At 32.6% G+C, this 66,075-nt stretch overlaps 5 protein-coding genes across 5 annotated transcripts; 3 read left to right on the top strand and 2 right to left on the bottom strand.

The window, feature by feature from the left end:
* The first annotated feature begins 9,095 nt into the window (after positions 1 to 9,095).
* On the top strand, positions 9,096 to 21,317 carry LOC123662410 (bilin-binding protein-like). Its single transcript, XM_045597253.1, has 4 exons — positions 9,096 to 9,236; positions 13,956 to 14,172; positions 15,303 to 15,410; positions 20,986 to 21,317. The coding sequence occupies exons 1-4, from the start codon at positions 9,129 to 9,131 to the stop codon at positions 21,132 to 21,134; spliced, it is 582 nt and encodes a 193-aa protein (XP_045453209.1). The 5' UTR covers positions 9,096 to 9,128; the 3' UTR covers positions 21,135 to 21,317.
* Positions 21,318 to 27,102: 5,785 nt separating this feature from the next.
* LOC123662408 (lopap-like) lies at positions 27,103 to 38,449 on the bottom strand. The gene is made up of 4 exons (XM_045597251.1): positions 38,261 to 38,449; positions 28,595 to 28,820; positions 27,804 to 27,908; positions 27,103 to 27,322 (listed from the first exon to the last, which is right to left on the bottom strand). Exons 1-4 carry the CDS (start codon positions 38,372 to 38,374, stop codon positions 27,129 to 27,131), a joined length of 639 nt encoding a protein of 212 aa, XP_045453207.1. The 5' UTR covers positions 38,375 to 38,449; the 3' UTR covers positions 27,103 to 27,128.
* Positions 38,450 to 40,875: 2,426 nt separating this feature from the next.
* On the top strand, positions 40,876 to 44,119 carry LOC123662409 (insecticyanin-A-like). The gene is made up of 4 exons (XM_045597252.1): positions 40,876 to 41,037; positions 41,905 to 42,136; positions 42,668 to 42,769; positions 43,684 to 44,119. The coding sequence occupies exons 1-4, from the start codon at positions 40,924 to 40,926 to the stop codon at positions 43,872 to 43,874; spliced, it is 639 nt and encodes a 212-aa protein (XP_045453208.1). The 5' UTR covers positions 40,876 to 40,923; the 3' UTR covers positions 43,875 to 44,119.
* Positions 44,120 to 44,993: 874 nt separating this feature from the next.
* On the bottom strand, positions 44,994 to 50,373 carry LOC123662452 (insecticyanin-A-like). The gene is made up of 4 exons (XM_045597295.1): positions 50,251 to 50,373; positions 48,689 to 48,896; positions 45,947 to 46,045; positions 44,994 to 45,268 (listed from the first exon to the last, which is right to left on the bottom strand). The coding sequence occupies exons 1-4, from the start codon at positions 50,371 to 50,373 to the stop codon at positions 44,994 to 44,996; spliced, it is 705 nt and encodes a 234-aa protein (XP_045453251.1).
* A 3,595-nt stretch (positions 50,374 to 53,968) lies between these two features.
* On the top strand, positions 53,969 to 57,412 carry LOC123662451 (insecticyanin-A-like). Its single transcript, XM_045597294.1, has 4 exons — positions 53,969 to 54,076; positions 54,848 to 55,055; positions 56,093 to 56,191; positions 56,789 to 57,412. The coding sequence occupies exons 1-4, from the start codon at positions 53,969 to 53,971 to the stop codon at positions 57,004 to 57,006; spliced, it is 633 nt and encodes a 210-aa protein (XP_045453250.1). The 3' UTR covers positions 57,007 to 57,412.
* The last annotated feature ends 8,663 nt before the right edge of the window (positions 57,413 to 66,075 follow it).

The following is a 66,075-nucleotide window of genomic DNA, read 5'->3' as shown; positions in this document are numbered from 1 at the left end:
GCATTGCTCCTGGTTTTGCAGGCGTCCACAGGCTACGATATCCGCACGCCATCAGGCGGACGTACGCTTGTTTTTACAAATAACTATGAACATCTTTGCCCTAGTGTCAATGTTTGTGCTTGTATCATGTGTTGGGCATATTTCATATACATATGATTTCTTACTGTAAGGCAGTGTTGAGCGTGAGGCGTTTTTTTATTGTAATTATATTTCACGACTTCCACGGGCTCTTAGCTCTGCCCATGCCTTTTGTACTACATAAAATATCGGCGTGCGTTTTTTACAATAGTCTTACTTCAGACCAGCAGTTCAAAGACTAGAATCGCTAGCATGGTCCGACACTGACAGCGTTTTGCTGTTATAATTATGTTAGGAATGGTCTTTCATAAAAATAGCACCTGCCCATATACGTCTTTAGCTACTCAACAACAATTGAGAGTTTGATTGAGAAGTCTTAACCACATCAATATAGCCCCGATCTTTTGCATCCTCAGGTACTCATCTATTTAGGTCTCTTTAGAATTCTTTAGGTAGTATAAAGTTAAAATCAAGAGAGGACTTTCAAAATTACTTGTCGCTGTTTTTTAATGAGAAGTCCCGAAATTTCTACAGCATCAAATCCTGTCACTACTTACGAGATCGCGGCAAGTTATTGAACAAAATGGTATATATATATTACAAATTAACGTAAATGAATTTTGTCAAATCTCTCCTTGAATTTCTATATAAAATTTAATGAAACTTGTTCCCCGATCTAATGATATGAAAATTATAATTAACTACTTTTCCTGAACTATATTATAGTCATCAATAATTTTAACCAGACTATTCGATAGATCTATTCGATATATCGAATATTGACTCTATTTGTTAATGCTGTTTGACCGATGACAGATTCCTGATGACTCATCCAACAGATTTTTGAGGAAGAAGTTTTTGATTTGTAATTATTTTGAGCTTCGAATACCACTATATTTATGAGATATTTATTTTCAATCTAAAAGTTTTAGTCTATTAATTGAGGAGGAACAGGTTCTAATGGCCAATCGTACCTCCTGATGTTAAAGTCTATTCGAAGCTTATTTGCAGGATAAACTATATCCACAACCGGTGACACCCGACCCTTAGCCAATTTTACTGTATCCTATAAGATAGATATTTTATTAAGGCAAAGATTTTTTTTTACAAATTTCATTACGAGTAAAATAATGAATATCACGGGGGGAAAGAGTGAAGGAAAATAAATAATTCTTTGATTATTATATCTATAAAATATTTACGAATTACAATAGAACTCAGTAACAAATATGCATATTATCTGTAACGTAGATTAAAGTCAATCTTTGTGAATCATTATAAATTAATAAATTGGACAGTAATATTTGAGGATTGTGTTTCTGTGAGTCAAAGCCCTGTGTCATAATATTTTTCAATGCGTAGTTTGATATAGATTTAATCAGGTGATAAATTAATTCACAGGTAGGTATCAAAAGTCAGTATGCGACAAGGACGCAACTCCCGTACATTGTATTTATATAAACATATTTGGCAGTTTGCGCAGTAGTACTGAGTCTGGGTGTAATATTTGTATTTATATTTGTATTATTTCTATGTATATATATAAAAAAAATATTTAGTTATAACAGTCAGCTGTTACCTGTAACACGAGGATAAGTTGATGATTTTCTATTCAATTTTCTGCTCAATTTTCTATCCGATTTTGTAATCGATTTTTTATTCGATTTTCTAATCGATTTTAAGTTCAATTCTATTCGATTTTCTGGTCGAGTTTCTATTCGATGCGATTTTCTATTTGATTCGATTTTCTATTCAATTTTGTAATCGATTTTTAATCGATTTTCTAAGCGATTTTCAATTCGATTTTCTAATCTTTTTTGTGATCGATTTTCTATTCTCTTTTGCAATTGTGTTGCGCCATTACTCCAGATCGGTCGTCTTCGTTCGTCGTGGTCGTTAATTCAGGTAAAAGCAGGTGGTAAATATTAAGAAGCTGAAGGGAAAAGTTACATCCAGTATAATAATTGTTTACTCACAAACGAAAAAAAAAAAAACGACTTAAATTACATCGAAACTAATACAACGAAAAAATAGTCAAGTCGAAATAGACACGTATGCAATCGCGTATTAATTCGCGTATCAAAAAACACTCAAAAAGTTGCTATCAAATCTCTATAAAATTTAAAATGGAATACAAGATAACAGCACTCGTTTGATGCATTATAACGCGCTGTTAAACGGTGTGACTGCGAAAGCAGCATGAAAATACAGGGGAGTTACCTGTAACCTACAAACAAAGATGTTCGATACTTGTTGGGAATTCCCCTGTATTTATCAAATAAGTTGCCATTATTAAATTCGCGTTCATAGAATTCGTTTTATTTTTATTCCTAATGTGGGAGAAATTTTCACTAGTTCAATCTATAGTTTGTAAGTCAGAGTACGACTAGCCTCCTGAACTTAGGGGCCCCGGAGCACTGCTCCGCCTAGCCCTCCCGTAGCACAACTGTGAGCTGCTATAATTTAAAGTTATATTTTACACTGATAACTATTTTTTGCAGTATGGGGGTGGGGTGGGTTTATATTTCATGATGACCATAAAAAATACAATATGGTTTTATCTTTTCAATTTTTGATTTTAAGCATTTTTTAAGCAGTTGGGTTTTATTTTTTAAATTGATGCAATATTGCACTAGAAGTTACACCGTCCATTGCAATGTTAATGTCCGACAAATGAGCTTTTGCAAGTTATTTTGACCTCAAAATAATTGTCATTCAAACATCGTTAATCGTCACTTAGTAGCAGTTATTTATTAACAATATTGACCTTTAATATTGATACAGGTATGCAGTCATTTAAAAATGTTTTGATGCTCCATTTTGTTTATTAATGATAACGAGTACGAGTTTATTGTTCTTTTTCTTATTACTTTACTCGTGCCAGTTTTTATTTGTTAAAAAAAAAACAAAAAATCGTTGTACGATTTAAATTTCACGAACGTCAGTGTACTAATAAAAAGTTGCTTAGCATACTATTCATTAATTTTTTGTTCTAATATGTAACAAATATAAGCATATCATCAAACGTCAAAATTAATACCTTTAAAGTTTTTTCGGACCTCTTTTTATATGATAGTAGTTGCGTAATTTAAACAGGATAGGTTTTTTGTTCACTTTTATTTTTTTAATAACCAACTATGTTAAGAAGAAATAATTAGACTATTTCGTTGACTCAATGATAGCGATAGGTATTTAAAAAATTAAAGCTTTTAGAGCTTTGTCTTGCATTGGTCCCAATGTAGAACATAAATTCTCGAGAAGGTAAATTTCGAAAAAGTCTTAATAAATAATAACTCATTTCGCGTTTCAAGTATTTTCGCGTTCGTATTCGTAAACAGTTTTTCCAAAGCTAAAATAATTTTTTATATCCAAGCTCTAAATTATTTTATTAAAACGGCAAAACAAAGTTACGACTTTTCCTTTTTATAATATTAAGTGTCGATAGTACATAAAACTAATGTCAAATCGAAATACAGTAAAAACGTAACAACTTGTTATTATTCTGTAATCGCTTTCCTTATTTTGAGACCATTCCTATAATCGAATAATCGTAGTCACGTAAGAAATGTATTGGATTTCAAAGATAATATTTAGCGTTTGGTTAATAAATGAAATTAGATGATTGGGTTAAAATCACATAATCTACCGAAATTTTTAGAGGTCGTCTTCTCAAACAATTCGTCCAATTGCAGACCAAATTATCGAATTACTAGTTTCCTTCAAACTTTCCCGCACCATACACATATATCATAATAACGCATACTTGTTGCAACTCCTAGTTTTACCCGCGTCTTAGTACTTCTCTTAGGTCTTATGTTTTTTGGAATTTTTTAAATCCTCTTAGCTGTTAGTGTCTTATAATCGTGTATTTTGTACCTTGATAATATAATTCCGTGAAAATAATTATATTTAAAATGTAACGAATATATTTCGGATATAATATCGAAATTTGATCATTCAAATTCCTTTAAACTGATAACTCAATACCTTTAAACGTTTGAAAAATTCAACAAGATTAGAAGCAATAAATTATTGAAATTCACGTCGGCTAGATTACATGTCTGCTTATAGTTTTTATTTTAATTATTTTAGTAAATTTTATTTTACTTTATTCCATACTTATCAAATCGTTAGACGTTGTCCTGTCTTGTTGATTGCCAAACGCGTGAAGTTTACATTATTTAAGCTTTTTACGTTTACCGAATTTCTACGTACAATTTTCTGAGTTTTTTATTTCATACACTTCACGATATTTGAAAAAAAAATCCAATTAAAATATATTTTTATTGACTTATTAAATGGAACGTGACCGTTCTTTAGTACCGTTAACACAGACCCTCGAGCATATATTTGTGTTTGTACAAATATTTGTTTCTACTCTGAGAATACAACAATGAGTCTCTCTACAGTACCTTGGATACCATGTAAGGCTTTCGGTCCTTGTTGGTATCATAAACACCTGATAGCGATCGTTACTAGATGTAGAGAGATTATCCGCCAAGCTGAAGGGTAATAGTGTATAGATCAAATGCACTTACTTAAATGGAGAAGAGGCTTTTGTTCAGCTGTGGGATGTTCACAAACTCATTCAGTAAATGTGCATGTTGTGCGAAGTTTGAAAAGTATTTATTGAGTTTTTCAAATTTCGAATTCTAACGCCTAGTGAAAAAAATAAATACTTCGAGCGGATTCTTTAGTTGAAGATCAGCGCTATTAATATTAACGCTATTAATATTAGTAATTGTTAATAAATTATTGTGTCCGTAAAATTATATTAGTGTTACAACTTAGAGGTCGTGTAATTTTATACTTGATAAGATAATATATGAAAATTAATCATTTTTATCTACATATATTTTTTTAAAATGAATGAATGGATAAGTGTTTGTCATGATATAATTTGGAACTTGGTTTTATATATAATTTTTTTATATGACTGCCTATATTATATGTATATGTCCGATTTGGCTAAAAAAGGTACGGCCTATCTGATGGTAAGCGGTTACCATAAGCAGGGGCGGATCCACTATTGTGGCCACGGTGGGCATGCCCATAACGTTCAATCGAAACATATTTTCCTTTCTCTCATTGTTTTAGAGAAATAATGAGATACCTAAACTGAGGGCACAGCAGGAATTTCCTGCTCAAAATATGGAGCAGCCCGACTGGGGTAGTACCTTGACCTTACAGAAGACCACAGCTAAATAATACTGCTTTCAAGCAGTATTGTGTTCCTGTTGGTAAGTAAGGTGACCAGAGCTCCTGGGAGGATTGGGGATTGGATCGGCAATGCGCTTGCGATGCTTCTGGTGTTGCAGGCGTCTATAAGCTATGATAATCTCTTACCATCAGGTGAGCCGTACGCTTGTTTGCCGAACTAGTGATATAAAAAAAAATATATATGCAATTATGGAATGAGCGACTTAAAAAAAGTCAGCGGAATTACATTTAACGGAATGGTTGGCCTTAAAAAAAGTAAAAGTTCGGACGTATAGTAACATACATTTAAAAAAATACAGTCGACTTGAGAACTTCCTCCTTTTTTGGAAGTCGGTTAGAAAGAAGGGTTTAATTCTTCTCTTAACAAAAAATAAAACACCTACGCTGTTTTTAAATTTTATATTATCTTACGGAAACACGAGTCATTAGTACAAAGACTCATTTTAATTTGTGCCTTTAAAATTTTTTTCGTAATCTATATAGATATAGAAAAATATAAATAAATTTGATAGTGATAACAGGGAAATTTTGTGGTAAAATTTTATTAATACATCTAATATTTTTACTGGGTTTTTCCGATTTTTATAGATAAGGCATCATTCATTTAGTACACTACACTAATTACAGTAAGATACCATTCATGTTAAGTTTTGACATTAATTGATATTCTTCTTGTAATTTATTTAATTTGTGTGAGCATTAGCGTGTATTATTTATAACTATAGTGTTTCGTGTGTATGTCTTTAGATAAAAATTAACTGAAGTAGTACACAGCAGGAAATATCCTGCCCGGAATTTAGGTTAGCCCGACTGGGGAAGTACCTCGACCTTACAGAAAATCATACATAATACTGCTTTCAAACAGTTGTGGTTTTCCTGTGGTAGTAAGGTGAAGAGAGCTTGTTTCGGTAACACGCTGGCGATACTTCTAGTGCTGCAGGTTATGGGCTGCGGTAATAGCTAACCACCAGGTGAGCCGTACGCTTGTTTGCCGACCTAGTTGTATAAGAAAAAAAACACAAAAATTTATAAAAGAACTGAAAAATACCTTCAGCGCTGAACCACATCCCAATCTTCACTGCGCAGTTTGAGCTGTCGATTTGTAGCTCATATTGTGTAATTCGTCGTAGCCTTAACACTAAAAGCTGATCTGCCGAACTTCGTAGCATCTAAGAATTAAATAATATGGCAAAGCTCAATACCTACACATTAGCAGAAGCAATAAGAAAAATGTTCACGAAAAATATACGAACCATAGGAGATAAAGATGTAGTGAAGCGTCTGTTTAGTCGCTTCAGCTTGCAATATACAACTGCTGAGCATAAGTCTCTTTCCCCATGCAGGAGAAGGATCAGAGCTTAATCTACCACGCTGCTACAATGCGGGTAGTGAAACGTTGCTCGTTTGAACTAATGGTAATGCCTATTCATATTACTAAGCTTTTACGACCACATTTATGTACCTACTGTGGTCAAAACCGTTAACTTAAAGAGGAAAATCTAGTTATTAATTATATGACAGACCTATTTAAAGATAAAAATGACTCATATTGAAAAACAATATTTTATAACTATCAACAACGATATCATCTTTTCGTTTATCGCGTCATTTAATAACATTTACTTTTTACAAACAAAACACTGATAATGCAATAAGAAATGCATTTAATATGTTAAATGTTTCCAAATTACGACTGAGATTTTATTATGGATTGATTATTAAATTGGCTAAGATCTAGATTAGGTAAAACCGAATTTCGGGACCGTGGGGGGATGGGGGGGGGAGAGGGTGGGAAACGCTACCCCTGGTACCACCTCGGAACCCCATGGTTATGGAGATATCCATGGTTAAAGTTTTGAGGTTAGAAGAAGAATTTCGAAAGTTAGAGGAACGCTTGGCTCCGGCGCTACGGGAAGTGCAGCCCTTGCGTGCGAAAGCACGCTCACTCATGCTCCGTACAAAAAAAAACGAATTATGGGGTTTTTGGGTGTGGAGGGTGGAGGGTGTAGGGGAATCTATACAAGGTAACACTGTCATACCTCAAAACCCCATGGTTATGGAGATATCCATGGTTAAAGTTTTGAGGTTAGAAGAAGAATTTAAAGCTATTAAAATACCTTTGAGCTCGTACTGTTTGCATTGTGTGACAAATCGACACTTTTAAACAAAATAACGCGTCAGACATAATATTCTAATAAAATTAGTAACATTGCGTGCTAGAATATAGGTTTAGAAATTCGAAAAATACCCAAAACCGAATCGGAGCACCCCACTGTCCACGTGGTCTTGGTCTGTCCTACCCCTAGAGTGTTTTTTTTGTGCCGCGGAGGCGCGAAGGGAGGGCAGCCTCGCCTTCGGCGACCAGCCTCAGCCGCTCCTCTACGCATTCGTTCGCGTGCTTTCGCACGCAAGGGCGGAAGGGCTGCACTTCCCGTAGCGCCGGAGCCAAGCATTCCTCTAACTTTCGAAATTCTTCTTCTAACCTCAAAACTTTAACCATGGATATCTCCATAACCATGGGGTTCCGAGGTGTGACAGTGGTACCAGGGGTAGCGTTCCCCACCCTCTCCCCCCCATCCCCCCACGGTCCCGAAATTCGGTTTTACCTAATCTAAAGCTTTACCGTTAAACTTATAGTTTATATAGAAAGGAGAGCAGAAGCTAATTTTTTTTTTAATTATGCATACAAATACATTAATCAATTAAAAAAAATACACACACTACCGTTTATGTGACACACACACGCATATATACTCTTTCGTTTATTATTATAAAAGTATACTTTTTGAGAAACGAGCCTTAATAATAATCAAATTTATGATTTAAATTAATTATATAAGATTTTTAGATTAACATGGTTACTTCTATTACTAAAACTATTCAAAAACGGGATATTTACCATGTTTGTTATTTGGTGACCAGTGTTTACGCAGCAAATGTGTGAGAATGGAGGTAGTCCGATATGGACATTGCTAAAGCCGTCAAAATCTACCCGCAAATTTCAGTCTCGTGAATAAGACATTACTGTGTGGCTACGGTACTAAAGAATACAGCCACCCCCTCTCTTCCCGTGGGTGTCGTAAGAGGCGACTAAGGGATAACACAGTTCCGCTACCACCTTGAAACTTAAAAAGCCGACCGGTGGTGGGATAACCATCCAACTGCTGGCTTTGAAATACACAGGCCGAAGACGGGCAGCAGCGTCTTCGGTGTGACCAAGCCAGCCCTGCGGTCACCAACCCGCCTGCCCAGCGTGGTGACTATGGGCAAAACACATGAGTTTACGTTGTTTTTGGCGTGAAATTGTTGAGGCCTATGTTCAGCAGTGGACTGTATAGGCTGTAATGATGATGATGATGATGATGATGATAAACAAGACATTCGCAGTTTATGTCGAAATATCGAGTTCCGCAAAAATGTAAATTAAAAAAACATGGTATATCCCGTTTTTAAATAGTATTAGTAATTAAATTAATTATGGTTAAATTCCGACCACTAGGTAACCACTATTTTATTAAAGATATGCAAAATAACGAGGTTTAATAACAATGTAATTAATATTAAAAAAAAAAATCTTTTAAAAAGACTCGATTACCATGATCTTATATAGCCTATAACATTATATATTAATAGGCTTTTTAATCATCAGCTATACTATTGTTATAATTGAATAGGTATGCGTCCTCTACGAATGTACAATGTGCAATAAAAGCTGAAAGATTTGAATTAAAAATACACATAAGTTCATGACCCCTGATCGGAATGAATATAAAAAGGAGATCTCTCATCCCGTTGTCAGTCGGCGACAGTTGTTACATCTGTAAGCAAACATGTATCGTCTAGCTATACTCGCTCTCGTGGCTTCGGTCACCGCTAACGTCTACGTTGACTCCGAGTGTCCGGAAATTAAACCAGTTGAGAACTTCAATCTTGCCTCTGTAAGTTTTTTTATACTACAATTAAAACTATTAGAAACTCTTTCTCAAGGTGCCGATAAAGCTATCTAACATATAATCGTATCCACCAGATAAAAAACATTATGAATTATTAAACTCCACCACTTCACTTTGTCTGTTAAATATTACAATTAGCTATTTCTGAATCCAAAAGTTTCAGCTAAATAGTTAAGATAAAAAAGATGCTAATGGAAATTTCAATTCCTTCTGATAAAGCCTATAAGAAAGTAACATGGGAGATAAATTTTATCGGCATCAGGAGAAAAAGGTTATAATATATATTTTCAGAATAATATCATTTTGGATACTTAGGTCCCAAATAATGAAGTATGTACTTTTTACATTTTATGAATACTCCGAATGGTTAAGCTAATCAGGTGTAAATGTTATTACTCGTATGTATCCTATTGTTTTGAGCGACCCTGTAACAATTGCGGTTTAACTAGAATTAGTGTGTGGTCTGTTATTACTCATCAGGTCCTATGAAATTTAAAAATATATTTCGACCTTTATGTATACCAGTCTACCAGATAATAATTTTTTAAATGAAAATTGTTTTTGACATCAGACCATCAAATCCAGAAATCGCGTTAAAAACTATTTAGCTTTATAATATTAGAACAACTTTGAAGTTAAATAAGTTTTTCAAAGTTCATTTGTTTTTGAACACAGGTCAAAAGGTCTTGTTAGGACTTAAGGTTTTGCATTAAAATTCCAGTAGCAGATAGTAAACAGACACGCGTAAAAACTTAAACATTCAATTTAATAATATTTTTAATATTGAAACAACACTTATGTAAATATGTAATACCATCGCAGAAATTCCTTCAAACTATTAAAGACGTACCTAAAATGACTTGGTTTTGTTAGTGCATGCCATACAATTGTTCGGCTCTCGATTTTAGTAATTATTTTTCAATAGTCGTGTTTGCTTGCAAACGAAAAAAAACTGACTTCAATTACATTGCCAACGAATACAATGTAAGTAGACGAAAAAATAGTCAAGTAAATATGTGCTATCAAAGATTACTCAAAAAGTAATCATCAAATCTCAATCGACTTTAAATGTCGTTTACATAATAGGAATTAGTTTTTGGTTAAAACAAGAATCATCAAAATCGGTACACCCAGTAAAAAGTTAAAACGTAGGTCAACGAAAAATGTTGTCAAGTCAAAACGCATTATTAGATATAACTCAGAAATAAATTGTTAGATTTCTATTAAATTTAAATGGGATTACACGACACGAACCGCCTTTTGATTTAAAAAAAAATCATCGAAATCGGTACACCCCATCAAAAGTTCTGAGGTATCAAAAATAAAATGAAATAAAATCAGAACCTCCTCCTTTTTTGTATGTCGGTTAGCAAAGTGGCCAATATCGCATAATGTGGGCTTCATATAGGCATAAGTTTCCACCCGAAAAAAAACATTCACAGACAGTTACCGACAGTAAAGACATTTGTTTAAGCTTGACTTAAATTAATCTTTACTAATATTGTAAGAACTTTTTTTTCATATAAAAAATACTTAAACCACCAGCATAACGTAACATGGATTAATATATATCCATTTTTGTACTTAATATTACTTTGGAACAACTGATAATTGTAAAACAACGTAGGTAATTTAAAAGAAACGCCTTTTGTATTTGTTTAAATTACTATTATAGTTTTATAATCCACGCCAATATGTTTAATATTATCATATTATTTGTCTATTATATTTATTGTACATTTACTTAATTATACTAATTTAGTAGTCCCGCTATAGACCTATAGAATTAAAATGCTTTGTCGATCACCGATTCGTTATTTCATCAATAAATCCCTGAAGGTCATACTATACAAGTTATTGTCATTCAAAGCTTTTATACCTGTAGCAATTTAATGGTCGATTAAACGAACTTATGACCTTATCGCCGGGTTGCACGAAACAAAATTACAATTTAAGTAGAGATTAAACTAATTTAATCAAAAGAATTTCATACAATTCTTGCGATTAAATTAGTTTAATCACTACTTAAATTTTAATTTATTTTCGTGCAACTCGGCGTAAGTCATTTAATAGTATGATAGTGTTAAGTTTTTATTTTCTAAGTATGAATATGGAAGAGCGGGACGTCCTGACACAGGTAAAACACTTACTTAAAAGGATGTCCCAACAACGGTATCATGTATGTAAACGTTTTTTAACCGACTTCCAAAAAAGGAGGAGGTTCTCAATTCGACTGTATTTTTTTTTAATGTATGTTACATCAGAACTTATGACTGGGTAGAGCGATTTCGACAAATTTTCTTTTAATCGAAAGGTAGTGTGTGCAAATTGGTCCCATTTAAATTTGTTTGAGATCTAACAACTACTTTTCGAGCTATATCTAATAATGTGTTTTTACTTGACGCTTTTTTCGTCGACCTACGTTGTATTATACCGCATAACTTTCTACTGGATGTACCGATTTTGATAATTCTTTTTTTGTTAAAAAGCAAATATCCCTAGTTTGGTATTATGATAAGGAAACCAGGATCTGATGATGGAATCCCAGAGAAATTGATGGAAATTCTTGAAAATCCACAATAACTTTTTACTGGGTGTACCGATTTTGATAATTCTTTTTTTGTTGGAAAGAAGATATCCTTAGTTTAGTACCATGATAAGGAAACCAGGATCTGATAATGGGATCCCAGAGAAATCGAGGGAACTTCTTGAAAATCCGCAATAACTTTTTACTGGGTGTACCGATTTTAATAATTTTTAATTTAATCGAAAGCTGATGTTTGTCATGTGGTCACATATAAATTTCATTGAGATCTGATAACTACTTTTTGAGTAATCTTTGATAACGCGCAGTTACTTGAGTATTTTTCGTCGATCTACGTTGTTATTACTCGTCGATGTAATTGAAGTTTTTTTTTTTTTCGTTTGCGAGCAAACACAATTATTCTAAATAAATATTTATTTTTTATTTTTTTAGTAATTATCACGTAAATTGCCTGAAAAAGTAAATAAAATATATCCAGAATGTAAACAATAAATGAGTGCAGTGGCATGCTTGTCATCACCAGGAGTCGTAGTTACAGTTCGCCAAGGAACTTAAGTCTGGTGTTACTCTTAGTCTTTAATTTTTAAGACTTTTTCTTTTTTTTCCATAATTTTTTATATGTAATTTTGTTCAGTTGACATTTTCTATACTCTTTTTGTTAATACTCTCTACTACAATAGTAAAATCAAAAAGGATTTTTTTTCTATTCTATTATCGGTCTGTCTGTATTTAAGGCGCATATCAGGTACAATTTTCCGCATGAATTAATCTTAAACTGGGAATGATTTTAATATAGTATATATGTAATATAATATGAATATATACTCGTATTTTATATTTATTATGTATGTAGTGGTGTGTATAATTGTATGTATTTCGTATGTAAATTCTTTATTGAATATAAAAAAAAAATGTGAAAAAAATATGTATAAAAATATTAGATAATATTATAGTTCAAAAGAAAAACAACCAAAAAACACGCTTTTATAAATAAACCAAACTAAAAAGGAATAATCTTATCAAATTTGTGTATTGTCTCGATAAGTCTACTAAGTTTAAATTAAATCTGCACGTTTGAAGTGGGTGAAAATGAAATTCAAAAGAGTCGGTTACAAACATACAAAAATATAGGTGAAGCTAAAAAAAGCGTGTAAAAACGAAGTAAAGTTTAAGGTTTCGGCGACATTTTTGATATTAAGAGCGATACGTAAATTTATTTTATCCTCTAAAGTACAAATTAATGTTTGACTAATCCTTCACAATGCTTTGAATGCGAAAGATGATAACTTTTAATAAATTGCGTACAAGTAACTTATACTGACTTCTCAGTTAGTGACAATAATTAGTTATCTGTTTTTAAAAATTATCGTATTAAAATACGAGATAACGTGACAATAATTCTTACAAAAATAATTATTGTTTTTTGAAGATACGATACGACTACTAAATAATGATGTATGATATTGTGTTACTGACGACTGACCCGTAGGCACGGTTAAAACTGATCCTACTTTTTGTTGCAATGTTCTGGGTTTGATTTATGGTTCGAGTTTAGGTATAATATTTATTTAAGTATGTATTTTTATATATTATGTAGGTATGTACGTATATATATACCTATGTATAGGAGTATGTATTTTTGTTTGTCTGATAGTACATATTTTGCGCGCCTCACCCCACTGATAATTTTAGTCCTCTGCCTAATGGTTGCCTGGAAGAAATCGCTGCTTTAGCGATAAGGCCGCCTGTTGCAATTAATGCAACTTTATTATTTTGTTTGCTTACTTAAATTTTTGTTACATTTTGTGTTGGTGAGTAAAAAAGTGTAAATAAATAAATAAATATTTATTTGAAAGGTATATGTATATATTACCTAAAACCCAGGTTTTATATATATGTTATATATTTTTAATATCCAGATATTTAATAGCCTATTTTGTGAACAGATTACTGTATGTACTTTTTAAATATATAAACATTAACAGGATTGATTTATCGATAACTTTGTCATTAACTTCAAGTATATAATGTAAAAATTCTTTAACTCCATTAGTTTAATTAAAAAATATTTGTTTTAATTTAAAAAAAAAATACTTTTAACGTCGGATAGCTGGTTTTTCCTGATTGTAATTGATTTTTTTTCGTTTTTGTTTTTCTAGTATGCCCAAGGAAGATGGTATGAAACAGCCAGGTATCCCAACTACGCTGAGAAGAAGGGCAAGTGCGGTTACGCTGAGTACGTTCTTGATGGCGATGTTATCAAAGTGAAGAACGTTCATGTAGTGGACAACAAGTTATCCTTCGTCGAGGGTACTGCCAAATTTGCTGAGGGCGCTGACAGGACCGGAAGACTGCTCTTCACACTCCCCTACGGACGTAAGAACAACTGAATTTTATTATGAATCTCACCTCGTACCCCATAAGCTTTCTCCTACTACATAAAAAAGAAGCCCATTGATCAGAAAATTTACGAACTATTATTTTAATCAGTTAATTCCGTATCATAAATATAGTGTCGCATTTATTATTGTATCAATTGACACCATATGTAGTTCTTGTTTTCGGTTTCTACATTGAACTACAAAAATAACTTTTGAAGCTCAGCTTTTATCGAAATTTGATTATGACGTAGTGGTCACAAAAATTGGCTGATTTGACTACCGCGTGTGACAAATGTTGTGTAGGCCATGCAAGTCTCCTATTATAAAGTACTATTTGATAAGATAAACGCTTCAGCCTGTAATATCCCACTGCTGGGTATAGGCCTCTTTCCCCATGTAGGAGAAGGGTCGGAGCTTAATCCACCACGCTGCTCCAATGCGGTTTGGCGGATATATTGCCTGTTATGAGTAATGATCGCTATCAGGTGTACAGGATAACAACCGGGACCGACGGCTTTACGTGCTCTCCGAGGTACGGTGGGGAGACCCACAAGGACTGCACATCTGTATGGCCAATACAAATTTTTTTTATTTGAAAAGATAATTTAATATAAATAACAATAGTCTTCATTTAATTCGTTTTTATTTCTGTTATTATTTACTTGTTTATGTTGCGTTTAATATTTTTATAACAAAAATATATTTATGACTTTATTTTTTTAAGTAACTTACTATCTAAGGTATGTTATTGTTGAATTGCAGTTAAGATAATTTTAATCTAAATTGTTGTTTCAAAAATTGGCAATCGTGAACTATATATTGATATAATTGAAAGGAGGTCTTATAAAAAATGAGTTTTAAAAAGTTTTTGATCTTATATGGAATTGCAGAATTTTGACTTGCGGTTCATTCAAATAGAAACTATGAGTAACTGTTTTATAAAAAAAAGTTGTATTAGTCCTTAATCTTGATAATGATCATAAATGTACAATTTTTTATTTAAATTAGTATTTTGTTATATAAACAATTTTTTTTTACTTTTATTATTTATGTTGTGTGTTATAATTATGTAATTAGTTGTCATTTACTAAAAGAAATGGATTCATTACCGTATGTTGTTTTTAGCATCTGGTGCTGGAGTTCAGAACGTTCTAAACATTCTTGCAACTGATTACGACAATTACGCTATTGGCTACTTCTGCAAATACAACGAGGAAAAGAAGAACCGTCAAGGTAACGTACATTTTCAATTTCCATTGTTATTTTTTCTCTTACAAAGACCAAATTTGTAAGTTTGTATTATCATATTAATAACAGAATTTATGTAAAATATATAACTATTAGGCCTATGAGGCCTTATAAGGTCTAATGGGCCAAAGGACACTCTGAAGACTGAAAAAATAGATTTTTCCCAAAAAATAAAGAAAATAGAAATCTAAATAATATTACTTTCAAGCAGAATTGTGTTCTTGGTGGTGAGTAAGGTGACCAGAGCTCCGGGGATTGGAGGTAGGGTCAGCAACGCGTTTGCGATGTTGACCCTAATCGCTTACCATTAGGTGAGCCGTACGCTTGTTTGCCGACCTAGTTGTATACATAAAAACCAAAAAAAAAGTGGACAAGAGTTTAGACTAATTAGTCAATTAAATTAAAACTATATGACGATAATTTCCTGACACTCAAAATAGTGCTCTTCAAGTATTTTTTTTTGTTCAAGTTTGCGATATTTTTTAATTTAAGTTTTTAATTTAAAGTATATACTTTAAATCAATGTTACCTTCCATTTCGCTTGTCTTTGACCAGAGACTCAATTTTCATATATTGAACTTCGAAGGTTTTGAACACGTTAGTTGGCCATTTTAGTGGTTTGAAATATCTCTTGCGTAATTAAGAAAAGCAATTACTATGTTTTCCTTGATGAATAAGGTAGCCAAAGGAGGGTCTGAAGTATTGGCAACGGGATTACGATGCTTTTGGTGTTGCAGACATCTATTAGCTACGGTAACCGCTTACCATCATCTGAACCATACGCTTGTTTGCTGACATAGTTGTATAAAAAAAACCATAGCTGTCAGCTACGGAATTTGACTAAAGTTTCAGACAGGGGATTTTGAACATATACCAACCGATACGTCTAACACGGATACTGCTTAATGTCAGAGTCATTGCCAGGTTGGCATTACGTTTACTTCAACCGTTTTTTTTTTAATTGTGTTTGTAAATAAAAAATTTAAAAAACACATTTTCCATTAATACAATTTTAAATATAAATTTTAAAAATAAGTTTGGTCGTCAGTCAGATCTTAGTTGCCTTAATTTTTTTCATCCTACCGACCAACTGACATCAACTTATCGTCCAAAAACATATCAAAACATCGATAGAACTTGATATTTTAGTAAAAACTTATTTTATTTCCAAGGCAAATAGTGGATAATTAACTGTTTATTGAGTTTAATGGCTTACTATGGTGCTAGTAGGCCGTAGTCGATTTCGTAAATGTCAGGAGAATAGCCGGTGTGATAGAGTTAGCAAGATTAATTTAATATTATAAACAAAAGCAGAAATAGCCGGGCTTTTCGTTTTCAATCGGATTATGGGTACTTTTTAAGCGACTTCCAAAAAAGGAGGAGGGTCTAAATTTGATTGTATTTTTTATTTATGTATGTTGTTATCTCAGAACTTTTAACTGGGTAGACCGATTTCGATGATTTTTTCGTTCAATCAAAATGTGCTACGTGTCATGTGGTCTCATTCAATTTTAATTGAGTTCTGACAAGTTCTTTTCGAGTTATATTTAATAATACGTATTTACTTGACTATTTTTTTGCCAACCTATGTTGCATTATACCGCATAACTTTTTACTGGCTGTACTGATTTTGGTCATACACGTTTTAATTGAAAGCTGATGCTTATCTTGCTGTTTTATTTAAATTTGATCAAGATCTGATAACATTTTTCGAGTAATCTCTGATAACGCGTATTTCCTTGACTAATTTTTCGTCTACCTAGCTATGTTATATTACTTGTCGATGTAATTGCTGTCGGTTTTTTTGTTTGCGAGAAAACACAATTATTAACTTAAAAAAGTATCATTATAGTACAACATGTAATTTAAAAACAAAGATATTGCATCGTTAGCAACGTGTTATCAGAACATAAAGTAAAATGTTCGACACACCTTTGATAAAAACTTTAAGTGTCAGAGATCAGAGATTATGTATCGAGTGCAAACGACAATACCTGTGTCCAGTACTATTGTGTGTCATTGTATTATAGAAATGTATATATGTGTGTGTGTATTCATGAATATGTGTATTATTGTGTGGGTCATATGTCACATATTATAATTTATTTTATTCCTTAGTGTATTTATATGTTAATATAATTAATATTTGTTTGATATCAATTCGTATTATTTTTATTATTCTCTTTATTATTGTCTCCAAAATAGGAAAATTAATATTGGTCCTGAAAACCAGTGTCAGGGCTTTTCGTCCTGAATACAGCTGAGGTCACACCTTTTTGTGAAACACACTGTTGCCACGCTACTATCTTCTTTTATTGTTTATTTTTGGAACGAAGTTTCTTACGCCGGGCTTGATATTTGGCTTGGCGACCGAATTGAAAAAAATTTGATACTAAAATCGTAAGAAAAATATATAACGGAAGTGACGTAATATCAGCCACACGACTGTATAATATGACGTTTGTAAAACAAAAATATTACTAGTAAACTTTTTTTAAATTATTTATGTAATTTTACACTGTCGACAAAAATAATTAAAGACACGTTTTTTTATTTCACTTAATAGTTTGAATTATTATTATTATTTTTTTGTTTGAATTATTTAATTTTATGGTATTTATTATTTTCTAAAATATTAAATTTCCTAAATACTTTTATGTAATTAATTAAAAACCAATAAACAAAATTAAAAAAAAAAAAAATCAAGAACTAGAAAATATATATAAAATTCAACATTTTTTTTTCAAATTGTGTTGCTTCTATACTATCCGAAAATTGATCCTACCTGGTGTCCCATGACACCACATAATTTTTATTTTTTTATTTCTCAAATATTGTATTAGATTTAAGACTTTCAATTATTATTATTAATGATTGTATTTTTTATAAAATATTTTAATTAAAATTATAAAAACTAAAATATTCAGTAAAAATTTAAATTAAGTTTTTTTTTATAAGACTAGGTCGACAAATAAGTGTACGGCTCACCTGATGGTAAGCGATTACCGTAGCTTAAAGACGTCTGCAACACAAGAAGCATCGCATACGCGTTGCCAACCCTATCCCCTATCCTAAGGGGGAATCCCCTTGGAGCTCTGGTCACCTTACTAACCAACAGGAACACAAAACTGCTTGAAAGCAGTATAATTTAGCTGTGACCTTCTATCGAGATCTCTAGGTCGAGGTACTACCCCAGTCGGGGTCCCCATATTTTTAACCGACTTCCAAAAAAGGAGGAGGTTCTCAATTCGACTGTATTTTTTTTTTTTATGTATGTTACATCAGAACTTTTGACCGGGTAGACCGATTTCGACAAATTTTGTTTTAATCGAAAGGTGGTGTGTGCCAATTGGTCCCATTTAAATTTATTTGAGATCTAACCACTACTTTTCGAGTTATATCCAATAATGCGTTTTTACTTGACGCTTTTTTCGTCGACCTACGTTGTATTATACCACATAACTTTCTACTGGATGTACCGATTTTGATAATTCCTATTTTTGTTAGAAAGGGGATATCCTTAGTTTGGTACCGTGATAAGGAAACCAGGATCTGATGATGGGATCCCAGAGAAATCGAGGGAAACTCTCGAAAATCCGCAATAACTTTGTACTGGGTGTACCGATTTTGATAATTTTTAATTTAATCGAAAGCTGATGTTTGTCATCTAGTCACATATAAATTTTATCAAGATCTGATTACTACTTTTTGAGTAATCTTTGATAACGCGTAGTTGCTTGACTATTTTTTCGTCGATCTACGTTGTATTACTCGTCGATGTAATTGAAGTCGGTTTTTTTTTTCGTTTGTGAGCAAACACAATTATTAGCAGGAAATTTCCTGCTGTGCCTTATCTCAGTTTATTGATATTACTTAAATACTGATTAACTGACCAAACATGATTGGCAAAAATCACGTAAATCAGTAAAATTCATAATATAATTAGAACGTTTTAAACTGATTTATCTTCCTATAACGTTATTTACTACATTACTTATACAAACTTGAAATGTATTCTCAGACAATTTCAACTCAACTCACTTCATTTTCAATATTTCAGTAGTAGCTGAATTTATTTCGTAGTTTTTTTTTCACACCAGATTCTTACATTAAACGATTCAAAAAATCGTACAAGTGATATATATACATTTAATGCATATAAATAAACAACATAATTGTGTTTGCTGGCAAACGAAGAAAAAAAAAACCAACAACGTAGGTAGTGAAAAGTTATGCGGTATAATGCAAAATAGGTTGGCGAAAAATTTGTCAAGTAAATACGTATAAAGAAAAAAATGTGATCAGATCTCGATGAAATTTTAAAGTGATCACATGATAAACATCGGTTTTCGATTAAATAAAAAATCATCAAAATCGATATTAAAAAGTTATGCGGATTTTCGAGTTTCCCTCGATTTCTCTGGGATCCCATCATCAGATCCGGGTTTCCTTATCATGGTACTAAACTAGGGATATCTCCTTTCCAACAAAAAAAGAATTATCAAAATCGGTTCATAAACTACAAAGTTATCCCCGTACATACATAAAAAATATATATATAAATATACGGTCAAATTGAGTAACCTCCTCCTTTTTTGAATTGGTTAAAATATATCCCTATCGCTTTAATTTACACTAGCTGTGCCCCGTGGTTTCAGCCGTGTCCATTTAAGGAAGAAAGTAGCCAATTGTCTACTTTTCAGCTTTATAATATTAGTTAAATAGACTTTAAGAAAGGATACGATTAAACAATTCGATTAAGATACCTACATTGTATTAAGAATTTTCGATTAGAGATAGATAGCCATGTGATAAAACTACACGTTTGTTTCAACGTGATTTTATCAGTATTATACAACGTATTTTAATTTAGGTCTTTAAAGTGATGCGTTTTTATTATTTTGATACTAATTTCGTTAGGCACCTTATCGATTAGATATAGCCTATATCTATGCAAGTTATCAATTGAAGTATTAATAACAACTTTTTATTATTTCGTGTTAATTAAAGAGGAAAAGAAGCGCCGCTGATTTTGATCTTATGATGATTTTCATCTATAATTTTATGCATATTGGCGATGGTAGCCACTTAACATCAGACGGCTTCGTCCACTGGTTTATCCCCCATGTTACAAAAAAAGATTCGCGAAATAATTTCAATGTTACCATTTTTAGCTTGAATACTCTTTTATAAAAAAAACGTAAAAAATATACAGTCATATCAAAATACGATAGCTAAATTTTTGAATTATTTTGTCTATAAAATAGATCAGTGCCAGCAAATTAGATATAAAAAAAAAATTATAATATCAAAATACAATACATAATTAAAAATTAGAATTATTGTTTATAATTTACAAGAAAATGATTACCAACAATGTAGCACTCAACTTTCACAATTTTATTCTATTTTATCGTTCCATCGAGAAAAATCTACGACGAACAAATTACAGACATCAGTATTACATAATTATTTTATAAACTTATATGTTATCCTTAGCAAGTACAAGAAATGCATTGATTAAAACGTAATTAGTAATTAAACTATTTTGTATTTCCAGACTTCGCCTGGGTTCTCACAAGGACGAAGAATTTGGAAGGCACTGTGAAGACCAATGTTGAAAACTTTATCAAGGACACCAAATTCTTGGACCTTAGCAAGTTCATTTACCCTGATTTCTCTGACGCCGCTTGCAACGTCGAAGCCTAAACAAGCCTAAATCGGGATTTTTCTCTTTCTGAAGATCTTCTGAAGATTAATATAGATCATATTTTGTAATCATGTTTGTGCAATAGACCTACTAATAAAAATCTTTTATTTTTGTGTAATATTTTTGTTCATTATATATGTAGGACTAATCATTGAAACAATTTAATATACGAGTGTAACTTTTATGTGATTTTCATTTATTATCATTTTTTTGTTCACTTCATTGATGTTTTTTTTACTAGCAAATTTATTCTCTCAATCTGTACACTGCACCAAGGCTAATTATTTATCTTTCTCAGTGTGTTTTTTTCTTAATTATCCTAATTTTTTTATAAAAATTGAAAAAAGATGTAAGTTTTCCTATTGAGATTTCACTTTTTGTTACTTTTCTCGACTCTTACTTACCTACCTTTGTTGGTTGATTTAGCTCATTTAAATCATAAGATTCTTCTAGCACATAGAGTATTTATAAATAATTGTTATGAGGAACAATATGTTTAGTTTGTAGTCGGGCGGGAATGCCAGGTTTCAAACATTATATACCTACTCAAAACATGTTGCAGTTGTAGTATATATTATTTATTATACTTTTTTTTAAAAAGCGTGTTCAAACTTGTGTTAAAAAATACACAAAACGTAAAAAAAATAATCAATTTTATGTTCTTTCACTATTTATTTATTTATTTATTTATTAGATCACCAACAAAATACACACTAAAAACATTGCAGTTACATAAATAGTGCAATAAAAAAAAAAGCAAGTGGTATCTTAATTAAAGGTGATAACAACATTGACAATATTTGGTAACAAACAACAAATAAAATGAATAACGTTGAGTTCCAGATAAAAAATAAAAATAAAACAATTACAACACAAAATTACAAAATTAAATTCTAAGAAAAATTACATAAAGTTTACCCAAAATAACAAAAAATAAAAAAAATTAAACAAAAACTAAAACTAATCAATAATCAAGCAAGATATAAAACAAAAAATGAAACAAAATACTTAAAAAGAAAAAAAAAATATATAAGCAAAAATTGACGAAATCTAGGTTAATAAAAATTATCAATAATTAACATTTATGACTGCTCAAAATACGCATGATTTCTCTCTTAAATTTAAATACATTGGAATTAAATATGTCAATTTCATTACTCCTACTTATAATACCATAGGACCTCATTATCCTGTTTAGCGGGGAATTATGGCCCAGGTTTGTCTTAGAAGAATGTACTGAGAAAATCATACGTTTACTCATTCGCAAAGACTTGGATGGTGCTGTGATTAGTATCTTTGATAAAAATTCTGGACAATCCAGAATGCCATTAATTAATTTGAACATGAACATGTTGTCCAACAAGCATCTTCGATCGGCAAGAGTATTCATTTTAAAATGCGCTAATCTTTGTGTGTAAGACGGAATTTTTTTAGCTAGGCCGTATTTAAAAACGAGATGCCAAATAAATCGCTTTTGAACGCTTTCCAGTCTCTTGACATAAATGTTATAGTGTGGGTTCCAGACTACACTCGTATATTCAAGCCCACTACGCACCAGAGCGTTAAACAAGGTAATTATAGTGTTAGGGTTTTTAAAGTCGTTACAATTACGCAGAATGAAGCCCAGGTTCTTGAATCCCTTTCTACAGATGGAGTCAATGTGTGAGTGGAAGCGCAATTTTTTGCCTAAGATAATGCCTAGATCACGAATCTCACTACATTCCTGAAGGGTAATATTTTTTATTTTATAAGACCTCTGAGGAACAGACTTGAGTCTATTGAAACTGACCAAATGGCACTTGCTTATATTGAGACTCATATTATTACAATTGCACCAAGAGCTCAAGCGATTTAGATCTCCCTGAAGTAGTGATATATCGTTTGGGTTGGAAATTGTGCGGAAAAATTTCAGGTCATCAGCGAACAAATAAAATTTGGAATGTTGGAAGCAAGTGGAAATGTCATTTATAAAGACATTAAACAATATAGGACCCAGATGGGATCCTTGGGGTACCCCTGAAAATGCCTTGAATGGTTGAGATTCATATCCATTAATTACTACAACACATTCCCTATTGCATAGATAAGATTTGAACCAGTTGAGCAAAGATCCCAGAATTCCATAACATGACAACTTTTTGAGAAGTATGGAGTGGGAAACTCTATCAAACGCCTTACTAAAGTCCGTATAAATTACATCAACAAAATGGCAAGAATCAACTGCATTTGAGACATTGTCTATAAAAGATATCAAATTTGTAGATGTAGATCTACTAGTGCAAAAACCATGTTGAAAAGGACAGATGGACTGTTTTAAATGCCATTGCAACAAGGGACACAGAATCTTTTCGAAGATCTTTGCAAAAACTGCAAGAATAGCGATGGGTCTATAATTACTAACCAACTCTGTACTTCCATTCTTTAATAGTGGGACAATTCTAGCCTTCTTCCAAACTGTCGGAAAAGTTCCGGTGGATAGAGATGTATTATAAATAATATTTAGAAAGCGGATAAGAAAGAGCAGAGGCGCTATTAATATAGAAAACTAGCTGCGCCCACGATTTCGTCTAAGTCGAATAGTGACTTATAATATACTAAACATATTGTTTGTCACAATAATTATTTATAGAGAAACTAGCTGACCTCGCAAACGTTGTTTTGCCGTATATGTCATTAACCGCTTAATCCCCTCCTCCCCCTATAACTTATGGGTATGAAAAATAGATGTTGGCCGATTCTCAGACCTACCCGATATGCACATAAAATTTCATAAAAATCGGTCCACCCGTTTTGGAGGAATATGTTAACTAACATTGTGACACGAGAATTTTATATATAAGATATACCAACTGAACTATACTTACTGGAAAATATTTTGATAAGTTCTGCATATTTCTCTTACATTCAGCACCAGGAGAATTTTAATGAACGGGTACATTACGAAAAAGCGTCTTTTCGTCTTTTGCATCTAAGTTTAATCATCTTCTTATATATAACAATGAATCGTAAAATGTGTTAGTAAGCGCATAACTCAATAACGCCTGGACCAATTTTAACAATTCTTTTTTTTAAATGTTCGTTAAAGTTGAAGGATGGTTTTTACGGCGAGAAAAATACGAATATTTTCCGGGAAAACCCTAAAAACAGCCCTTTTCTATTTTCCATTCAAACGTTTTCTAACTAAAATGTAGAGTTAATTTGAACTTTATTGCTAGTTAATAAAGTTCATATTAAATTACAAGCATTTACTGTTGTCTGAGCAATGTAGGTGTGTTCCTAACGTAAAAGAGTCAATTTGCACTTTATTATCGCTGCACAAAATTCAAATTCAATCGTATCTATCAAAACAGTGTGCGTGTTCGCTTTGAACGATCTAATTTCGCGTTCCGAAACTCAACAAAAGTGATAATATCGCGAACCCGACCAAATTGAGTAGTCAAAAAATGTAAGAGCTATAGATCATTAGTACTGATCTTTATTTTGGTTGGCTTCGCGATATTATTACTTTTGTTTTAGTTTCGGCACGGGACATTAGTTTTCAAGTCATTACATCTGTCAAACAAATCGCGTTAAAAAAGGGTTTTATTATCTTTAATTATTAATTTAATACCGCGTCATGATCAGGCCAAATCGGCGCGATCGGGCACGACGCGTCGCGTGTTCTGTGACGTAGACTTGCGCCACTTTTAAATACAATCACGTTGGTTAATAACCCGTCTATCTCTATGTTATGACGTTAAGGCACACAATTTTTAAATATTTGTCACCTTTAGGTTCCCACTGTCCCTTTAGATTATTTTCCAATCAGGTTTGAACCCTAAGTTAACCTCTTAGTTTGAAGCCCTCTAGTAGACATCCCAGTCGAGGTTTTTAAGTGGGTCACAAAAGGGTGGCCAAAGTTCATGGAAGCGAAGATACTTTGGTCACCCAAGCTGAACCTCACACACCGCCCTATCATCAGGGTGATGGTTCTGTTCAGGAGATTTTTTTTGCGACGACTATAAAATAGGTAGGAACAAAAAACTGCCACATTCCAAATCTTTTTGACAGAACGAAGTCTACCGGGTCCGCTAGTTATTCATAAATAATACAGCCTTGCTGTACAAGATTCATAGAGTGCTTGATCGATTTTCATTGGGTTTGGTTTCCCTCATAACCTTCCCTCATATGTCATCTCTCACTCAACCATAGACTGTACCATACAGTTTTTTTGTCCTTCGAGCCGGATTCATACAGAGAATACAGCCTTGCTGTACAAGATTCATAGAGTGTTAGATCGACTTTCATTGGGTTTGGTTTCCCTCATAACCTTCCCTCACATGTCGTCTCTCACTCACACAGACTGTTCCATACAGTTTTTTTGGTCCTTCGAGCCGGATCAAGATAGGGATCCGTTACTTTATCATTGTAAAACTTGATTCATGTATGTATAGAATAATTGTGCTTGTCCTCAAAAAAAAAAACTGACTTCAATTTACTTCATGTAGTAATAGTATAAAAATATCGATTCAAAGAGATGATATATCAGTTCAAAGTATTTGATTCAATTAGATACGCGTTATTAGGGATGAATCAAAAACTAGTCCCTAGAGACTACTACTGAGACTCGTCGGGGAGCACGTTAAGCCGCCTGTCCCGGGTGTTATCATGTACACCTGATAGCGATTGTTACTCATAGTAGTAGGGAATAAATCTGCCAACCCGCAATGGAGCAGCGTGGTGGATTAAGCTCTGATCCTTTTCCTACATGGGGAAAGAGGCCTATGCCAAGGAGTACGATATTACAGGCTGAAGCGTCCTCCCTAGATCCTGCAAAAATTTATCTAGAACTAGGTGACAAGCACTTGCTTTCGAACAAATAAAGAATCGTTAAAATCGTCAAAATTAATAAAAGTAATGAGGTAACCCATACAAAAATACAGTCTATCAGGTAACCCATATAAAAAATACAGTCGAATTTAGAGCCTCCTCCTTTTTTGGGTTCAGCTAAAAATAAAATTGCTTAGTCGTGATATATTTGAAAATAGAATTGTGAATAAAATGTATAGGTATAGGTGATAAATAATTATCATAAGAAATTTTTGCGATAAGCGTCCTTCATAAAATAATTGTGGATGACATCATACAAAACATAGTAATTTATAAAGAATCTTGATTTGTAATGGAATTGATTATACGTTTTAGGTAAATATTTACTCAAGCTTACCAGCTAAAACCAGTTTTCGGGTGTTCCCCTAAAATATTACTTTTCAGTGTGAATCACTGCGTTTATGAAGGAACGCATGAAAAACTGCTATTACTGAAATTTATTGTTAAATATTTCGCTATGGGCATGAAATATCCTTGATTGTCTTTCGTTAACGTTAGGATAGCGTCTGTTTGATTCAACTTGTCATTTTTTTACCTTAAATATAAGCAATCTTTAACTATTGGTGGTAATTTTTCTGTATGTTGGGCAACTTTAAGCTTATTTTAATTATTTTTATTACACAAATTTAAAAATCGTACGAAGCACTACGTCTAAATAAAGATTAATTGCAGTGAATGTTATTGACTCAGTTTGAAATAAGATCAGGGGCCTGTGGGTAAAATTGGGGACATAATTAGCATTAGGTGTTCCAGATGTCTTATTTAATTAAAAATAAAGTGGCATTAAAAAGTACATTATTTTGTAAAGATTATGAAGAGTATGACAAAAGAGCTTAAATTTTTGTGAGATTTGACCTTTAGAATGTTGAGACTCCGTCAGACTGTTTTCTGACATACAGGGAACTGTTTTATGCGCAAGCGAGTCACACTTGAATAGTTTGCTGCCTGTATAGTATAAAATATTAGGCAAACAACGCTTAGCTAATTCCAACTCATTATCATTTGAATGATTCGCATGCTTGTGAAGAGTTCGTTACTGAATAGAGTATAAAATAATGATGGATGTAGGGATGTTTAGTAATAAATAAAACGATTGTCTATGTTTTCATGAAATATTTAAATTTTTACCAGAAATTACTAGTAAAGAAATCAGTCTCAAATTTCTTAGTGTAGCCACAGGCTGCTTCTGTAAATTCTTTCAGTACAAATGACTGTCTGTGCTCTGCCAGCTCTGGGTACTTTGAAAGAGCACTTTCGACTTTCTCCAGGTTTTCTCCTTGTAACTTCTCCTTGCTTCTGGCCAACACCCATGTGAATGCTGAAAATTTAGAGATTGAGCCTAGAGACATTTTTTTCCTTTAAGCGTTGTAGTCTCAGGAAGTAAGTATGTAACTGTTAAATATGTGTCTATTGTTTGTATTTGATGAACAGTAACCATTGTAACACAAGAATTCAAACAATTTGGAAATAAATATATATATTTACATTAGGTCACTTTGCTCGAGGCAATAATTTACTTAATGAGGTAGCAAGTTGCAGTAAACACCTAGCTCAAAATGTTGAGCAGCTTAACTGAAGAATTGTCTAAAACTTATAGAAGACAGGTAATACTGCTCAAGTAGTTCCTGTGGTGATAAAGTTAGCCAAAGCTCCTGATTGCGTTCCATATTCACAGTGATAGTAGGGCCAGCAATACGCTGACGATGCTTATTGATTATAGTGTTAGCTTTTAAAAATTAGACTCAGATTAACATCTGATCTATTTGATTTCAAAAATAATATACGTAGACTATTCTTACCATAGTGCGTTCTCAATTTTTTCTTCAAGGTCTTACAAGTGTACGCGATAGCATATCCATCGTAATCAGTTGACAGTATAAAAAATGGGAACTGTAGTACTTTATCTGAAAGTCATAAAGTAAGAAATTTTAATCATTTCGGATATTAATAGAAATACTATTGTTTTATCGGTTGATATCATTTCTTCGGTATTTGGGCCATCTTTATTGTATAATCTTTATAAAATATTGGTTTTCTCCATTTTCATGAGCTCGTCCAATCAGAAACAATATGGAACTATATTATTGTTGATTAAATATCATTTCAGCTTATCGCAGTCCACTGCTGGACATGGGCCTCCAAAGCTTGTGCCAAAAATGGTGTGAACTCATGTGTTTTGCCCATAGTCACCACGCTGGGCAGGCGGGTTGGTGGTCGCAGGGCTGTCTTACTGCTGATGATTGTTGGCTGCTAAACATCGTGATAAAACTTATAAAAGCAAAGTAATTGTTACAGGTCATTATTATAACGGGAGTAACTGCATAGGTGTCTGTGTTAATGATTATAAACCAAAATTTTTACCTCTTGTAGAGCAAAATCTAATTTCTCGCTCTATGTATATACCTATATACTATAATAGTTTTGAATTTTTATAATTTTACAAATTAAAATACTTTGTTTTGCGTTAAAAGTTATTTAATATATATTTATATTCAAATTATTGCGCAATGTTGCGCAGAATTACTGTAAAAAAATATTGTGTAAATAAGAATTGTCATATGAAAACAAAACAGATTAAATAATAGTCTACCTCCATCTTCATGGCTCACTATGAACTGAGCCTTATTACCAGCATCAAAAGTTGGGTCAACCCTTGCAAAGTATGATTTTTGCGTTCTATTTCCTTGATCAATATCAACATATGTCTCTCTCAAAGTATACCCAAGATTATCTTCTTGAAAGTCTAGTGACGCACAATCGTAGATACTTCGGCCATCACTAGCATAACTTGCTACGTTGTACCAGACTCCTGAAAACTAGAAGAAGAATCTACATTTGTATCTAAGATATTGAACCAAACCTCGTGCTTTCTCTTCCAAATGTAAGGCCCGTGAAAGAGACAGTATGAAACGAAAGTTATGTAGACATTGACGTATGTGGAAAGTCTTAAGAACCAAACGTCCAATTAAATTATCTTATCTTTTTACGTATACACCACAAGACTATGTAATATCCATATCGTAGAATTATCTTGTAAGTTTTTCATATCTATCTAGGAATTCAAGTTTAAAGTATGTTGAAAACAGCTTAGATACCTATATTATAATATTTTAAGATTAATAATTTCTAACTGAGGTAGGGCACAGCAGGAATTTCCTGCTCAAACTATGGAGCAGCCCGACTGGGGTAGTACCTCGACCTTACAGAACATCACAGCAAAATAATACTGTCTTCAAGCAGTATTGTGTTCCTGTTGGTGAGTAAGGTAACCAGAGTTCCTGGGGGGATTGGGGATTGGGTCGTCAACGCGCTTGCGATGCTTCTGGTGTTGCAGGTGTCTATAAGCTACGGTAATCGCTTACCATCAGGTGAGCCGTACGCTTGTTTGCCGACCTAGTGACATAAAAAAAAAACATTAATAATTGTGTTTGCAGGCAAACGAAAAAATACCGACCTCAATTATATCAACAAGTAATATAACGTAGGTTGACGAAAAAATACTCAAGCAAATCAAAGATTACTCCAAAAGTTGTAATCAGATCTCGATGAAATTTAAATGAGACCACATGATAAACATTAGCTTTCGATTTACTTAAAAATCATCAAAATCGGTACATCTAGTAGAAAGTTATGCGGATTTTCAAAAGTTTCCGTCGATTTCTCTGAGATCCCATCATCAGATCCTGGTTTCCTTATCATGGTACCACACCAGGAATATTCCCTTTTCAAAAGAATTATCAAAATCGGTTCATAAACGACGAAGTTATCCCCGAACATAGATTTATATATATATATATACAGGGTGGGGATGACAATACGACAATAACTTTGACATCGTATATGTAATGATATTCCAAGCCCACATACAAAAAATCAATAAAATACATCCAGTAGTTTAGTCAAAAAATATGATTTTTCATTTTTTAAAATTACTACGTGTTGTATAACATTAATAAACGGTCACCCGCAGGTTAACGACCCTTTGAGCGCGATCGGTACAAACATAATATTACGCGTACGCGTAATTTAAAAACGTGCAAAATTGTTATCTATTTTGGTAGGTCAGTGTTGTGTTAAGACATATTAAAAACATTTGTTAAATAGTTTTAATATTCAGTATGATTCTAATAATTTTCTTTTTATAATTTTTGTTTTTTAAAAATTTATTGTTTCTTTTAATGCTTTAAGAAACAATAAATTTTTTTAAATTCTGAAAATCTAAAATCTGCATCTAACATAGTTTTTGCAAGTAGGTAATATCACGGGGAGCACACATGGCATATCAACAATATTTAATAAATTTAAGTATTTCATTGACTATTTATTTCAAGATCAAAATATTCGCGAAACTTTTGCTCGAGCAGTCCAACAAATGCGATAAAGACAACAAATAACAATAACAACAATTATTAATAATAAAATACCACGTTATTACATTAAAATATTAAATCTTGCAACAGCTGAAAAAAACAATCAACGTGGCACGTGTGTTGCAATGACCCTGAGAACGTCTAACGGTGTAAAGGACAACTGGCTGTGCCAGGGCTGCTAGAAAAATTTGTCACACTCATACAAAATTTTCTGTGGTCATATTTTTTAACAAAAGAATTTGTTGGCTTAAAATTCGTATAATTTTCGTTTCTTCTTATTAATTGCTTGGCTAATAATGTGCCCTTCAGTGTATCATTGGATAAACTGTTTCTAAGTTTTGTTCTGATTAAATGAACTTCGTTGAATGCTCGTTCATATTATAGATTGCACTGTGATGTGGAAAAAATAATAAATTTAAAGCAAATTGAGGCAATATTTTATAATTTTCAAATTGTTTTTTATTTCAAAATGTATTTTTTTTCAAGTCGAAATTATTATCACAAAAGAAATTATAAGTTTCATTAGAAAGCAAACAAATACAGCCTTTATATGATTTTTCAGAGTCTTCATTCAAGTAAAAGATCTAGGCACGCGTTACGTAGTTGGGAAATTCAACGAAATTCATGTTTGCCGGTGGATGACATTTCTTTAATTATGAAATGCTTCCAGGTAATAGGAATATAAAAATCGTACATTTTGCGTACGATCTTAGTCTAGCGATCGTACATGAGTAAAAATGCAAAAAAAAATCGTATGAGTACGATTAAAATCGTACATCTGGCAGCCCTGGTGCGTAGGCTAGCGTAAACAAAACATGTTATAACATGTTTTTGGTTTTTTCCAGGCTCGCTGCGTACGCGACAAGCGGCCAGTAGTCTCTATGCCCTTTATTTAGATACTTGTGTTTCTCTTGGAAATACAGAAAAACTCTTGGAGTGAATTGTGCGATATTTAACGCTTTATTTTTATAGTTATAAGTACCTAGTTTAATAGTTATTATGTAAATTGTGCGATATTTAACGCTTTATTTTTATAGTGATAAGTACCTAGTTAATAGTTATTAAGTGAATTGTGCGACATTTAACGCTTTATTTTTATAGTGATAAGTACCTAGTTTAATAGTTATTGAGTGAATTGTGCGAAATTAGACGCTTAAGTATTAATATTAACAATAGTTTTTATTTTATTTACAATGCCACGCTATAATTACACAGCTTCGGAGTACGCTGACATGATTTTTGTTTACGGAGAATGTCACGGCAATGCTAATTTGGCAATAAAGAAGTACAGGGAGAGATATGGGAACACCCGTATTTGTCCAACCAATGGCCGCACTATTACAAATGCTTTCCAGAGGATACGGGAAAATCAATGCTTAATCCCGCATTTAGATACTGCTCCTCCACATGCAAGTCGATTGCAGGATGCTGAAATTTTAGATTATTTTTCAAATAACCCAACAACCAGTTTGCGTAAGGCAGCACGTCTCCATCGTGTGGATCATAAAACGATACATAATGTTTTAAAAAGTGACAAACTGAGGCCTTTTAGGTACAGTAAAGTGCATGCAATGTTGTCAAGGGACAAGCCCGTCAGAGATGCATTCTGCCGCTGGATGCTAAACAAAGTTTTTGATAACCCAAACTTCCTGTACAATGTGATGTGGACGGACGAGAGTACATTCACAAGGAATGGTTTATGGAACCGTCAAAACCTTCGATATTGGAAACACGTGAATCCACATCTAGCACGGGAGACGTCCCACCAATACAGGTTTACGGTAAATGTATGGGCGGGCATACATAGAAAAACCATAATTGGTCCTATTTTTATTGACGGCAGTTTAAATTCTGATAAGTTTCTGGAACTCCTAAACGGACCAGTTGCTGATTATATTGACGAGCTTAGTCTAGACGCTTACAGCCAGATGTGGTATCAGCTAGACGGAGCACCTGCTCATTCAGTTGTGTCTGCCAGGGAACGTTTATCGGAAATGTTCGGACAGCAGTGGATTGGCCGTCATGGACCATCAAGGTGGCCAGCGAGATCACCAGATCTCACGCCGATGGATTTCTTTTTGTGGGGTTTTATAAAAAACGATGTGTACTCAACAGAAGTAAATACAGTTGATGAGTTAAAAAATAGAATTATAAGAGCTTTTATTAAATTAAAAAACATGACCGCCAATGGCGAAATTATGTCAAAATTAATTAATAACATTGTAAGAAGATATAATTTGTGCATCAGTGTTCATGGCGGACATATCGAAAATTTGAAAATTTAGTACTATCACCGTTCAAACAACCCAAGTAGTAGTTCATTGTGGCACCGCGCGTCATAAAAGGTCAGTGAACCCATAGCTACACATGTTGTAATAAAATTTTATCATATTTTTCTTATTTAGTTTGTTTGAAAAAAATTTTTTTTTTATTTTGACCGTAGGACTTTTTTGATGGTTTTGAAATACTCCTATAAACTAGTATTACCGGTGTTATCAATTTTTGTCGTATTGTCATCCCCACTCTGTATATAAAGTAAATATAAAAACAAACATACTTAAATAAAAGTGCTATACAAGTCTGCATACGTTCAAGGATTCAGCACTTTTAGTTGCAAGTGGTAAAATTGAAATTTGCCCATAATTCGTTACATAAGTCAATCAGTTCAGCTTATAGTCCACTGCTGGACATAGGCCTCCCCAAGTTCACACCTGACATCCCGGTTTTCCGCAATCCTCATCGAGCCTAGATTGATTGATAAAGATTAAGATTGCCGTTGTAGGCTGGATGAGGATTTGTACACTGAAAGTATTTAATTCTTATCTGTCATTAGCTTATGACCCATTATTATTTCATCCTGCACCTTGACATGCACTAAGCTTACATGTACCAAAAATTCTCCCAAAAGATGCAACTATAATGACTGTGATTACATTTTATTTTACTTTATCTATACTTGTCAGTCTTTTTTTATTTTATCGTATTAGTGAAATTTGATACTCCCGCTAAAATAATCGTAAATATTATTTTTACGTTCAATGTTATTGATTTTTGTAGCTTGTGCAGAATTATGATTGCAGCCTTGGACGACCCAGTTAAATTTAATGTATAGCTGTCGCGATGCTAAAAAAAATTGACGGCTTCAAAATATCTAAGCCTGGCTGTCCAATAGGGAATTTATTTTAAAACATTCAGATTGATGGGATTGGCCATAACTAGGTCAGACTTGCATAGGATAGGTTAGCAGTGGTTATGCTGATTGTATAAGCTGGTACTCAATACACCATCTCCGTTTCTTATTTGTTCGTGTATCGTTCATAGATTATCAACACACTTTTAAATGGTGTATGAAGATAAAACCTAAATCACATTTAAAGTTAAATATCAAGATAGCAAGTATAAATACCAGATCCAGTTGCGTTTAATTTCGGAAGTAAAGGACAATGGCAGATTCCCTAACAAATTTTTGTTGGCATAAATTTCTAGCGTCTACTAATGAAAAATATGTAATAATATAGTGCTTAAATTCCTGATCACTTTTACCTAAAGAAGCACCGTCGAAAGAAGTAATGAATTGAAGATATTCCAGGTTGAACATTTAGAGGTTATGTTTCGACAACTTGTAGGTACCTAATCAAAAACTTAGTCAAATACATGTTAAATATAGTCCAAAACTACATTTTAAATAACTAGATAGATTGATTACAAAACCTTGTTAATAGGTATATTTAGACTTTTGACGCACTCCAAGAAAAATAAAGAAAATTATTTTTCTTAGACGCTTGTTTTAAACTTCAGGCCTAAAAATATTTCATTTTCGGGGATTTTTTTTGTTACCTGTCCTAAGGTATTTTCTACGTAGGTACATACAGCGTACGTATTTCGTACAGCGTTAGCTGTAGGTGATGTAAAATCGACGATCGACAAAGACGTTCATCTTCTTAAATCATGAGTGCTGTAGGTCAACAGATCTAATAAACCCAGCTCTTAGAATTTCTAGACCACCTTTAAGCTCCTGATTAGTTCTTTCTTTAATGATAATCACCATAGATAGATACTAGGACCATCCACTTATCGTGCCCTTTGCAGCATGGGATCATCTTTTTATCAGATAATCAGATGAGCAGCCTGCAAGGTCTTAACTAAATAAGAAACAGTTTACAATGGCACACAAAATGGTTGTTCCCTACAAAAATAGAAGGTGCGGCCTCTAGGTTAAAAAGCAGACTCTAGAAACCACTTAACTACAGCTGCGTGGGATAAAGACAGTAGTCCTCTACAGTCAGTTAAGAGTATCTGCTCATTTTTTCTAATAGAAGAATGTTTATAACATAAAACATCATTATTTTTTACTAACAACTAAAACAATACTCTACTATTCCTGCACGACCGAGTACATTATTTTTACATATATTTTATTATTAAGAGCTGGATTCTAGTCCTTCGCTCAATTAAGACAGTTATGATTTTCAAGTGTTGTCATGGCTGTCATATTATTTTACCATTGCCATACTCGAATTATTATTGTTTTCATGAAATAATTGGGCTTAGTAAATAAATAAATAACGCGTTATTCTTTGTAATAAAACAAGGTTTCGGATTAATACCATATAAATCGTTTAACGTGATGCAATATAATACATGTAAAGTGTATTATTTATTTAAAGGCAAAAAGTTCATGTATGTTACTGAGAGAAGATTTATTACCATGTGGCAACATTCAACGGAACTATCGCTAGGTACGTCATATTCCAATGACATGTCAAATCATTTTTACAATAGTCAAATGTTTTTTTCATTAAAAATGATATTTTTCCTAGACTTACACAGATCTTAAAAATATATTGAAAAAACGTAAGAAATTATTTTATTTACATTTGTCATTAAGACATTTATAGACGCTTAGGAATTCTATCAACAACTTTTTCGCCATTGTTCTTTGCGTGAGAGCGGAACAAACAAACAGATAGCTATGGCTTGTAGTACATCCAATAACGGTTACTGTACTGCTATTCATTTTCCTTAAAATCTCTCACGCACAGACATCTGCTAATATAATTTATTTATAAATAGATATTACTCTTTAATTATTAATTATTGTTATTTATTGTAAAAGCTTATCAGAAATTACTTCTTAATTTTTGCATTGCATTGCATACCACTAATTCGTACAAACAGAGCAGTAGCTTGTCACCTCTACTACGCATATTTTCATTTTTGTCTTTCTTTAATACATTTATTTACATCAATTTAGTTACAACATTATTATAAATTATTGAATGTAAAACTAACAACCATTCTCAAGTAACCTTTGAAAGACTAAGAAAAGAGTAACAAATAAAATGTACTTTATTTTCTAAAAACAGGATTTATACATTCTATTATGTAAACTACATTGTTTTTACTTTGACGATTTTGTCGATATATAATTGTGTTTGCTCGCAAACGAAAAAAAAACCGACTTCAATTACATCGACAAGTAATACAACGTAGATCGACGAAAAAATAGTCAAGCAACTACGCGTTATCAAAGATTACTCAAAAAGTAGTTATCAGATCTCGATAAAATTTATATGTGACCACATGATAAACATCAGCTTTCGATTAAATTAAAAATTATCAAAATCGGTACACCCAGTAAATAGTTATTACGGATTTTCGAGAGTTTCCCTCGATTTCTCTGGGATCCCATAATCAGATCCTGGTTTCTTTATCACGGTACCAAACTAAAAATATCTCCTTTCCAACAAAAAAAGAATTATCAAAATCGGTACATCCAGTAGAAAGTTATGTGGTATAATACAACGTAGGTCGACGAAAATAGCGTCAAGTAAAAACGCACTATTAGATATAACTCGAAAAGTACTTGTTAGATCTCAAATAAATTTAAATGGAACCAATTGGCACACACCACCTTTCGATTAAAACAAAATTTGTCGAAATCGGTCTACCCGGTCAAAAGTTCTGATGTAACACACAAAAAAAAAAAAAAATACAGTCGAATTGAGAACCTCCTCCTTTTTTGGAAGTCGGTTAAAAATATTGTTAAAATTGTCAAAAAACCACAATTACAAGTTCGCATCTTTTAAATTAAACCACGAAAACCTAAAACTTAATCGGTTATTTGTAAACTATTTAGAATGTTTATTGTGTCAGACGTCTATATGTTAATACGTGAAGCAAATATTGTACCCCTTGTGCGGACGGAGGAGTATGAAGTCTCGCACATATATATTTCACTAGCTGTGCACCGCGGTTTCTCCCGCGTTAATTTAAGGAAAGTATTTGCCTATAACCTTCATCACTATGTCTCTATATCTTCTAATGATTGTCCCATAAAAATTCAACACAATTATCTAAACAAAAAGAATTTGATCGCAAAAAATTGTCATATTTAATAAAAAAATGTTTGGGTATTTCATATCTATTTGGCCGTTAGGTACTCGGATACGGTAAACATGGTTTTTCCCGCGGAAAACCCCGATTTAGCAGAAATTTCGGGATAAAAAGGAGCCTATGTTTTGCCCCCCAAACTTTTTTGTCTTCTAATGACTATCTCATAAAAATTGAGAGACAGACATACGGAAAAATTAGAGACTACGGTACGGTACGTGAAATGATGATTATTATAATAATAGTAACTACGAAAAGAACGGATCGTCAGGGAATGTGTCGCAGTGTGGCATGCAAAACGTGCATTTCAAGACATGTGCAATAAATAGGTTTTGGTCCTAAATACAGCTCGACATTTCGAAATAGATAATATCGTGACTCTGCGACTTGTCAAATCAAAGGGTTTGACGGTGCACACAATTTTTCATGTAAAGCTACAACGTCAAGTTTGAATTTACCATCTAATGACCAGGAAATACAGGCACCACGCGTGCCCAAAGAAATTTGTTCGTATACTGGAGCTAGTAAAAACCTGTATTCTTTAATTAATTCCAAACACCTGTGTCTAATTATTTTATTAGGTATAGCTTCTGCGCGCGACTTCGTCCGCGGAGGCGCGCGCAATACTTGATCATTATTTTGCTGCGATGTTATTTTAAAACTTCGATATCTCCTGAGATACTCATTGAAATCGAATTATGTAAAAGGCTATTATGTTTTAAATTAAATACTTGTGATGAATAGCGTATTTATTTAGATAAGGATTAATATCATGTTTATAAAAACATCTTCGCAAATAATGCATTATTTAAGAACAAACTTGGTTAGTATAAAAAAGGTTATAGTGAACCAACCTTAAAAGATAGATATATGCTGTCGCGGACTTTTTTTTAGAACTTGTAAAGACGATCACTTCTGTCATACATGATTTTAACTGTTTTCACAGCGCACGCCGCGGAAGCTCTCAAAATGAAAAAAGAACCCCCGATTTTGAAACATTCGTCATTGGTGCTCCGCTCCTTTTGATCTTAGCGTGATGATATATAGCCTATAATCTTCCTCGATAAATGGGCTATCTAACGCAAAAATAATTTTTCAAATCGCACCAGTAGTTTCTGAGATTAATGCGTTCAAACAAACAAACAAACAAACTCTTCAACTTTATAATATTAGTATAGATATAGAGAAGAAGTGCAGTATGCAATTTTTTTTTAAAATTATACATAAAAAGCATTACACACACCACCATATATTTGACACACACACGCATATATACTCTTTTGTTTATTGATATATAGTTTTAAGTATAGTTTTTGAAAACAGAACCTTAATTATGGTCCAATTTCGATCACTAGGCGACTAGTTTTACAAAAACAACAACAGAAGCAACAGACAAAGAAATACCAAAATATGTGCATAATAGCCGAGATGTATAATATCCATTCAAGTACTTGTAAAATTATTTTAAGCGTATAAAAATAGTTAAGACTAACCTTTGTATAGTCGAGGTTCTCATGTATCTTCACATTTGGACATTCTCCGGGCAAAGTGAACTCCGCTCCGGACGCGTAATATATACAAAAACAAAATGTAAATAACGAGAACATTGTGGAAACGAGCAATCAGAGCAAACGTGTCGTTTCGAATGCTGGGGTCGCGTCCTACGCGATAATTATTATTAAATGATGACCGTCGGGGATATCGCCTCACTTTTAAATTGCTGCTAAATTGGTCGCAAAGGTTTCATACATGAACTTCATTCGATTGAGTTCTTTATAGATACTGCGTAATCGTTTTTATTATGTACTTAATGTAAATCTTTGTAAACATGCAAATTCTCGTCCATTTGATTTTACCCCAAAGTCAATGATTTAGGCAAGATATTGGTTAGCTCCTATTTATCTCCATATGAAGAATGAGGCCATTGCTCATCGACATTGGATCATCTCTTAGCTAAGTAAGCCAAATCATTGGGATACTTTGTAAGTTCTTTTCCCCTTGTTCCCCTTCAATCATTTCGTTTAAAAAAAATATTCCAATAATGCTAAGATGAACTATTTGTTATTAGCAATTAATTATTAATAATAATAATGCAATATAAAAGTTGCAAAGATTCTAAAAAACACCGGTATTCGTCTCACTCACGGGTTGTGCAAATACGACCTTATCCCGTCTCACTAATGACTATTTCTCAGTGGACAGAGAATTTGGGACTTCTTTGAATACTTTCTTCTCTAATTTCATCAGTCATCAGTTCGGCCTAGTACAGTCCACTGCTGGACATAGGCCTCCACAAGTTCGCACCAAAAATGGAGTGAACTCATGTGTTTTGCCCATAGTCACCACGCTGGGCAGGCGGGTTGGTGACCACAGGGCTGGCTTTGTCGCACCGAAGACACTGCTGCCCGTCTTCGGCCTGTGTATTTCAAAGCTACCAGTTGGATGGTTATCCCCCCATCGGTCGGCTTTTTAGATCCAAGGTGGTAGTGGAACTGTGTTATCCCTTAGTCGCCTCTTACGACACCCACGGGAAGAGGGGATGGCTATATTCTTAATGCCGTAACCACACAGCAGCATTCTTCTCTAATTTATAAACGCTTAACTCCTTTTTGTCTGCAAAAGTTATTTTAATTTCCTTAGGATTACCACTTTTACTGTTAATCTATTTAGACTGGGAAGAATTATAAGTAAGCATCATAAATACTCATTCAAAGATTATATATGTTACCGGCCAAACCCGATTTCAGGGCAAACTAGTTTTGCCTAGGCTAAACTAGTTCTTCCTATACGTGTTAGGATTAACTAGTATAGCCTAGGCAAAACTAGTTTGTCCTTAACCCGATAGAATAGACCAGTTTAGGCCAGGCCAAACTAGTTGATCCTGATATAAATACGCACACATTAGGATAAACTGGTATGCCCTAGTCTAAACAGTCTAAAAAAAATTCGGGACAGGATGTTAGCCGAAACATCAAAAAGAAAATATGCCAATATCACAAAAGAAATTATAAGCTTGTATTTATCTATATAAATAAAACAAAGATGAAAAGAGGATTAGTCTCTAAGCCCATTCTTCATACGGAAATGAATAGTAGGTGCCAGGTAGATCTGATCGATTTTCAGATACAACCAGATGGAAATTTTAAATTTATTATGGTTTACCAAGTCCATCTAACAAAGTTTGTTCTGCTTCGCGCTCTACAATGTAAGAGGGCGGCAGAGGTGGCTTACCATTTGAATGATATATTTCTAACTATAGGAGCGCCTTAAAGTTACTCCTTACTACATCAGCTATCTGCCAGTGATAGTCCCATTAAATTCGGTCCAGCCGTTTCCGAGATTAGCTGGAACAAACAGACAGAACGACAGACAAAAATGGTAAAAAATGTTATTTTGGTATATGTGTCGTGTATACATCCAAATGCATTTAATACAAAGCTGTTATTTTAATATTACAAACAGACACTGCAATTTTATTACATTTTAGAGAACTTTATTTTATATGCACTTCTCATGATAATGTAACGATTATAGATAATATAAGGCTTTGGTCGATACTGAACGTAGATTCTGTCCAGAAGAAACCATACCCAGCGAACTATAAATTACTATAAATTTATTAATGTCTTGTATGAGATACGCCGCCATCACACCCACACCAAAAAGGAAACGTTTACTTTGCGCAGTCGGAAACATCGGGTTTCAATGTAACAATAAATTTCATTATTTGTGACAAATTAATCAATCTTTATACACAAAATTTAAATTACTGTAACGCGATTGTAAGTATATTTATCTTATTAAAAACATACAAGGAAACTTGAGCTCTAAGATTGAATCTTTTGAATTAAAATTGTATATTTTTTACTTCCAGGCCTGTTTTTATTTGTGTTATTTTATCCGCGTTTCTCAGAACATAATCTTCCTGTTCAATAATAATTGTATCCCTGCAAAATGTGTTTTAATCATTTATGTTTACAAATGAAATGTAGCTGATAAGTCGTTTCCAGATAGCTGTTATAATTAAACAATATTATTGTTTTATTCTTAGTAACGTGACAATTTAATTAACTGATGATAACCTTTAAACCAAACAATCTTGAGCATTTACTGGTGATTCTCTGTCAAGCGACGAATACCAGAGTTGACAGTTATCATGTTACGTTTAATTTTTTTATTCTATTTTTTGTGTCCCGTGTTAGGTTATTTCACGTTACCGGGAAGATGTCCAGATAACGTCGCATTGCAAGAGGATTTTAGGCTAGCTGATGTATGTATTATTTATATGTATCTATTCAATTCCATAAAATTAGTAAGATTTCATTTATTTGTATTTATTTCTTAACTAGGCGTTTTGTATCGATCAAGTGTAAAAAACACTTGATTTGCTAATTTTAAATCATGGCATGATAATATAAATATATTGTGACTCCTTCGTGTTAGTCCCTAATGACTAAAGCTATGTTTAACATAATGTAATAAAGGAAAATCGTTTAATGTTTTACTTATTTTACGTTTTATCGATTACTAATAAACGAAGCCATTACTCTTTATATTTGGCGATACGTAGATACAATATATATAATTCATACGGCGTCTTAACACTTGGCCAAGCGTTATTGCTACGGCGTAGAGAAGTGTTTAATTTTTAAAATATATATATTTTTAATTTTTTTTTAACAATATGAAGTTGCATCAGTTGCAACAGGCGGCTTACCAGGCAACCTTTGGGCAAAGGACTAACATAGGGGGTGTGGGATGGAGCGCAAAAATTTTATGAAACCGGAATATATACATATAAAGACACATATAAATATATATCTATAAATAATCTTATTACATATTTAGGTTTATATACTGCTCTAAGTAGATATCAAAATTTTAAAATTTTCTTTATACAGCTACGTGTCAATAATACATTGGTTAAACTCTTACAGATATGCATAATAAGGACCTTTAAATAAAAAAAAAAAAAATACTTTTGCAATCTTTTTCGGTAATACATTTTGAGCTTTTGAGCAAAAAAAAAAACGTGCTAAAATTACAAAAATTCGTCGTTAATGCAAAGCGGATACAGTGTATAATACAGACATCGTAAATTATTTTCTTTTTTTAACTAATATGACACTAATTTCAGTTCTTCGGAAAATGGTATCAAGCCTACCACTATTCAAGCGATGGTCAGCAACTTAACAATTGTACCACGATCGAGCTGATGAACAGACCTTCTGGGATCTACCTTAACCAATCCAGAATAGATCTCGGTTTGTTCCATCGCTTCAGTGTCGGAAAATTGGACATACCATCGAAGACTGAAGATGCGTCAAAGCTTGATTTGATCTTTGCATTTAAGAATGCTCCAAGAAGATGTAAGAATTGTCAAAATAGTTATTAGATCACGATTTATGGCACTATGGTTTTAAAATGCAAGCAGGAACTTTCCTAATCACTAACTCCAAATTCAACCCCAAAGTAGTGAATTGTTCCATTTTGTTTATGGAGAGAAATAAAGTTTTCTTTTTACTATTATTTTTGCGTTTGACGACACGTTAGCACAATAGTCACAGCAGTGTCTTATGGCTATTGCGCTGGCAGTTGCGTGTTCGATCCCCTCACATGGTTCATACATTTGTATTGGCCATACAGATGTTTGTCGTGGTCTGGACTCTATGCTTGTGTTTACAGACTGCCGACACAGGAGTAATCCTAATGTAAGGCGTTTGTCTGTTGTTGAAAAAAAATTAGCCAATGTGATCACCTTTCTTGTGGTCACAACAATTAATTATTATTGACCAGCTCACGAAAAATGTTTGGCATCAAAGTAATCTTGATGTTTGTTTGGTTCTGGGCGTTTCATTACTATCTATGTATATACTATGTTTTATCAAATATTGTTACAGTGAAGACGAGAAAGTACCCATTCCGTATATTGGCAACTAACAACAACTACTATGCTACTGTCTACACATGTCAGTATAGTCAACTCATCGACAAACATTTTAGTAAGTAAACTACTGCTATAAAATAGCTTAGAGCTTAATAAAAAGAAAAAGTCAAAACTTAAAGTTACTATTACCATTTAAGTTCCAAATTTATTTTAATTTCAAGATCTGTATAATTTTCTTCACAAAAAAGCAAAGCCTAAACATAGCCTACTAAAATTGTAAGTGCGAAAGTTTTAGGAGGATGGATGGATGGGTGGATGTATATTTATTTTTAACGCAAAATAATACTACTGATTGTAATGAAGTGTTGGTAGATAGCTGGAAATTCTGAATAAAACGTAGGCTACTGTCTCGATATTCCCGCAGGGCCAGAAATTACGCAAATTAAATATCGAGACGCCGTTAGTAAATTATAATAGTTTCGTGTCTTTGCTTGCAAACGAAAAACAGTCGACTTAAATTTATTTCGGCAAGTAGTACAACGAATACCTAATTTGAAAAAAAAAGTGTTTGCGTGTGCAATTCACATACGGCAGAAGTAAAACTTCTGAAAAGTCGTAGAAAGGTAGACCGTCGCGGTTTGTTCTATCGACGATGATGACGGTCTCGTGAAAAAGGTCGCCAAACGCGTCGCTTACGCGTTTTGAGCAGTAATGAATTTCATATCATTCTCGCCTTTACTATACTACAAATGTATATTTATTTGTTAGTTTTTTTCGTGACGCACTTTCATTTCATCGAGTTTCAAATCAGTACAATTCTAAAGAAGTTTCAGTTCAATAATCATTTAAAAACGAATTATCAAGTATAATTTAAAGAGTACTCATCAAATCTTGCTCGAATTTAAATGGGTAGTGTAATTAAAGAATTATCAAAACTCGTACACTCAGTTTAAAGTTATGAGGACACACATGAATCTTCTGAAGTCGGTTAATGGTTAAAAATCAATAATGTTCTTTAAAACATTTCAGTTTACGTCTGGATTTTATCAAGAAATCCTACTCTTAATGCAGTATCAAAGGAATTGGCAATAAAACCTCTTCAGCAAATCGGCGTTGACGCAGCATTATTAGTGAAAGATGATAGAAACACTTGCACTCCTAAGTACTATGAAGATGTGCCGGTTGAACCGAAGACATTTAGGTTTCCAGTACCAATTTAGATTCTGATTTATATTTATCTATAAAAAAAAATTGTAACTGATATTGTAACAAATATAATTTTGACGAATTTCAAACAATTGATGATGTTAAAAACACGTGTAATATAACATAATTATTATCTATTAAATTTTTAAAATTAAATTCTTTATTTAATGTTTATTTTTATATGTAATGTGTAACCGATACATCTTAAGAACACAGGTTACAGGTTTTGCAATTTAAATATTGAGACATTAGCTTTCCACTAAATGATTTTGGCTGTTCCGTTTTCTAGCGTTCAAATATAACCTATATAACTCAGTGATAACATAAGAAAGCATTTTTAGAATCTCTCCGATTGTTTAAGTCCATTACAAATAAACAAAAAATCAAATAATTCCTTTTTATAACATTATAGCAAAGATTAATATTGCAAATAAATACTTGATCGAAAAAATTAAATTACCATATTTGTATTGGGAAAAGAAATCCTTCTGCTTTTGATTTCCAGTTTATACTGTCACACGAAAAGTCCTTGTCATTATTCAGTCTGAATAAGTCCAAGCGAGGATTAAGTGTAGTTATTTTTATTTTTAGTATTATAAAGATTGGCCATATGATGACTGAAACTAATTATTGTAATGCTGACGTTATATTTTTATGAACATTAACCTTATTTCCATGTTAATATGTCAATATTAGTAAACAAAAGTTCTATAAATATCATCCTTATTTGGGACTTCACGTGGTTCTCAGTGCTTTCTTACATAGTTCATTGAGGGTAAAAAGTAAGAGGGCAAAACACATGAGTTCACGTTATTTTTGGCGTAAACTTGTGGAGGCCTATGTCCAGCAGTGGACTGTATAGGCTGTAATGATGAATAAGTAAGAATAAGTGAAGCAATTTAAACCTATGTCAAAAACCTATAATATCACATAAATGTAGAGATTTTATATACTTGCTTTCAAAAACCCATCAAACCATCAATGAACTATCAAACTGACTTTTTTGTCTCTCAGATCAGACATATTTGTCTACATCGCTGTTAGTCACAATTTTATTGCTAGACTTCTAGATAATCGCGATTAAATTAATTACAGAAACAGCCATTGTTTAGGAATGTACATGGTTTGTACAATTAGTAATCACATGGTATATATGAGGAAGTCAAATACTTCGCTGAGGAAATTAAGGATACCCAGAAATGAAAATATAGATAATTTTCCGGATCTTTATTTGCGCTAGTGACATCAACAGCGTAGATATCTGCCGACCAATGATTGCTACACTCTTGGTGATCCACGGATTCAAGGTACACGATGCTTCCAAAGGGCAAGGAATTCAATTCCATACGTGTTCTCTCTAATATTTCAGCTTCAAGTGTCGTGTTTCTCGATAAAATCCAGGCTACCACTGGAAATAAAAAAGATAGCTTTTACTACTGTTAAGGTATCAAAAATAATCTTAAAATATTAACCATGACGACAGAGTTTAAAATAAATTCAAATTTCACGAGTTAAGATTAAGAAAAGTTATTTTTTGATTTAAATGTTGTTCTGGTTTTAGATATTTGGATTTCTCGTAACGTTTCAGATATAAAAACAGTGTAACAACAATTGTTGCTTCCAAGAAGCAATAATTGTTGTTAAATTATAAAATCCTAATCTTTATAAAAAACCTTAAAATATTTTTATAATAAGTAAATAAGTAGATATTTTATTTGTCATCACATCTTACTTTGTATTTCTTCAATCTTTAATTCAAATGGTAAAATATTTAGAATAAACAGATTGATAAAAGTATAATTATGAATTGAATATCCAATAAACTTCACGAAGTGAACAGCTAACGCTATTAGATTAAAATATCGGACACACACACACACATGCAAGTGAGCACGCATGAGCACACTCGCACGTACGCACACGTACTCCATACACACACATAAACACACACACACACACACACACACACAGAGATTTATAGCACCACTTACTTTTACCATACGATTCAAATGTTACTCTTAACGAATGTACTCTAAAGTCATTTCAATTAATTCTGTCTGTGTAATCAAATAATTGTTATATTTACCGTATTTGAGGTCGAGTACCTCATTAACTTTGCATCCATACACTAAGGCGTAGTTTGAATAATCCGTCGATATTATTGACAAAGATATCCCAATAGGATCTGAAAAAAAAATATCAAGATGAGATTTGAGTAAATTATTTAATCTTTCCAGCCCTATAAGAAGAAAAGACGATCTTATGTATATCCTTTTGTTATTTACAAGATAAAAGTATTAAAAATAACATTTGGCTTATATCTGTAATAACTGAAATGACTAGAATCCGTATTTAAGGAAAAGTTACGTAACAATTACGATAATCGTTTTGAAAAAAAAAATGAATGTGTGCTTGTAACATCGGAAACTGCCCAAAAAGGGCAAAAATCATAAGGGAAAGATTCCAATTTGTATGTCAAACTAAATTTTATCTTTTATTAGGATTCATGTATCCAGTATTGTTTATATTTAAATAGCTTGGACAATTTTCGTGGTCATGACAGAAATCCTGACAAAACCAGCGAATTCACCCGTAACATTTGTATCTTGTGGGACATATGCTTTAATCCTTAGAGAAGCAATACGGCTGATTAAAAACCATTTTAATGTATATTGATATTATTTTCCATTTGTAGCAATGGTTAAAAAGTTTATATCAAAAATACAAAAAGTACAACGAATATTTTTAAATAATTGCGTTAATACGGTTATAGATTAGATATCAAATATAAATTCAAGGAAATGGATTTGTTATAACCAACCCGCATTAGAGCAGCGTGATGGATTAAGCTCTGATCCTTCTCTTACATGGGGAAAGAGCCTTATGCCCAGCGGTGGAATATTACAGGCTGATAGTGAACGAGCAATTTAACTTATTCCTTATCTTACGGTTATACGGTAGACATCTAATTCTTTAGGTCCATTAAAAAAAATTAATCCTCTAGCATCCTCATAGTATCAAGAAATGTAAAATGTTACAGCACTTATCAATTCAGTTGCGAAGTTACATAAACTAAAGCATGTTACATTTAATAAGGTAATGATAAATAATTACTAATTTTATTAGTAAATCTTGTTATTATATTAGTGATTTAGAACAAGAGATATGGCACACAAAAATTAGTAGATTAACTACTATACTTTAACTTAAAACTACTATACTTTACAGGAATTCGTTAGTAATTAGATTAACTTAAAATAAATAGGTACATATATTGTAAGTGAAGCAAAACATTTTAACGTCTAAAAACAATGTGTCTAGCACTTATGACTTTTTAATTAAACACACCTAATGGAACTGATAGCGTCATGAATATGATAACAATAATTACGTTCTAATTTATATAGATTAGGATTTATTCGGTTGAAATAATAATTAATATATTATTATGATAGTGGTTGTTACTTTTAATTACGGAAAACGTGATAATATAGTTCGCGTGATTAGTTTTTATTAATGGGGTAGGACACAGTAGGACCCGGGACGGGGCGAATGCTAACGCGACCCACGTCGGCGGATCACACCTATTTGGTCTCTCTATCCATGAGGATCTTCCCTACTTAAAAAAAGGGGCACATAGGATACATCCTGCTCAAAATCATGAGAAACCCGACCTTAACCTAAAAGAAGATCACAGCTAAATAATAACGCTTTCAAGTAAAGCTGTGTTTGTGTAGTGAGTAATGTGGCTAAAGCTTCTGGGGAGCTTTGGAGGTAGGATCGGCAACGCGCTTACGATGCTTCTGGTGTTACATGTGTAGGCTACCGTAATTGCATACCATTCTTTCGCAAACTGTAATCAGCTATTATTTTATTATATAATTAATTATAGTAATTTAAAGTTACTCGTCCATTTTCAATTTGGTCACATGTTCTATAAAAAAACTCAGCATCACTTAACTCACACTTTCTTATCATAAAACCGACATGGCCTTTTGGGTTCTTAATTTTTTTTTCTACATATAAACTTTAAGTTTATGGACTGGGAATTTTGAAATTGCTGTTGAGATTTTTTAAGTGAAATTCCTTTGAAATCGTTGTGATTTGAAACTCGATGAAAGAACAATGCGCCACGATAAAATGAAAAAAAAAAACACATAAATATATAGAAGAGAATGAGATATTGTACATTACACAGTATTTATTCACGGTATTTTACATTCTCGATGAAAAAAAATCTCTGTAGGTTACTTTTTAGAAATTTCACTTCTGCCTTGTGTTCACACAAGTTACCTTATTACACACACACACACACACACACACACACACACACACACACACACACACACTGACACACACACACACACACACACACACACAGACACACACACACACACACACACACTTTTTTACTTTATTAGTTGCTGTGCTGAAGACTTCGTTAACGTGGATTTTTATTGATCTCAGATTCTACGAGCGTGTTAATAAGAAATATTTTTACCAGTTTTTAACTCTGAACAATACTAAACCGTGAGAACTTTATCAACTTTTTCAACAGCAGTTTTCGTGTGATATAGACGTACAGGCAGACAGACCAACAAAATTCTAAATATAAATTTTTTTCTTAGACTGACCATTTGAAGACCCTTCGTCCATTTCTGTTTTTCAAATATCTCTTCTGTACAGTTATAAACTAAATAGATGCGAATATAGGTATACCTTGGTTTAGAACGCAACTTGACAGGAAAGAAAACCCCCAGTAACCTAAGTTCCTAGAAAACTTGACGAAATTTTAAACTTCACAACGACAAGATATTTTTAAGCTTACCTATACTATTTTCATTCATAGAAAAAACAGCTTCGTCTCCAGGCGTATAGGAGCTGTTAACGTGTAAGGTATAATTGATTCCATTATTTATAAAAACATGTTTCAACCCAATCCTTCGACCGCACTGTTGGATCATTTTGTACGCGCATTTTCCTGACATTTCGTACGATATTGGAAATCTTTCTATCTCGTACCATTTACCTAAAAACTGAAATATATTGATAAGTGTATATATAGATGATCAATGCTAAATAAAGAGCTCTATAGGAGGATAGGGGGTAAGTACAAGGTACTTGTAATTGTACTTACTATTGCAGACATACATCAGTTGTATATATGCTTTTCATCAGGCAGCCCGTAAGCTTATTAGGCATAATAGAGGTATAAAAAAAGCCACACACACCTGCCCTAAAGACATAATTTACTCCTGCTCTTGGGTCCGTAAGCTTACACAACACACAAGCACAAGCGTCCAAACCACGACAAAACGTCGTGATATATTAGTTTTGGTCATTATTGTAGATATATAATTTTATATGTGTGTTCTATACTTATAGGTTTCTATTGCTATATTTGATAATCTAAGGACATATCTGTCACATTTCTGTAATTCTTATCTTTTGTTTTTCTTTAAAAATATGTGTGATCAAATGTTGGAGATTAGCAGTATAAAAATATATATTTTACTTTATAAAATTGTTTCATTGATAATAACTAATCAAATAAATTACGTAAATTATTAAAAAGATAAAAAAGGTATCAGTACATTGAATAGACAAAAAGTAAGATTAAAATTACATTGACATATTCATAAAAACTGACTATAAAGGTGCGTGAAGGTAATAATTAGTCGAAAACTATTTTACATATATATAATTGTGTTTGCAGACTAACGAAGAAAAACCGACTTCAATTATATCGACAAGTAATACAACGTAGGTAGACGAAAAAAGAGTCAAGTAAATACGCATTATCAAAGATTACTCCAAAAGTTGTAATCTGATCTCGATAAAATTTAAATGTAACCACATGATTAACATCGGCTTTCGATTAAATTAAAAATCATCAAAATCGGTACATCTAGTAAAAAGTTATGCGGATTTTCGAGAGTTTCCCTCGATTTCTCTGGGATCCCATCATCAGATCCTGGTTTCCTTATCATAGTACCAAACTAGGGATATCTCCTTTCCAACAAAAAAGAATTATCAAAATTGGTTCATAAACGACGGAGTTATCCCCGAACATACATAAAAATATATATATATATATATATATATATATATATATATATATATATATACGGTCGAATTGCGTAACCTCCTCCTTTTTTTGAAGTCGACTAAAAACAAAAATTCGAATATATTTATCAACTATATTACTATCGTAAAAAGTTAAAGGAATCAGTACTAAAGAAATTTATTTTATTTACTTGCACTGTATGCTGTATTCAATATTTTGCAATGATACACTTCATTGAACAATGCAGAATGAACGCAGGTTAGAGCCATCACAATGCGTTTACGTTCGCTCAAGCAATAGAAGGTTCTAAAATTAGTACTTACTCTTTCTATTTCAAAATATTTCATGGTAACAACATCAGCACATGTCCCAAACATGAGAACTTGGCAACAATACATTTGTACGCTTAAAACTAAAGTCAACACAAAGAAAAGATTATGACCCATTTTAACAGATACATCCATCGAACTAATAATATCAATGTCTCTTAAATTTACAGAAGATAAGTTTATCTGTCGCCATTTTTATTTATCTTTTATCTTTTAAATTTTTTGTTCAGTTTTTTAACTTTCAAGAGAAAAAAGTTTCGAGTAAACAAACGATACTTTTAATTATTTATTTGTTTGTTGTTGATCCCTGTCTATACATTTAAGATACATGAGAAAAAATATTATTGGGACCTTTATCAATGCAAATAGCACCCAAAACAATGATTGTAAAATTTTTGTCTGTTTGTCTGTGCGTTTGTGCACGCAAATCTCAGGAACGGATTATCCCATTTAGATGTAGTTTTTATTATTAGTGTTATTGTGGCAAGCTCAACTTAATATTTAGTGTTTGTTTCATGTCAATCGATCCATAATAAAAAAGTTGTGCCAATTTAAAGAATCAAGTTGAGTATGTAGTCACTATTTCACGCGGACGAAGTCACAAGCACAGCTAGTATCGACATGTATGAACGTATGGTATGTATGTAGGGTACGGAATCAAAATAATCAAGTTGCATTTATTACAAGAGCCCTTATTTTTATAACAGGTTCCAGGCAATATTTGGGAAGAGGAACAAAGAAAGCGTGAACACGAATGTAAAATGTTAAAAATTTAATGCATAAATAAGTTTCTACGCATTACTTATTTCTATACTATAGTTCTGATACATCGGTGTTGTAATAGTATATTTCATTACAAGTGTGGAAGGGCTGTCATTGCAAAGAGTTCCGACAAATGTCTACCAAGGCGCAGCCGAAGGAGAGTGTTGACAATCGGAACAAGTTGCAATGACGGTTCCGCACGTGTACTGAACGACTATTTTTAATACAGTTGCGAAAAAATGAAGCAATTTAATAAAATAATAAAAACAACAAACTCGCAAAGAAAATTTCTGAAAAATGACGCCAACCGTAGAATATAAACAGAGTTTTTTTTCTTCTTCACCCATTCTGGTAGGCAAAGGGAACTATGCCCATACAGCCAAGTCTTCAGTAGAAGTTTTTTATTGATATGAAATGAAAATGAAATTTAATGAGATGAAATGAAATAAAACCTAACCAAACTCATTCAATCAAATCATTAAATCTGATATTGAAACAAATTAGTAGCTTCTTTTTAGAAATATACGTATTTGCATGAATCATAAAAACTTCTATGATTTTTTTCTAGTAAAAACTTCATAGTTGGTTTTTCTTTTTAATAGACATTATTTTGACAGTTGGGAAAGAGAATGCACGAGTTCGGGAAAGGTAAAAAAAAGCACGAGTATGTAATAGCCCACATCCCGAACGCTATACGTCCCTGCAATACGCCACTTTTTGAGCAACTGTATTAAAATTTTTATTAACAACGATGTTCCAATTCCAGCTCGTTACGAATATTTGTATTTAGACAAATATCAATAGTGGTCCGGATACGTTTTCTTGAGGTCTTCCTATAATGCCTTACTAGCGGACTTGAGTCTTTTTTTTTGTATCGCAGGGGAACCCATTTACGGGTGATATCCAGGCCGCCCGGGTAGGCAGTCCTCGACCGTACGTCAGCTTCAACACTTGGGGGATCTATGGGGACTATCCGGAGGACGTAAGTCTAATTCGGAGGAGTCCAGTCCTAGAGGAAGTATAAAAATTAAGCAAACCGTCTCCTATATAAAAAAAACAGGTGTTGTCGTGAGGGAAAAGTTAATTTCAAGTTCTACTCGAGGTGTAAGGAAAATAATTATTCGCATGTACTTTTTTTATTATGATTTTTGTATCGGTAAAAATAAAAAAAACTACATTACAAAATTATCTTAACACCTTTATTTTATTAACAATGATTTATAAAAATATACAATAATTATCGAATGATATAATAATAATAGCAAACTGATAATAACAGTTAACGTAGGTCGTAGACTATTATACATTATACATTGTATAATTAAAAATCTTAAGCTTTATTTAACGTTTCGGATATTATTTGTCGGCTACCGATACCCCTCCGCAACGATATGAGGAACTTCGTTCCAAAAGTTTATATGAGTTTCCTAGTAACTTTACCGGCTTTTTTAGTAAAGTTTAGTTATTCCTTTATTTTTTTACTAATCAAATTCGAAATAAAAAAAATATTCAAATAGGCCCCAAGAGCACTTTTGAATCGTCATTTTACTAATTAAAATTTTAAAGTGTTTATTATTTTTGTAAAAGTAAAGCTACCACCGATTCGGAATGTAGATTCTGCAGAGAAGATTTAGCAAGAAACTCCGCAGTTACTCTTTTGAAAATAATATATAAAATATTTTAGTACAAAAATAGTAATATTTTGCATAAAATACAGCGTCACAAAGTCCACACATGTTTATCAACTATGTAATCTTTCACCAAATAATATGTTCGAACTCAGTTCAAACGCCAATCTACAGGAATGAAAAGCAATTTTTGCGTCATCTATCTGTTGTGGAAAAGATTAATAGATATTAAACATCACGCCATGACTAAATAGGTATGTTATCTACCTAATCATATTCATGTATAATCTGGAGTAATCTACGGCTTAAAGAAATTGACTTATCTTTGGACGTGATTAAGTTCATAGGTATGCATGATCCAAGAAAATCCATTTATTTGTAAAAGTTATTCTATACACATTTTAGAAAAATTTCCTGTAAGATATTTATATAACTAGGTCGGTAAACAAGCGTACGGCTCACCTGATGGTAAGCGATTAGCGTAGCTGTAACAACAGAAGTATCGCAAGTGCGTTGTTGACAATATCTCCAATCCCCCCCAGGAGCTCTGGTCACCTTACTCATCAAATGTAACAACACTGCTTGAAAACAGTATTATTTAGCTGTGGTCTTCTGTAAGATCGAGATACTATCCCAATCGAGCTGCTCCATATTTTGAGCAGGAAATTTCTGTGTCCTACCTCTGTTAGACTTAATCTGTACTAATATTATAAGGAAGAAAGGGTAGGACTTTAGTATTTTTGAATGTTTGTTGTAGATAAACTCAATAACTACTGGACCGATATTAAGGTTTTTTTTCACCAAATGATTGTTGTATTATTACTAAGTGACATCTAGATCATATTTTAACAAGAGAAAACAGAACAGCAAATATCGTGTAATCCATGCAGTCAAAGCCACGGGCAGAGAGCTAGTAATAAATATATTTAAATACGAAATGGAAACTGAGAAATTTACTACTATTTTATATTGATTACTACCCGATCTTCAAATAAATAATACTCAATATTATTTCGGGTTGTCTGGAAGAAATGGCTAGCTAGCGATAAGACCGCCTCTTATACTACACATTCTTAAGTTGTCTGTATTATTATTATTTTGTATTTCCATATTGTGGTGTACAATAAAGAGTAAATAAAAAAAAAAAATTTCGTTTTTAATCACCAGTAAACAATGGTAACCGTTGAACTGCTATATTTTTTTTAAACAGCGGAAGTCGCTAAATGTCCGCCAAAACCGTTATAAAAGTGTTGACTTCTTCCTAATTCTCTTAGTCCGTTTAAAGAGTAGTATCAACAAGGTTACTCTGACAAAGTTATAAAATGTTGCGCTATTGTGTGCTGTTAGCACTTTTTCAAATAGGAGTCGAGTCCGTTTCGCGAAATTTTAGCTGTCCAAACGTTAGTCCAAGGGAATTGGATTTAGTTGAGGTGAGTTGATATTGGCTATATACAATAAAATAAAAACAATTTTCCTTATGTTTTTTTTACAAAGCTTTTAATCTATTGAATTATGTTTTATATTTTAACAGTATTATTGTTATATAATAAAAAATCCTGTATATTATATAGGAATGTTCTCGAAAAAAAAAATTAATTAATGTTATGTGAAATTTAATATTTACGTGGAATGTTTACTATCATTGATTACGAGAGGTTTGAGGCGAGAAAATTGTATTTTTACGGATTATAGGGATACTAGCTGTGCCCCGCGGTTTCACAATCGTTAATTTGAAAAAAAATAGCCTATAGCCTTCCTCGATAAATGAGCTATCTAACACTGAAATAACTTTTCAAATCGGACCAGTAGTTTCTGAGATTAGCGTCTTCAAATAAACAAACTCTTCAGCTTTATAATATTAGTATAGATAATTTAGTTTATAGATCTGCACATCAGCTTAAAATTATATATATACTAGTAACAGGCATCCAAACATGCTCTATATCATTTTTAGCTTAAAACAATATAAATATATGTAGTAACAGGCATACAAACATGCACTATAGCACTAGCTGTTACGTTGGACCTGGAGTAGTCGCTGGCTTGAACTCCACTCACGAGTAACATTTTCATAAGCCATAAATTTGTTTAATGTCTCATGTCAGTTTCTTCGTCTGTGTTTCCGGACCTTCAGCACAGTAGCAAATCCTAGTCGCGTTCGAAAGTGAAGTGTTTAATTATGTATTTCATTTATTCTTCAGCTCGATGGAAAATGGTATCTGGCAGCGGTTGCCACAGACGTAGACATGCAAGGTGACTGTGCGATGGTTGTCTTTAACCATAAGAACAATAATACCACAGACGTCTCCATCAGCTGGGTGGTGAACAATACCGCAAGCTACTACAATGGTTCGGTCACACTCACCGTCGGCAGCAACGGTGGTGATCTACTCTTAGTTACATACACTGGTAAGTGACTGGTCGCTTATGATTATTTTTATTAACAAAATTGAATAAATCACTACCTATCACTGTTAAGAGAAAGTTTTCTTATTATTCCGAAGAAGATTCGGAACAGGGCGGTAATATTGCCAATGACTAATGATTTTACATACGCAGCAAAATATGATAATCCATTATTCGGTTCTTATATGGAGATGTGATGTGATGATGGAACCCTCAAAGTATAGTGTGCGATGTTATTTTAAAGGTGGACTAATGTCCATTAAATGATTAATATTTCTACATATGACTAGCCCCTTGGCATAGTTGTTAGAGGCTCTGCTTTCTGCTCTGCAAATTGTGGGTTCGATTCCCGCCTGAGTCTGGGTACAATATTTGTATTTATTAATTATGTATTATTTGCATATATATTTATAAAAAAAATAGCAATATCAGCCAGCTGTTACCTATATCTAACACAAGTATTAAGTTGCTTATCTTAGGAATAGACGAATGTGTGTGAAGGTTAGATATTTATATTATTTGGCATCGAAGCATTCACTTTTCTGATTTAGTTAAATTGAATGTTAAATAATTATTTTTACTGAGCAGGCCGACTGGGGAATTACTTACCTCTACTGTAAGGAAGATAACAACTAAATTATACTGCTTTCAAGCAGTGTTGTGTTCCTGTGGTAAATAAGGTGACCAGAAGCAACTTGCTTGTGATGCTTCTCGTTGCAAGGGTCTATAAGCTATGGTAATCTCTTACCATCGAGATTACCATAAGTTATACCCAAGATAAGTGTTTGCCGACCAAGTTTTCAAAAAAAATTAAACGAATCATCTATCAATGGCGTTATTAGAAAACGTCACTACGCCATAGACCGGAATTCTATTGAATTTCGATAGATGGCGTTACGAGAAACGTAACGAGGTCATTCCTTACGTAGATTTTACTCCTCATATTTTTTTCATGCCGGTGGCCTTATATGAAAATCGATTCTAAGGAGTATACTCAAAAAAATATTTTGTAGCTTTATTCTGTATGATATGAATTGCAGATCAGAAAACAGAAACATATTCTGTGTTGGATGTAAACTACGAACATTACGCTGTGATATTAGCGTGCTATAATAATCCAGATGGGAACAGCAGCACATGTAAGTAGTCACTATGATCTGCACTAAACTAGGAAAAGGAGTTACCGACGTTATCAAATTCTAACACCGTACTTTTTTTTAACTTATTTAGATGTCATTGAACTTTAGAATTCATTAAACAATTCCTTCCTTCCTTATTGCCTAACAATAAAAAATTAAGCGCAATTAGTCAAGTTTCGCTTCATTGGAGGTCGAGTGCATTCAAACAGAAAATATGTGATCGATTCTCTATTGAACGATTTGTGCATTTGCGAACAACAGTTTTTTTTTATATCGATGAGCAAAATGCGTGAAATTAAACTTGTTTTAATGATGTTTGACAATGAGTAAGATTTATTCAAGATTTTAAGTTGAATGGTATTGGATGTTGAAATAAAAATGTAATACTTCGGTACTTACTCAATAATTGAACTAAAATTTGTTACTTCTAAAACATTAATGTAGTATGTATCTAAAAAACGTATACGTTTTTTTTTGTACAGTACATTTTATTTACAAAGAACACAAATATATTCGAAATTAAAAACAAAATTTTGCAAAAACGCAAAAACCTCGTACCTAACAAACAGTTTGTGACAATATATTTTATAATTTCAGATGAGTTATGGAAACTGACACGCAGTCCTCATCTAAAGAAAACAGATGCACTCATGTTGGATCTAGCTGTTGGCAACTATAGTCTGGAGAACACCCCATTTTTAGTTTTCAATAATACTGAAGACTCCTGCAAATTAAACGCTGGTAACGATTTGAATCCAGCAACGTTTATCTTGAGTTCTGCCGCCGCTATCTCTTTACTAAGAAGGCTATATTAAACTAATTATATGTCTCTACTAAGTACTATTAAGTGAAGTATGTTACCAAGATCGTAGTTCTCTATTTACGTCGGATGACGATGTGCAAACTTTAATTGTTTACAAATTAAAACATGCGTCAACGCTAAATGTCGTGTCCCGAGCTACAAACGAATTGGGGTTATAGAATACTACAAAAAATATAATTTAATTTAGAGATTAATTATTAATACCCACACTATCTGTTGTATCAAATGGACTTGGATATAATTATATTATAATAGTGAGCAAGTGACATCTAGCGGTATGCCCTAATATTACGTTATTGTGTATTCTTTTGCTGACGTGATGTGTTGTCATCTGCTGTGTAGTTTTTGTTTTAGATGGCAGTGTTTACAAATTATATAATATATTATTGTTTTTCGTTTCCATTGCGTTTTATTCATAGATAACCTACTTACTAACTAAATTTTTAAATGCAATTATAAATATATGCTTAGGGCTTGTGTCACCAGTCACGGATAAAGTTTATCGTGCAAATAAGTAACGATCAGATTTTAACAGCAGGGTGTAGAATAGGTCGTTAGGACCTATTTCACCTTAATTAATAAACTACAGCTTTAAGACTCATTCTTTCAAATAAAAATATTTCATAAATACTACCACATTTGGTGAAAGGGTATTAGTATTACCTTATTTACCTTATTACCCCAATCCCCATATGCTTGTTAATGAGAAAGTATATAACACATAAGTTACTGATAGGTTTATTAAAAAAATTAAAAATAAATTAAAACTTATTATTACACAATAGTGTTTGCTCGCAAACGAAAAAAAAAACCGAATTCAATTATATCGACAAGGACAACAAAGTAAGTAGACGAAAAATAGTCAAGTAAATACGCCTTATAAAAGATTACTAAAAAGTACCTAATCATCAGATCTCGATCAAATTTAGATGACACTATGTGACTAGCAATAAATTTCGATTAAAGTAAGAGTCATCAAAATCGGTAAACCTAGTGAAAAGCTATGCAATATAATACAACGTAGGTCGACGAAAAAATAGTCATGTAAATAGGCATTATTAGATATAACTCGAAAAATACTTGTCATATCTCAATTAAATTTGAATGAAACCACATGACACGCAACACCTTTTGATTAAAAATATTCGTCGAAATCAAACGCAGTCAAAAGTTTTTAGGTAACATACATAAAAATAAAAAAATAAAATCAATCGAATTGAAAATTTTCTCCTTTTTTGGAATATAGGCCTTAACCCTTTTACCTAAACTATAGTAGCACAACTTTCAGATTCAGAGGTTGCAAATAGGAGCACCTAGGTAGGTACTTGACAGGTAAAAAGAAGTTTGATGAAGTTTTTTTTTTATGTCAGTAGGTCGGCAAACAAGCGTACGGCTCACCTGATAGTAAGAGATTACCGTAGCTTATAGACGCCTGCAACACCAGAAGCATCGCAAGCGCGTTGCCGACCCAATCCCCAATCCCCCCCAGGAGCTCTGGTCACCTTACTCACCAACAGGAACACAATACAATAGCTTGAAAACAGTATTATTTAGCTGTGATCTTCTGTAAGGTCGAGGTACTACCCCAGTCGGGCTGCTCCAGATTTTGAGCAGGAAATTCCTGCTGTGCTCTCTACCTCAGTTAATATAATTGTACAAAATACTTATGTTGCTTAACGTTATATGTGTATCAGATAACGTATAACATAACTTAATAACCTAATAACCTTAGAGTTTCTTTAATAATACTGAAGACCGTTCTATTAAAACCGTTGCAATATTTTATAAGTTTCAGATTCAAAATGATAGAGCTTTCTATAAACTTTTATTCCCTACTTCATCCCTTCAAAAAACTCATTCTTAAATGACTCTTAAAGTATAAAATCAATATCTACTCGTACTCTCAAGTAAATTTTAAAATTTTGGTTGGATTCATAATTTTTAAATAGTGATTTGATTTTTTTATGTCACTAGGTCGGCAAACAAGCGTACGGCTCACCTGATGGCAAGCGATTACCGTAGCTTATAGATACCTGCAACACCAGAAGCATCGCAAGCGCGTTGCCGACCCAATCCCCAATCCCCCCAGGAGCTCTGGTCACCTTACTTACCAACAGGAACACAATACCGCTTGAAAACAGTATTATTTTGCTGTGATCTTCTGTAAGGTCGAGGTACTACCCCAGTCGGGTTGCTCCATATTTTGAGCAGGAAATTCCTGCTGTGCCCTACCTCAGTGAAGTGATTCTAAAATTCTTGAACAAATTATAATAAAGCACCAAAATTTTCTTAATGATAATGTTATGATTATTTTTTTATAATTTTAGCTAAGTAGTTGTTTTTGTTTTTAGAAATCCTGTATCCTATACATATAGCTTAATAAAATAATAAGTAAAGCGTATTCAAATCAGTCTTCACATTTCAGACTTTAAATGTATCTCAAACTTAATAAAAAGATCCGGACTGTGGTCTATTTGGATCCAATCAATGGAATTTATTTATTGTGATTACTGTAAACGCCCCAAACAGTTTACAACCCAGACTTAAGACGCTCGTTGATTTTTATAGCAGTTTTTACACCCGCGAGTACCGAGTTGGACTCCGTTAGATCGACGTTTACAAACTTATTTTACCACCTGCAAAACACATTTGAAAAACTGCAACCTTAATCCCAGGGTATAGCGTTCAGTATTGTCTAAGCGTTGCAGTTAGAGTGATTATTAATATTGTTTCTTGGACGAGTTGATTACAGTAATGCTCGAAGGTAAAATGTGGATAGGAGTTTTCTTTGGCGTTTCGAAAGACGATATACGATATGTGAAGTCAGTAAACGTTCTAGCAAATTAACTCTTCGCATAGTAGGTTTAGTTTGAGGTACTTAGTTAGTTTAGGAAACGTGAGTTTTGAAAGCGCCGTAACATTTCGATTTAACCTTAGATGTCAGTTAATACAGTTAAAAGAAAATATGTTTTGAACGCAAAAATAGATAGTTTTATTATATATTATAGCCTATAAATGGCTCTCAGTTGTTCATAATGCTTGTTAGCTTTTAGGCCTCTTGCATTCGCTGATGCAGCAGGATTTATTCCCAAGTCGTCATTCTTGAAAATTCTTACTACCTGATTTTGAACCAGAAGCTTGCTCCTATAATTTACTTGTTAGATGTTCAAGGCTTGGATCTATTTAACTGACAGTATGTAGGTAACTTATTTTTATATACCTACTACAGAGAAAAACAATAATTTACAAGGGAACAGTTTCTGTTCGTTACTAGTAACATTTTTATTTATTTATTTAAGTCTTAGTTTAATTCATCACTCCTGCACTCTTTAATCTTCCAAGCATAATTAGCTTCTGAGTAAGGTCGATAATTAATGCAGTAACTTGTCAGCATCTTTTGTGCTCTAAGAAAAACGGCTACTATGTGTCTTAATAGTAGCAAATGAAGTGTAGTAAGCCATTGTAGTTTACTGTTTACGGTCTGAGACAATGGGATGAATAATTTTGATATTCCACTTTATTGTGTGTGGTGAAACAAAGTATCAAGACTAGTTGGTTATCTTTATTTTATTTTCGTTTCAGTACTTTCGTGTGTGAGTTCTACATGATACCCACATCATCACAAAGGCTCTCAAAAAATTGTTGCGAATTTACTACCCGTATATTTCTTATCGTTTTATGTGCTATCTGGCTTAAAAAGTCGATGTTTAGTGCATGGATAAATTAAGTTTTGTTACGCATCATGTTTGATCATCATCATCACGGTCACCAACCCGCCTGCCCAGCGTGGTGACTATGGGCAAAACACATGAGTTCACGTTATTTTTAGCGTAAACTTGTGGAGGCCTATGTCCAGCAGTGGACTATATAGGCTGTAATGATGACGCATCATGTTTGGCTTTCGCTTATACTTACAAAGCATACATTACCATAAATTGCTATTAAGTTCTTATTTTATTTAATATAAATTTCATTGAAAAATGTTGACAGAAAAAATAGAAAAAAAATCTGTCTTTGCTCGTCAAAGAATTTATGTTTTATAATTGCCTTCAGATTTGCTCTAGAGGTAACTGTCCGCAAAAGTCAAATAGGCAACTATCATTTTTGAAACGGATACTTGCCATTTCTATTTGCAAAACAAATAAAATAATAAAAAGTAAGTAAAAAGATATATATCTGTTGCACGTCACGTAGAAAACTTTCCAGGTCCATTTCTAAATCAATTTCTAAAGAAGTCTCAAGGTTTAGGAAAACAATTCTTTGCAGGATTTGTCTCTTAGTTTATGGCACTCAAAAGTGCCATGTCTTTTGTTTAACTTTTAATAAAAAAATTATGACTTTGTAGATTAACACATAAAATTTTATGGCTGATACAAATACAACAACCATAATTACATATCAGTATCATTTTTTAAGGTTATTCCGTCGCTGTAAATATATGAAATATAATAATTACACGAAAAATTAAAAAAAAAAATTAATAATTTAAATTAAATAAATTTATGAAATACTAAAAAAAAATACCTACAATTTATAATTTAAGATTTATTTACCTTTTTGTCTTCTCATTTCCTGAAACATAAGTACACAATTATGTATGTAAGTACCAGGCGATCATAAATTTAAAAGAGGGTGAACATTAAGTCGGCTAAGTACCTTATTAAAATTTCACAGTTCGTCTCGATCCATCCATAGGGCTATTTTTCAGTCCCTTTGTTTAGAATAGACATGCTGCACGAACGCAAGGTTTTTTTACGTCATGGTTACCATAAAAATATTCTTAAAAATTTTTACTTTTTTGTATTCCTTTTAATCAGTGTATTTTGTTTTAGAAATTTTGTAATGTAAGAATAATCTGTTACTGACGCATAATATTTTATCACTATCTGTGCCCGCGACTTCATCCGCGTGGAATTTAACAAAAAAGTTAATAATAACTTTACCCTTACTGTCTGCCAGTGAAAGTCCCGCCAAAATTGGTCCAGCCGTTTCAGAGATTAGCCGGAACAGACAGACAGACAGACAGCCAAAAATTGTAAAAAAAAGATTTTGGTATATATGTACCACGTTTACACACATATGGATTTAGTAAAAAGCGGTTCTTTAAATATTACAAACACACACTCCAATTTTATTTATTTGTATAGATGGGGTTCGACACCTACCCTTATTATCACAAGGTGGCATTTTAATTTAGAACGACCACAACATGAACCTTTTGACTCATTTTTATTCATACATTAAGCACATTATTCATTTAGTATTGTGGAGATTCAATTGTTATACTTAACAAAGCCTTCGTAGTGCGGTAGAGATTAGGCAGTTATAGTTACTACGGTCTCAACCAGTGATTTTCATATGTTGCTAACTACAAAAAGACACAAGCAGTGATAATTGCGTCTTGCAACAGTGAGGAGAGGCAAACAATTTCACGGTCCGTCTGATGGTAAACGTATACCGTAGCCTATGGGATGTCAGAAGTATTACAAGCGCGTTACAAATTCTCAGGAGCTCTGCCTACCTTACAACGGGATCACAAATCTGCTTGAAAGTAGTATTATTTGACCGTGACCTAATGCAAGGTTGATGTACTTTCTTCAGTTGGACTTCTACGAAATTTCGATCAAAATTATTCATTGAAAATTAGTGTATTTCCATAAAACATATTTCAATTCAAGCTTAGAAGCTTAGGACTGTATTGAAACTCACATGAAATATTTCATCTGATATCTAATGAATGGTTACATCAAAAATTCCAACTGGTCAACCATCGGACGTAACAAAAAAGCGAGGCGCGACGCATTTCGACCGTTGAATACAAAAACTATTCGCACGCATTGATTCCCTTTGAATGGTCAGCGACATGTTTCGACAGAAAGGGGAAAATATTTCGGATTTCCACGACGCATCCGACTGATATGTATTTTATGAAGTTATGAAAAAAATTCATATGTTATGAAAGTTTTGTAGTTATTATTTGTAGTATATAAAAATAGAATTACAAAATTAAAATTTCTGATTGTAAATATAGTAAGTACCTAATATGTATTCTTAAATCCCGCAAACAATTTATTAAAAAAAATTAAAGTATTTAACAAAAGAGCCTTTTATGATTAATTGATGTTTTTTACTACAAAACTGTAGAAACGACCAATTTATGTGATCATTTAGATATTAGTTTTACTATGCAAGAAATATTTACATTTATAATAACCAAAACATTGTATTTTTAAATAGTGTTTCAGTTAGATTTTTTTCAGTAGAATCTAAATTTTGGATTCTGTGGTACAATTACATTGATTATAGGATATTTTTGTAAAATTACGATTAAAAAGGTGTTTTTGAAGCATGTTTAAATTAAATGTGTTCACAACCAATTGGAAGCCATGTAATATAAAGAAAGAGGATTTTAATTATATTAAGCACTTGCCTGCAGTTAAGTACTATTGAATATAGAACAATAAGATTTTACATAGTTGATTTTTTGTATTATCTTTTCATATATTTTTTTTCAATTATAAGTAAACTTAAACATAAAATCGTATTCACTTAATTAATAAAATTGTTATGTTCTTAACTATCATTCCATATGTGCAATAAAGTAATAAATAAATAATTAAAAATATTTTTTTAAATACTTTCCTTAAAAATTCTTGTGAGTATCTATCCAATTTCCTTCTTTTATAAATATTGCAGGAGCTATCCTGTATCGCGTACCAACGCGATTTACGATATTAAGAGCTAGCACGTAGGGGATAGTTCTCATTTGATCCCATGGGGGTACGTGACACTATGATTTGTTTTTTTTGATTACATTCAACAATGTACATTGAAATTGAATTTCTGTAAACGTAATATTCAGATGTAGAGATGGAGGTAGAGAAAAAAATAAAAATTATGAATAATAAATACCCTAACAAATCAAATACGAAGAAACGCCTTTTACCCAGCGTGGGACTATTAGGTTTCTCAATTCAATCAGTTCTTAAAGACACATCTAGAATATAAACACTCAAAAAACGTTAAAGTGTCAACTAAAAATTTTGGATATAGATCTTAAAAGGAAGAAAAAAAACTACAAGAGATTGCAGGCACAAATATGAAATGTTACAGTAAATAAAACTATGAATCAAACAGTTGATGTTCTAAAGTGCAAAGTGCAGACATCCTTTACGTGAACTGCTTCCCTTGACACCTGTTAAGTTTCCATTAAATAATAATTAAACGAATCTCAACCCTTTTTCATTTGCAAGAAGGGTGAAAATAAAATGTTGCGTAGATAATTATGATTTCGATAAATGTTAATACTTTACCACCGTATAAGAGGAATGAAATAATAAGCGACATTATGCACGAGGTGCTTAGTTTACGTATAGTTATAGTATAGAGACTTAAAACTTTGCATAGTAGACTTAACAGGATATTTAACTTTAAAATTACGGAACAAACATTTTATAACTATCAAAATAAATAAATAAATATATATTTAAGGAATACCAAAAATGTAATGATTAGAGAGAGAACTTCAAAATGAACCACCAAAATTCTTAATTTTTCTTTGTAATTTTGATACTTACAATATTAGTTCATAATAATAAAATTTATTGGATTTTTATTACAAGAAATTAAAGCTTTCAATATTGCCTAGGAAAAAATATATAAAATAAATAAAATAATATTCTGCTGCTTAAAATAACCGAAAAATAAAATTTGTAACAAAAAAAAAAGGATATTCATAATTTAATTTCTGGTGCGTTAGTTCTGTAAAACCAAATGTTTAGTTTTTAATAGAAATTGAAAATTAGGCGGATTTTTAAATATCTGTGTCGTAATTTTTTAAATTTGAAATTTATTTATCTCGACATTTTGTATCCGAAAAACAGGATTGCAGCGCCAAAGGGAAAATTTATGACACTGAACAGTGTATACTTAAGAAATGGTATATACGTATTCGTTTATATTGTAACTGTGCTTGTTATTTTCCATACCTCGTATTGAGCTATTTATTTGTTGTACACAGTTCAAAATCTATACTAATAAATGGAAAGCCGATCGGAATAACATACCATACGATGCAGCGTGTTTCGGAGAAGGTTTTAGTATATGATAATGTTGGTGATGACTTATCGTGTAAAAAATATTGACGGACAGAGAGAGAGTCGCTAGTATTGAATAAACCAATAATTTACTTCTAGGTTGAATATTTCTCATATAATTTGAATAATAGCAATACATTATCATAGCATAATGTATCTGATCCTTATTTCAATTAACTGAAGTTAATGAGGGTGTCCTACATCAGGAAATATGCTGCTCAAAATCTGAAAGAAATCGACTGGGTACCTCGAAGTTATAGAAGATTACAGCTAAATAATACTGATAAGGTGACTAGAGCTCCTGGGGATTCGAGGATAAGGTTGGCAACGCTCTTGCGATGCTTCTGGCGTTGCAGGCGTCAATAAGTTACGGTAATCCCTTACCATCAGGTGAGCTTTACGCTTGTTTTCCGATCTAGTTGTACAAAAAAAAAGGTTAATGGGAAATATTATAATATTATAGTAATAGTATTGAAGGCTGACAAAAACACCCATGGTCGCCTGTTTCAATGATAAGCAACTTAATGCTTGTATTACAGGTAATAACCGACGGACATAGCTAAATATAGTATTTAACATAACATAACACATACATACCTACATACTTACATGCATACATACAAACATGCATACATACATGCATACATACACTTAATTTTATTCACGTTGAATATCAAGAAAATGATTCCTGACAGTCTTTTTAAAAAGAGAAGCGATTGGACACGTCTAATATGCAAGGGTAAACAATTGCAAAGTCGCGAATCTTGAACTTCTTTGCTTTATTTTATCTAAATATATATACTTTTTTGATAACAATGCATAGAAATAATACGTACAAAAATTGATATACATAATACAACCCTTGGAGCAAGAGGAGGCCAATGAGCCCAACCAAAATCTGCTTAGTGTTATTTCTGTTATAGTACCTACTGTACCTACCCAAAAATTGACTGCTCCATTCCGGT

This window comes from Melitaea cinxia, chromosome 18 (assembly GCF_905220565.1).
Source record: "Melitaea cinxia chromosome 18, ilMelCinx1.1, whole genome shotgun sequence".
Lineage (NCBI taxonomy): Eukaryota > Metazoa > Arthropoda > Insecta > Lepidoptera > Nymphalidae > Melitaea > Melitaea cinxia.
This window is presented reverse-complemented; position numbering and strand designations above follow the sequence as displayed.

What these genes read in the sequence shown, in the direction of transcription:
- LOC123662410 (XM_045597253.1), top strand. Translation starts at nt 9,129, where the DNA reads ATGTATCGTCTAGCTATACTCGCTCTCGTGGCTTCGGTCACCGCTAAC. An exon ending in AGAACTTCAATCTTGCCTCT is followed by an intron (nt 9,237 to 13,955) that starts GTAAGTTTTTTT and finishes TTGTTTTTCTAG; the next exon opens with TATGCCCAAGGAAGATGGTA. An exon ending in GGAAAAGAAGAACCGTCAAG is followed by an intron (nt 15,411 to 20,985) that starts GTAACGTACATT and finishes TTGTATTTCCAG; the next exon opens with ACTTCGCCTGGGTTCTCACA.
- LOC123662408 (XM_045597251.1), bottom strand. Translation starts at nt 38,374, where the DNA reads ATGTTCTCGTTATTTACATTTTGTTTTTGTATATATTACGCGTCCGGA. An exon ending in AGTGAGCCATGAAGATGGAG is followed by an intron (nt 27,909 to 28,594) that starts GTAGACTATTAT and finishes TATGACTTTCAG; the next exon opens with ATAAAGTACTACAGTTCCCA. An exon ending in AAAATTGAGAACGCACTATG is followed by an intron (nt 27,323 to 27,803) that starts GTAAGAATAGTC and finishes CTAAATTTTCAG; the next exon opens with CATTCACATGGGTGTTGGCC.
- LOC123662409 (XM_045597252.1), top strand. Translation starts at nt 40,924, where the DNA reads ATGTTACGTTTAATTTTTTTATTCTATTTTTTGTGTCCCGTGTTAGGT. An exon ending in TAAGAATGCTCCAAGAAGAT is followed by an intron (nt 42,137 to 42,667) that starts GTAAGAATTGTC and finishes ATATTGTTACAG; the next exon opens with TGAAGACGAGAAAGTACCCA. An exon ending in ACTCATCGACAAACATTTTA is followed by an intron (nt 42,770 to 43,683) that starts GTAAGTAAACTA and finishes AAAACATTTCAG; the next exon opens with TTTACGTCTGGATTTTATCA.
- LOC123662452 (XM_045597295.1), bottom strand. Translation starts at nt 50,373, where the DNA reads ATGGGTCATAATCTTTTCTTTGTGTTGACTTTAGTTTTAAGCGTACAA. An exon ending in TATGAATGAAAATAGTATAG is followed by an intron (nt 46,046 to 48,688) that starts GTAAGCTTAAAA and finishes TTTTTTTTTCAG; the next exon opens with ATCCTATTGGGATATCTTTG. An exon ending in GGTACTCGACCTCAAATACG is followed by an intron (nt 45,269 to 45,946) that starts GTAAATATAACA and finishes TTTTATTTCCAG; the next exon opens with TGGTAGCCTGGATTTTATCG.
- LOC123662451 (XM_045597294.1), top strand. Translation starts at nt 53,969, where the DNA reads ATGTTGCGCTATTGTGTGCTGTTAGCACTTTTTCAAATAGGAGTCGAG. An exon ending in GGGAATTGGATTTAGTTGAG is followed by an intron (nt 54,077 to 54,847) that starts GTGAGTTGATAT and finishes TTTATTCTTCAG; the next exon opens with CTCGATGGAAAATGGTATCT. An exon ending in AGATGGGAACAGCAGCACAT is followed by an intron (nt 56,192 to 56,788) that starts GTAAGTAGTCAC and finishes TTATAATTTCAG; the next exon opens with ATGAGTTATGGAAACTGACA.